This window comes from Lissotriton vulgaris, chromosome 1_1 (genome assembly GCF_964263255.1).
Source record: "Lissotriton vulgaris chromosome 1_1, aLisVul1.2, whole genome shotgun sequence".
Classification (NCBI taxonomy): domain Eukaryota; kingdom Metazoa; phylum Chordata; class Amphibia; order Caudata; family Salamandridae; genus Lissotriton; species Lissotriton vulgaris.
In genome coordinates, this window is record NC_141685.1 from 248,040,553 (window position 1) to 248,112,379 (window position 71,827).

Consider the following 71,827-nt stretch of genomic DNA (forward strand, 5'->3'; position numbering starts at 1 on the left):
ATGCAAAAGTGGCCCCTTTTCCTTTCAATGACAGGCACAAGTTAAAAAGGTGACTTTATCAATTTTATTATGTTCTGAGAAAAGAAGTGCTCAGACATTTGCATTGTAGAAACGAAATCCGAATAGAAAGCACAATGGTCCTCTCATGCTCAGGGTCCCATGGTAGCTTCGATTACTTTACATGGGAAGCACTGTTTTCCTAAGATTCACTGTGGAGGTAAGTTATCCAATCAAATGTTATTACTGCTGAAATCCCAAATTGAATCATTTGTTGAATATAGTCAATTGAATGTAAATTTAAAACTAATTTGTCTGTCTGCCTAAAAGAACCCATCTGATCAAAGTAATGGCATCATAATCATATTTTTGAAAAAATGAAATGCTAGTCTAATTTGCATTTGGCCACTTCATTGATTCTTGTCTGCTATTTTAACTGCAGCCTGTTTCATATTTGGGAGTTAAGTGCTGCTTTTATGATATGCCCTATAACGCTATGCATTCACTGTAGGAACAAGTTTATATATGCTAATGCTTACATTCTGGGCCATAATAACCCAAACCTGCCAACTTGGCCGCTGAGGATGACCTCAGTGCATATAGATTTACATCAATAGACCAATGGCCATGCCTACTTACCCATATGGTGGAGCTTAAATATTGGTCTTGTAAAACCTGTACTGGTGCATGTAATGTTCAGAAGTGGCAGGGAACAGTGAACAGCGTGGCTGCTGTTCATATGTGGTATCTGTTTAGAGACAGCATGAGCAGAGATGTGGGCTCAAGAAGACACGTGGGTTCATTTCGTGATATCCGGAATGCCAGTCTATTTTTACTAATATACAGGTTACGTTCAAAGACGGAGGAGCAACAGGAAGAAACAGGTGGTTATTGTAAGCTTTTTCATGCTGCATCAACTGAAGGGTACAATTTCTAATAGAGGAATTCCATTTACCCGATAATGACATCCCAGTGCCTTCATCTTACTCGAGCAATGGTATCCTGAGTTTCCTACAAGGAGAATCCTCAAGTATTTAACTAGTTGGCTGCTAGTGGTTTTTCCCTCCTGTGCTGGAAAGTAAGATTCATCATTGTTCATGACAAGGTCAGCTCGCCATAAGCACAGCTCCACTGTGCCTCATGACGAGCTAAGCTCGTCATGAGCAGGGAAGGGGTTAATACATTTTACTTTCATAAGCAATGACTTTTGGACATGGTTATTACAAATGGAGGGAGATTTACATACTTTATCATGGTGAGCTTTGGGGGCTATGAAACTGTGTTTCAAGTTAAGTGTGAAAAAATTGAATATCAGCAATGTAAAGATGTTGAACTGTGGGATAGACTCTTTGTGAGATGAGGAATTTCATAAGGAGGCCTTTGTAAAGGGGAAGCTGTTGTAAATCTGGAGAGGTGTTGGGGACAATTAAGTGTACAATTATGGAACCGTCAAACCTTTATATGAGACAATTAAATGTTATATTAGAATATATGTATTTATTATGCGGCACAGTATCGGGACCTGACCAACTAAATAACGAAGCAAAGAAAGTAGGAGGAAAAAAAACAAGCTAGTGATGCGCGCGCGCAGCAGCACGAAAAAGTTAAAGTGATCGCGCTGAAAGGGAGGCAGATGGCGGCTGCGCATGTGCACGCTCGCGTGAAAAAAAGCGCTAGGCCACCAGGCAGCACTTTGAAAACCCCCCGATACTAAATGTCTCGGAGCAGCACATGGGCTGGCTCAGCAAGACCTAAAAAAATGGTCATGCAAGTACAAAACTGGCCAGGTGGTAACCCTAACTACAAGTCCCAGAAAGACAATGAAATAAAATAATTGTCTAGCATCACACAATTTGGTTAAGGCAGGCTGGCATTGCTCTCAAGTTTTCTAGTTTAATATTGTATATTTCAGCCACTAGATTTGAGGAGCACGCAGGTCAGCTTAAAAGTTATAACAGCAGAATCAACACATTTTTGCAATTAGTTATAAAGTGCACACTTACATTCCAAAACATGGAAGCATAGGAAACTAAGAATATGGGCCTGCCAGCAATTGGGAGCACCAAAAATGAAGGTTTAGAGCAGAGGTATTCAAACTTTTCCAGGTTGAGCCCCCCCAGCTGAATTCCCCTAGAATAGAGTAAAGACATATTTAAGAGGAAGACATTTTTAAAAAATCATTTTTTGGTAGAAAAAGTGAGTCTTCTGTCAGAGTCACAAAGTCTGCATGTACGAGATTTAGAAAGAGAAATTGAGGAATTTAATCCTCCCATTGAAGTCTATGGAAGTGGAGTATTATCTAAGTGGAGGCTTATAAAATGCAGAATTTTCCTCCACTGAATCCTGAGTGTTGGCACATATGCACACAAAGGTCACAGACACATTGCTATAGAAGCAATATATTTGATATAATTTGCCTTCTCAAGTCTCTCAGCCTGCATTATCATCTGCAATGAACAAAAACTGGTTGTGTGGAGGCCCACCATACCTTGGTGTGAGACACAAAGCTTACACCTCAAATACAGAGCTATCTTGAAAAAATCTGGATGAATGACTGTTTTGAACTGATGCAGCTACAAGAATGGAGATGAAAAAAAGGAAGGAACCGAGAGAGGGAATGACGTAAGCCTAAAGGCATACCCCCTTTTGGAGGTGCTGTAGCATTTACTGCGCCCATGTCAATGAAACTATGGTTTTCATGTTGTCAAATGAGCATACCACTCTCTTGATCCTCCGATGGAACTTGTTTTGTGCTAAGAGTGGTTGGCTATAAGAGACCCAGCAGTCATCCAATGAGGACCAGGAATTGGATAACTGAACTACAAATTAGAAATTAAGGTCACGTAGATTACTCTTAATGAGCGCTGGGTTAGCCTGCTCCTGCCAATCCTATAGCTGTTCTCAACATGGGAGCAGCTCCAGGATTGGTTGTATCGGTATCCACTGAGGAGGAAGGAAGTCCTTCCCTATCCTGCTCGTGGACGCTAATCGGGGAAAGAGGTACACACCCGGGGGAGCAGTATATGTTGAGTTTGGTGCCTTAGCACCCCACCATATTTTTAGAGTTGTAGCTGACACTTCTTAAAGTCTCATAGAAGTACCTGCCCCATACTGTTGCATGAACATGCGTCCCTGATTGGCTGTTCAAGTCAAGTCATACTGCCAGTCCTTCCTTTCTACTTGCAGCCTCACTGGTCCATCTTCCTCCTCTTCCAATCCAACACAGGTCTCATTCTGTATCTTCTGTTCTGTGATGTGCTGCTGTGTAGGATTTTCTGAGCGATTATTTTGAGGTGTAGCCTGAAAGAGATATTGTACACAACAAGAGTCTTTCAGCTTGCTCATTGCTCATTTGTTGGCACTATGTTCACTCTTGTGTGCTGCCTTCTAATTGGCCAGTGTGTGCTGGCTCTACTTTCTGTTCTTTCATCTAGACTAGAGCATGGACCAAACACCGATTGCTTCAACATTATTGCTGTCCTTCCTCTGATTGCGCTATGATTGGGATACTCCTCTTATTTTTCTTCTTCCATGTCACCCTTGTTGAATCTCTTGCCCTTTGCAGCTACGTTTGTATACCACACACTCTTCAAAGAAGCCCTTTAGTCCTTTGAAATCGATGTTTACTGTGACAACAGATGTTATATGCTTTTATTGTGAAGACACGTGTAATCCACTTCCAAATGTGTTTTTGCTAAGACATGGACATGAATGCAATTCCTTTCTTTATGTGTTAGGATTTTTTGGCAATTGCTATATTTTTTATATCGTTTTCACACATAAAGAGATTGATGATTTGCTTAGAATCACAGGGGTGTTGCGGCAAGACCTAACAAGCAATGACAAAGTCAATAGCTATCGCCTTTGAAACTACTGGCCTGCCCATTGTCTTTTGTTCATGCTATACAGCATGGGCAATGCTGACTTTGACTGTGATTTGTAGTTATGCTGTATAGTAGTGTGACTGCTGGACAGCATGGCTAAAAAAAAAAAAAAAAAGGACTCTGATGCATTACCTCCTCGTCCTGTCTTCCTCGCCACAGTACTTACACATGAGCCTCTGGCTCCCACAGAAACTCCAAGCGTAACTTTCTCGCTCTAGTCTCCCTCTCCCTCCTCCAAGATGGCCCCCAGTGGCTCCAGCCAATCCCATAAAGGGACACAGAATACATCAGAACGACCTGTTCTTTTGTTTCTGTACTGCTCCGAGTGCTGTCTCCCTGGTATACGGGTGAGTGGGGCTGGAGTCTTGCTTGAGCAGCCCTGTATGTCCTTGGGTATCATGTTTGGGAGAAGTAGTGTTTTTGTGTGTATATTGGTGCATTTCTATTGGTTTAATTGCATGTTCCCACCTTCTTCTGCCTACACGCCTCATGTCCTGCTCTAGCGGACTTTCCTGGCGTTTATATGCGGCTGGGGTCATTTTGTGGCTCGCTGTGCGGGGCGCCTGGAGTCCTGAAATTTCGGTTCTTTGAATGTTTTTTGATTCCTTTGCCGGCCGCGTATCCTGCTGAGCGGAAGTAGCGCGGCCGGGTGCGATTGCTATGGGGGCCGGAGGCTCTGGGTCACGTTTGCTTACCTGCTGCCGCATCTGTGGGGATTCGATGGCTGCGGTAGGCTCGCCTTCGGGTCTCCGTTGCTCCTGACACACGTGACGGTCTGTGGCTGTATTTACGTGTGCGCGCGAGTGTTGCTGCATCTTTTATGATGTTTGGAGCCATGCAGGGGGTGGTTTGTACGGTTGCCTAGCAACCTCAGGACCTTTTTTACCGGGCATGTTGTTCTATTCATTGCCTGTATTCTTTACACTTGTTCACTCGTGTGTGGCTGTCATGGAGCGTGGTTCTTCCGATTTTCCTGCTCCTGGTTCCTTAGTTAAGGCTTCTGGTTCAGGGGTGACGATTCCTTCTATGGAATTATTGCAACAGATGATTAATTCTGCTGTGGCTGCTGCATTGCAGGGTCAGGTGCCTGTTGCTCCTGATAAAAAGACAAGGGTTGATGGTGCTGCTGCTGCTGACTCTGAAAATGAATAGGACGTTGATGTCAGGGGTCGCTTTGTGCAGGGTGCCAACCTGAAGGAGGTGCTGGGTCACATTCGCGAGAACTTGGTATTTCCTGCATCTGTTCTGCCTCTGGAAGACGACTTGTTTTCACAATATCAGCGTCCTGAGCCTGATTCTTTACCTATTCATTCTTCTGTTTTGAAGGTCTTGGATAATGAATGGAAGGATGTGGACAAGCGTTCCTTTTCGCGTTTTTGAGTAAACGGTACCCGCTGCAGGGTTTTGCTGTCAAGTACCCGTCCTCGGTGAAGGTTGATTCCTTGATGACCAGCATGTCTTCTCATGGGACTGTTGTTTTGGAGGATTCTTCTCCTGCTGACCCGGTTGACCGTAAAGTGGATAGTGCGGTGAAGCGCACTTTTGCGGCTGCAAATTTTTCTATCAGGGCTGCTGCCTATTCATCTTACACAGTCCAGTTTTTGCTTAAAGATTTTCAATCTGTGGCTGAATTGTTGGATCAGGGGGAGGATGTTTCTTCTACTCTGGTGATGATGGAGCAGCAGGTACGCCTACTTTCTGATGTTTCCTTTGATTCATTGGGGGCGGCGGCTTCGGCGGCTGGGTTTTCTGTCACTGCAAGACGTCATTTGTTGCTTTGCTCCTGGGAGGCTGATGCTGTGCAGAAAAGTCTCCTGATGAAGATCCCTTTTTCAGGTGTTAAGCTGTTTGGTCTACCTTTGGATGACATGGTGAAGAAGACGGCGGAGGACCGCAAGCTCCTTGCTCCTGAGCGTACTGGTCGCTTCCGTGCCTTTGGTTCCCAGCGAGCTCTTGGTCATTGTCGGAGGGGCCGCGCTGGTCAGCCCTTTCGTGGAAGGGGGCGTGGCCGGGGTGCTCCTTCCTGTGGCAAGTCCCGGTTCTCCGGTGCTTCTGCCTCCTCCACTCCCGCTTCCAAGACATGACTGGATCGCTCCTGGTGTAGGTCCGGTTGGGGTTCGCCTCACTTGCTTCATGGAATCTTGGGGACGGACTGTGTCGGATCGGTGGGTACTTCAGGTGGTGTCCGAGGGCCTGCGTCTTGAATTTTCCCAGACTCCCCCAGACTGTTTCAGATCCACTCTTTGTCCCAAAGACGCTGTTGGCGGATGGCACTTTTGGAAGGTGTCGAGTCCCTTGTTCTGAAGAAGGCCGTGATTCCCGTACCCAAAGATCAATTGAGGTTGGGTGGTTATTCCATAATTTTCCTGGTGACAAAACGCACAGGGGATCTCAGACCTGTGATGGATTTGAAATGGGTGAATACCTTCATTCTACATCTGAAGTTCAAAATGGTTTCCCTCCAGGGGATCCTTCCTCTGATATCTCGAGGGGATTTTCTGGCTTCCATTTACTTGAGGGATGCTTATCTGCATGTGCCTGTCCACCCAGATTCTCAGAGATTTCTCCGTTTCTGCTTCCTGGGTCGTCACTATCAGTTCCAGGTATTACCTTTTGGCCTCTGCTCTTCGCCCAGGATTTTTACTAAGGTTCTGGCTCCTGTTATTGGCCATTTGCATGGGGAGGGCATTTGTGTTTTTCCTTATCTGGATGATATTTTGATTTTTGCTTCTTCTCTTTCGAAGGCGGAGTCGCATGTGCGGAGAGTGTACCATGTCCTGGAGCATCACAGATTCCTGTTGAATGTTCCGAAGTCCTCCCTAGTTCCTGCGCAGGAATTGACTTTCATTGGGGCTCTGTTCAAGACTTAGTAGGGGATGGTGTTCCTGCCCCCTGCTCGTATTCTGTCCCAGATGTCTGCTGTGCGTTCCCTGTTGTTGGGCCCTTCTCATCTTGTGAGCCTATGGTTGAGGGTTCAGGGGCTGATGTCGGCTTCGTTATTGACTGTACCATGGGCTCGCCTCCACATGTATCCGGTGGTGTCCTACATTTTGTTGCATTGGGACCCCTGTTCCCTCGATATGAGTGTTTTGATCCCTGTGTCCGGGGAGGTTCGAGTGGTCCTTGATTGGTGGTTGGACGAGGGTCATCTGTGCAGGGGTCGTCTGTTTCTGATTGTTCCCACCCGGGTTCTCACTACAGATGCCAGCCTGCTGAGGTGGGGTGCTACTCTGGGGGATTCATCGACTCAGGGTGTTTGGCCTCAGTCTGTGTTGTCTTGTTCTTCCAATTACAAGGAACTCAAAGCCGTCCTTTTGGGTCTATTGGCCTTTTCGGTTCTTCTTTGGGGTCACCATGTGCAAGTCTGGACGGACAATCAGGTGGTGATGTCCTATGTAAACCATCAGGGGGGATGCAGGGTTCGTTCACTCAGTTGCCTCAGCCGTCGAATTTGTTGTTGGGTGGAGGTGAACCTGGAGTCCCTGTCGCCTATTTACCTGTCAGCCGTGTGTTTCCATCGGTGGGGTCTTTGTCCCCCTTGATGATCAGAACGTTGCGGAGGTTGTTTGGTTCTCCGATTGTGGACCTCTTTGCTTCCCAGGCCAATGCCAAAATCTGCTGCTTTTGCACGATTATGCCTTGCCAGGAGTTGTTCCTTTGTCCAAAGGGCCTGTTGTATGCCTTTCCTCCTATTCCCCTGATTCCGGCGATCTTGCAGAAGATCAAGAGTCAAGTCAAGTCAAGTCAAAAAAATTTATATAGCGCACTACATACCCAGAGGGTCTCAAGGCGCTTGAGGAAGGGTGGGGAATTAATTGTCGAAGATCCAGGTTTTAAGTTGCTTTCTGAAGGCTGGGTGGTTTTGAGTGAGGCGGAGGTGAATGGGGAGGGAGTTCCATGTTTTAGCCGCTAGGTAGGAAAAGGATCTTCCTCCCATGGTGGATTTGTTGATGCGTGGAACCGCGGCGAGGGCTTGGTTGGAGGAACGTAGCTGGCGGGAGGGGGAGTAGAAGGATAATCGCGTATTGAGGCATTCTGGTCCAAGTTCGTAGAGTGCTTTGTGTGCGTGGGTGAGGAGGCGGAACGTTATCCTCTTATTAACAGGGAGCCAGTGGAGGTCTTTTAGGTGACCTGAAATGTGGTCTTTACGAGGGATGTCTAGTATGAGTCTGGCTGATGCGTTTTGGATGCGTTGGAGTTTTCTCTGAAGTTTAGCGGTGGTACCGGCGTATAGAGGGGGCTCATGTATACGTTGAAGAGGGTGGGGCTGAGTGAAGAGCCCTGTGGCACGCCGCAGATGACTTCGGTGGACTCCGACTTGAACGGTGGGAGGCGGACTCTCTGAGTTCTTCCAGCGAGGAACGAGGTGATCCAGTCCAGAGCTTTTCCTTGTATTCCGACGTTGTTGAGGCGTTGTATGAGGGTGCTGTGGCAGACTGTGTCGAAGGCTGCGGAGAGGTCAAGGAGGATGAGGGCGACTGTGTCTCCATTGTCCAGTAGTGTTCGAATGTCATCTGTTGCTGCGATGAGGGCGGTCTCCGTGCTGTGTTTGGCTCGGAAGCCGGATTGTGATGGATAAAGGGATTTGTTGGCTTCGAGGAAGGCGGCGAGCTGGTTGTTGACAGCTTTCTCGATGACTTTGGCCGGGAATGGTAGGAGCGAAATGGGGCGGTAGTTTTTGAGTTCGGTGGGATCAGCTGTGGGTTTTTTCAGAAGGGCGCTGAGTTTGGCGTGTTTCCAGCTTTCCGGGAAGGTGGCGGAGTTGAAGGAGCAGTTGATGACGTCTCGGAGGTGTGGTGCTATGATGGAGTCTGCTTTGTTGAAGATGTGGTGAGGGCAGGGGTCTGTGGGGGATCCTGAGTGATGGAGTTCATCAGTCGAATGGTGTCCTCGGTGGAGATAGGGTTCCAGTCATTAAGGATGTTCAAGGGGGGTGATGGTGCGGCGGAAGGTTGGGTGTGTTGGTCTTCGGGATGGTTGTCGAAACTGTTGTGGATGTCTGCGATTTTGTCGTGGAAGAACGAAGCTAGGGAGTCGCAAAGAGTTTGAGAGGGAGTGATGTCATTGGAGTTGGCAGTGGGGTTGGTAAATTCTTTGACGATGTTGAATAGTTCCTTGCTGTTGTGGGCGTTGTTGTCAAGTCGGTCTTTGAATGCCGCTTTCTTGGCGGTTCGGATCAATTGGTGGTGTAGGCGGGTGGCGTTTTTGAAGGCGTCCTTGGTGCTGGTGTTTGGGTCTTTTTTCCAGGCCTTCTCAAGGGAGCGACAGAGTTTCTTGGATTTCTTAAGCTCATCGTTGAACCAGGGGGCCTTTTTGCTGCCTAGTTTGGATTGACGTTTTTTCAGAGGTGCTAGATTGTCTGCGCTGTTGGTTAGCCATTGAGTGAGGTTAATGGCTGCTTGATTGGCGTTCGATGAGTGGGTCGGGGGGGTTTTGAAGAAGCGATGAGGAGATCTGGTCGATGGTGATTTTATTCCAGTTTCTTTGTGGAGTGGGATGAGGGTGATTGTGGGTTGTGGTCTTATTGTAGACAAAGTGAACGCATCTGTGGTCCGTCCAATGGAGAACTGAAGTGTGATTGAAGGAGATGTGTTTGCTGGAGGTGAAGATAGGGTCGAGTGTGTGTCCTGCGTTGTGGGTGGGGGTGTTAACTAGTTGTTTGAGTCCGAGGTTGGCGAGGTTGTCCATAAGGGTGATGGTGTTACTGTCATTGCTCTTGTCCAGGTGGAAATTGAAGTCTCCCAGTAGAATGTAGTCCTCGGAGGGGAGGGCGTGTGGGGTGATGAAGTCAGTGATGTCTTCACTGAATTGTGCACGGGGGCCTGGTGGCCTGTAGAGGAGTGTGCCTCTGAGTGTGGTATTGGGGTCAGTGTGGATCTGGAAGTGAAGGTGTTCGGCGTTAGCGAGGTTGTCGTCGGAGCTCGTTCAGATGCGGATGGAATTCTTAAGGAGCAGAGGTTTTAGCTAAAAACGCTGAGAAATGGTCAACAAATGCAAGTTTAAGCAAAAGTATTTCAATACAATCAATAAATGCAGGCACAGTTGAGCACAAGTAGGCAGGCACGTTCGAGCGCTAAACGAGGGCAGCAGCGCTATGCAGGCAAAAGAGAAAGTGAAGTGCAGCGTCAGGAAAGCTCAGCAGCGCAATGTGCACAATACCAGGCAGCTCAGGGCAGGAGTCAGCGAGGGCAGGAGGGAGCGACCATTCTCAACGAGGTCGAGGTGGTCACAGCGCTATGGTGGGCAGGGGTGAGCTTACACACAAAGTGGGAGGGAGGATCAGATGGGAGGCGGGTGCGTGGTGGAGGGGGCGGTCTCAGGGCAGAACAACAACAACAGAGCAAATGGCGGCTATAACGCGATTTCTGACCGGGTTGGAGGAAGGAGCAGAGGTTTTAGCTAAAAACGCTGAGAAATGGTCAACAAATGCAGGTTTTAAGCAAAAGTATTTCAATACAATCAATAAATGCAGGCACAGTTGAGCACAAGTAGGCAGGCGCGGTCGAGCGCTAAACGAGGGCAGCAGCGCTATGCAGGCAAAAGAGAAAGTGAAGTGCAGCGTCAGGAAAGCTCAGCAGCGCAATGTGCACGATACCAGGCAGCTCAGGGCAGGAGTCAGCGAGGGCAGGAGGGAGCGACCGTTCTCAACGAGGTCGAGGTGGGAGGGAGGGGTCCTTTGTCCTTCTGATTGCTCCGGGGTGGTGCCGTCGACCTTGGTATCCCCTGTTGTTGGAATTGGCTGTGTCTCTGGGCTGGATGTTGCTGTTCGTGCCTTACCCTCTCTTGGGTCCTCTTCTGCCTCTGCCTGTGTTCCGGTCCCTGGGTCTGCAGGCCTGGCTCTTGAGAGGGAGTCGCTGATGTATGATGGTTGTTCTTTGGCTGTTGCTGGAGTCATTCAACAATCTCGGAGGCCTTCTACTCTTAAATCCTACGCTAAGCATTGGGATAACTTTGCTTCTTGGTGTGTAAGTCGCGGGATGTCGTTAGATTCTTTGGACCCGGCTCCCATTCTGGATTTTTTGAATGATGGTTTTGTTTTGGGCTTAGCCATTTCCACTCTCAGGGCACAATGGGCCGCCATTCGGGCATTTCATGTCCTGCCTTTGGTTCAGATTTCTCCTTTGGTGGGTCGTCTTTTTAAGTCACTTTCTTTACAACGTCCCCGTCCTATCATGTGTTCTCCTCCTTGGGACCTTCCTTTGGTATTACGTTCCTTGCAGTTGGCTCTTTTCGAGCCTTTGGAGTCGGTGGACTTAAAGTTTTTGACACTCAAAGTGGTGTTTCTTGTGGCTATTGCATCTGCCAGGCGTATTGGGGAGTTGGATGCTTTCCTTCGATCTGCTCCGTTTTTGGTTATTTTGTCGGATCGTGTGGTGTTGCACCCTCATCCTACGTTTATTCCTAAAGTGGATTCTTATTTTCACCGGTATGCGGAGGTGGTTCTTCTGGTTCTTTGCCCTGTTCCTACTTCGGCTGAGGATTACCTTCTACACCTCTTGGATGTGCGTCGTGCCTTATTGATTTATTTGTCCCGCAATTCTTCCTTTTGTAAAGTGGACAATTTATTTGTTCATTTTGGTTTGTCCCATCAGGGCCTGAAACCCTCCCTCTCCACTGTCAGCCATTGGATTAAGGTGGCCATTATATTGGCTTATGACTCTGTTGTTGAGGTTCCCTCTCTTCCGGTACAGGGTTGGTCCACCAGGTCTGTTTCTGTGTCGTGGACAGCTTTTAAGGGGGTGTCCATGGAGGACGTTTGCCGGGCTGCCACTTGGTCGTCCCCTCATACTTTTATGTCCCATTATCGCCTTCAGATTGGGGGTGGGGGTTCTGTTTCCTTTGCCTCTTCTGTTCTGTCTGCTGGATTTCCTTGAGGTTTTTCCTTTTGTTGGTATGCCTCTTGTGATTAAACTATGTCACTGCATTTTGTTGTGGCCTGTTTTCCTTGCATGAAGCTGATTTGTGTAAGTACTGTGGCGAGGAAGACAGGACGGGGAGGTAATGCCCCGGTTACTTACTGGTAATCTTCAGAGTCCTTGTCTTCCTCGCCACAGTATAGTTTCCCTTTCCTCCCAGCCCTAGTGGTGGCTTCATGTCTAAGGCTTGGTTTTGAAGTCGTTCTGGTGTATTTTGTATCCCTTTATGGGATTGGCTGGAGCCACTGGGGGCCATTTTGGAGGAGGAAGAGAGATTCTAGAGCGAGAAAGTTAAGCTTGGAGTTTCTGTGGGAGCCGGAGGCTCATGTGTAAGTACTGTGGCGAGGAAGACAAGGACTCGGAGTAATGAAGATTACCGGTAAGTAACCGGGGCATTCATCGCTAATGCACTTTAAAAAAAGCTCATTAGCACTGGCTGCATCCGAGCACTTTCTTAAATTAGTTTTAGCACACTGCAAGGCATCTGCATTGCTGTAAAGCATGACACACAACATTGCAGAAGCCACGTGTAGGTCTCATCGGTGATACTTGTCGGCTTTGCCAATGTTTATTCTTCTTGATGGCCTGACTCATTTTCCTGTGTAGGTATTAATGTTAAAGGCCGTGTGATATCACTTCCTGTGGTGTTTTCAAATATAGTTGTGTTGCATTTTTTCAGAGCTGTCAGCGGGTGGTGACGTCATCTCAACATTACCCTGGCAGGCAGAAGAGCCAGTCTCACGTGTGCCAGGGCCCTGTTCTCATTGAAAGGTTTCGTGTAAGGAAATGTGTCATGTTACAAGTTAACCTGAGGCATGGCCTCGAATGCAGAGAGTAGCAAGAACTGCAGGTTTACACGCCAAGATCCAGGACACCTCATCTCTGCAAACATTCCTCCTCTGTAGGCAGCGACCCAGCAGGCAGCAGGAGCACAGTCAGACATAAGGCGCAGAGAAATACACCCTTCACTGTAGTTTGGATCAGGACTTTGATAAATAATGTCTGTGGCAAGTTTTCTATGTGGGGATGTAGCTCAGTGGTAGAGCGCATGCTTCGCATGTATGAGGCCCCGGGTTCAATCCCCGGCATCTCCAATTATTTTTAACTTTTCTTTCCTCCCACCTGCGTCTTTCTTTTAGCATTGAGTTTGCTGAGGTCAAATATACATTTACAAGGGCCCCCACACTGAAGATTACAATGCTCTTCGGTCCTGGCACCGCATATTACAGTGGAGGGGTGGGATTCTACAGGTAGTCCGTCTAGACTGCACGTCCCCTACCTCCCTGTGAGGAGAACGATGAGGAAAAGAACGAAAAACCACACACACTCGGCTCTGTCTCAGTAGATGAATAAAAACTCCTGAGAGGAAGGAACACTACAAGACAACACACATTCTGTCACCGCAGGGCTTTCTGCAGCAAGAGATAATTTAAGACGTGTGTCAACCTTTACCAGCCAGGGGATGTAGCTCAGTGGTAGAGCGCATGCTTTGCATGTATGAGGCCCCGGGTTCAATCCCCGGCATCTCCAGTGCACTATTATTTTTTGTTACAAAGTTTTTTTTAAGGATTTCATTGGAGTTTTCTTCTCCACATGCACAAGAGAAGCAAGCACCCCTCGCACAGCCATAGTGTTACACTCTGACGTCAAAGTACCAGACAGTGGTGCTGCGCATGCGCCATATACTCTTGCCAACAGACTGCCATGACAGGCAACAGGGATGAACCAACCCTGGGCTCAGCAGCAGGGCCACGGGCGGCTGGCAGAAATGGAAATACAGAACTCCTCTCCGGTAGACGGTTCAATGTTTGTTTTCAGGTATAAAAAGGATTTATTGTTAAGATTATCAGTGGACGCAGACCTCTCTCGAGGGCTATAAATGAGTACCCCCACTGATTTCTGGGAGTTGTAGTGTGTTGCAGCTCAGCTGATCCAATAGAATTAACAAACCTGAAATGAATCATTCGAAGCAGCACAGGACATGTTGTCTTTAGTTCTATCGGTGGAGTCACCCGGTACATTTATCCACGTACAGTTAGCCCTCAATGCTGGGATAACTCAATTGCTGTGATCACAGAGCTTTCACATGGTCAGAAAACAGGGCATTACGGGCCAGCACCTGTACTTTAAGTAAGTCCAGCACCTGGTGTCCCTTAGGGTCTGACTGTGTGTCACAGACAGGGACTCGCTGACTATGGTAACCTCCACTAACTCAATTCCCTTTGCCAACATTACATAGCAAAAACATAAAATGTAACTAACACCTGGTGAAGATTAACATTATATTATTTAATAAGACAGCAATGAACCCCAGAATACATGAATACCATTTTTATAATTAAAATGTACTCACCCAATTTCCCACCAAATTAAAATATCTGTCTGGTTTTCAGCTTTGTCTAGTGTTTACACAACAAACGCTGTTTAGATGCGTAGGCTTTCGACCCACTGCCGATCTGTGTTTGTCAGAGCCTTCGATAGCTCAGTTGGTAGAGCGGAGGACTGTAGTGGAGTGACTGTCATCCTTAGGTCGCTGGTTCAAATCCGGCTCGAAGGACTTTTGCAAACTCTTCACTTTTTTTCCCTCTGCTTCACAATGGAAAGCGCCTCTTTCTCGGACCCTCACACGCCGGGGCTTTTCCTGCCTCCCCTCTTCACCTTTACAGCCCAGCTCTCTCCTCCGGCGGGGGCGAGGGGGGTGGTGTCTCCCGCCCCCCTCCCTGTGTGCAGCCCCCGCTGCAATGCCCCCTCATCAGACAGAGCCAGGGGCCCCTGGGCTGAAGAGCCAGTCCGGGGCCCCGTCTGAAGCAGCCCTGGGAGCTGGTTGTGGTGACTCTGGCATCAGGGGATGCTGCTGAGAGCGTCTGCCTGGAGGCGAGAGGGTTGCTGTGAGGTGTGAGGGAGGAGTGTGTTTGTGTGTATATGGTGAGAGTGTGTGTGTGTGTTTGTTGAGCCCGTGGCCCCCTGTGTTGGTGTCAAGGAGTTGATAAATGGCACGAACCGGTAGCATATAGTGAAGAGGCGGCTTGAAGGCCACATGAGGAGCGGCCCAGCAGTTCGAGATGCATCGGTTCCTCGTTAGTATAGTGGTCAGTATCCCCGCCTGTCACGCGGGAGACCGGGGTTCAATTCCCCGACGGGGAGGATGACATTTTTTGAAGTTTTTTAAATTTTTTCAAAAACTGAATAGTTTTTTACACTGTGAAACATACTACAAACTCATGAGGTTTTCTTCATTTTGGTACGAATTTCTGGATTTTCATTTTAAGCTAGTGTGCACGTTCTTGAAAATGAAAACGTGAAATTGAGGGTTATTATGTAGATACAAAGAAACATGATACTTACAATGCATTTAAGATAGACATTTTTTCAGGCTAAATAAATTGAATGTTGGGGCAGACTCAGAATGGGGAATAGTTTTATCCGAAAGTAAAACTTTCCATCTTCATTTAAGTGTAATGGTTTAGAATTTGCGGGCACATTGTGAAAGCAAAAGAACCACTGCCCCGGGCGTGCACACCCCACCACCGCTTTTATATTTCCTAGATTACCACAGCAAGGTCAGCTTTTTGTATTGCATTTTGGGACTTGTAAAATATATATATATATATATATATTAGAACCACTTTTGTAAATGTAGAGGTACTTGTATAGCGCACAACTACCCAGAGGCATCTCAGCACTTGTACGAATACCACTGAGGAACCCTTCCTGGCCTTTACCTGTGAAGTGCCCACTCCTGGGCACCCCAAGGTGAAGCCAGGCATCCTAGCGTTATTGGGGAGATTAAGCAAGCTATTGCCCAGTGGGACCCATGATTAGAATAGGCACCGAGGTGAGAATTAACAGGTCTGAGGAAATTGAGCCCAAGACCCACCAAAGCAGGAATTGAACCCTGGTCCCGGGCCAGACTTCTGCATCAGGGTCTGTCACTAACCATTGAGCCACATTTCTCCAAAAGCTACAGTGGACATTTTGTAAATGATTCATCTTTTGGAACGGATTTGTGCCTTTTCAATTGAAGCTGCTGTGTACTTTCTTGAAAAAGGAAACTTGTAATCAAAAGAACCATTCACCCGGAAGTACACGGCTTACCATTCTCATCAGAGCTGTTATATTTCTTAGGTCTAGAAACAGTACCTAATGTAGGTCAGGTTTTAACGCTGCATTGTGGAACTTGTAGTCCTATGTATACCATTACAAAATGGGACTGCAGGTCCCAGCATCCACAGTAGAACTCTGTCTAGAGGGAGCTGCTCGTGCCCCCCCCCCCCATTTGATTGTGCTTATTTTTCTTGATCGTCAATTTGACAACTGATGTTTTTCCTCTCCGGCATGTAATGTGTTATGAGGGTCTCCTACATCTACCTCGCCTGGAAACTCTACAGATTTCAGTCTATGTAAGGCGCAGTAGATTTCTTTCTTCATGGTCCGCCTGAGTGTGGTATGTTTTCTGTGTCGGCTGATATTTTCTTTTCTTTAGTGAACAGTGGCCTGAGTGTTACAATGATGTGTTTTTGTATCTATTTTGATCTATTGACAAAAGCAGTAACAGAAATATGTGTCCTCATGTAATGCAACTGGTGCTATGTAAAGCTCTTTGATACCCGATTTGGGTCAAGTTCGCGCTATATAAAACTCTGTGAAAAAAAAAACATACTTTTCACCACATACTGCAGTGATCCTGCGCAGGGCCGGACTGGGAACCAAAATCAGCCCTGGCAAAGTGTTCGCCCCTCCCCCGTGGGGGTGCCACCGAGTTCTTTGCCAGGGCCGGTTTTCTGCCGATTTTGCTACACGATGTTGAGCCCACTCAGAGACTCTAACCTGGTTTCCCAGCTCCGAAAGTCTGCTGCTCTTGCCATTACACCACATCCTCTCCCCACTTTCATGGTTAATTGTTTGTTCTTTTTTCGGCGCCGCTAGCAGGAGAAATGGGCTGGTGTAATCTTCCTCCTGATGAGAGCCCGGCACTCATGTTTTTACAAATTTACCACTGATGAGAATGGTTCCAGCAGTGTGTCGATCGTTTTATCTCCAGCATTGGGACTGGGGAAGGTCAAAGATCTTATGTAGGTCTATAAACGACTTGAGTTGCCCCTTCGTTAACAGGTCTTCAATTATCATGATACCTTCACTGCTCCATGTGTTCTAGGATATGGGTGAAACAACAAAGAGCGGGACTGTTGTAAAGTTGAGTTATTAGTAATGGCAAATAAGCATCTACCACTGGCAATAAGGTCACCAACACCATCTAGGATCCAGTATAGGCCTCAATAAATTATTCCCATGCTGAACCCTTTGCAGCTTGGCTGTGGGCAGGCAGGCTTAACTTAGGAGACAAGTATGTAAAACATTTAAAAACACCAATTCAGTAAACAATTAAGGCACAACATTCAATAAAAATCCCACCTCGATTTATAAATAATAGGAAACATTTTTATCTTTGAAATTACACCAAAATGACAAACTTCCAATGTACGGAACCAGAGATATTAATTTTTAAAGGTTAAACAATTTCTAGCACTTAGAAACCTATAGCGCCACTCTGGGACACAGTCAAACATTCAGGCCAACCGTGATGGCGCCCTGCAAGGAAACAAGGAGCGTTGGGCTCTCGTCAAAATATTACCTTCAGTCATAGAAACTTTTCTGGAGCTTTTCCACTAGGTCCCTCAATACTCCTCACCAGTCCAGATTAGATGAGGGTTCGCTGGCTTGACTTTCAGGGAGCTCCCGGTCAAACTCTTCAGTGGGATGAACCTGGAATCCAGGCCGGGTCGTGATTGAAGGTATCCACCTTGGTCCTCGCGGTTGAGTCGGTCACTTTTTGGAGCTTTTTTCCAAAGTTGTGCCAAACTTCTGGAACTTCTTTCTCTTGAGGGTCCAAAGTGTCCAAAACACATTCCCAGAGTCTGGAAGCTCCAAGATGGTCCTTGAAAGTTTGGGACCACAATTCCCACAATGCACCTCAACAAAACCATTAAACATCCATTGGACACACTCCAGGCAGTGGACTCTTGGTGGTGATGTTAACCTGTAACTTACAGAGAGTCCACTCTTTAATCCTTCAGAAGCAAAGTACATCCACAGGGTTGTTGCTCCGGATAATGCAGCAGGTGCCGTCAGAATGCACGGCCAAGTGGTGCAAATCAAGTTTCCAGCTAGGCAACCCTTCTTCTCCTTCAAGAAGCAGAGCTGAGAGACTTTGCCCCTCTCATATATTTCTTCAGTGTTCTCTGGGGTCACATAAGAGGGCCTTCCTGTCCTATGGGGTGCAAAGCAACACCCCAGAGCATGACCACTTCTTTCAAAGTATGGCATAATCTTCTCCCATAAAGAACTATTCCTCCAAAATTCAACATGGCTGAAATCTCACTAGAGTATGACGAGCTAACTAAACCAACTCTCCGTATGGCTCATTTCAATAGCTCTTAAGCCTCCTATCTGCTGGGTCAGAGGGGGTTGGGGTAGATGGACCTGACATTCCATGCCTGTCCTATTCCTCCCTTGAAGCTTCATGCTTTACGACCCCCCCCCCCTCCCCGCCCCCTCCTCTGGCATTCTTATGCAGCAGAGCTCTTACCAGCAGATAGCCTCTCCCTGGGTGAGCCACTTTTCACTTCATCAAAGCAGCCTGGATAATCCTGTTAACTGACCAATTAGGGAAGACTGCAGGATGGCTGAATTTTGGCTTACAGACAAGAATGTCTTATAACTTCTTTCTGTACAAGTTAGGATAAATTTAATAGCATAGTGTTGGATTCTTCTAAGTCTTTGAATGATATCCATTTCCTCCTAGCAAGACTTATGTGCTCATAAACTATTGCAATTTTATTCAATTGGGCTAGGCATCTACAATGAGGAAACTGAAATGTGCAATTCTCCATCACCAGGCCATATAAAGCATCTTTTATAAGGGCCCTGCTTATAGTTACATGACCCCCCACACCCTGAGGACACATAGGGTAGACATTGATGGCCCTGAATAGGTAAAAATAGTGTAGATCCTCACTCCACATAGAACCAAGTCGATTTTGAGAGGCACTTTTCTACACTGGGGGAAGTGAAATGTGCAATGTCTCTATCCCCAGGACATATAAAACATCTTTTATAAGGACCTTGCTCATGATTACATGACCCCCTGGGGTTATTGAACATGCAACAATATTGTAGATTATCACTTTTCAAGTGCCCCTACGACCAAAGTCGACTTTGCAGTAAATTTACTTTTAAAAACAGTGCTGCAACACAGGGCGGCTTTTAAAATGACCCGAGACGCTCAGCAGTGCACACATGCAACTACAGAAAAGGCTGCTGGCCTCAAAACTGCCATGCCCAATTAAATACTAGGGACTTATAGGTAGTTTGAATCCCCTGGCCCAATTTTCTATTAGGGATTTACAAGGTAGGTCATTCCAATGATAAGTGTACCCTAATACATAGTGTACCCTAATGCATGTGTGTGTTTTCAACAAAGCACTGGTCTGGGCTGATTAGACAGAACCTAGGGATAGTCAGTCAGTTACCACCAGTACCAGTCAGAAAAAAATGGGTCTGGTCAGGGCACTATAGGATGACCTTACAACAGGGGCAAAAGCAGTTGCATTTGAGAGAGTGTCACAGGGGGAGATGGGTTGCAAGCACAAACTCTTATGGAGTGGTTCAACTAAACAAAAAAAGAAGTTCCGAAAGCTTTAGCAGTGGTGTTATATTCCAGAGTTAGGCCCATGTAGCCGAAGCAGCTTATTTCTTACATTGTCCGAGAAATTTTTTATTTCTGCTGTGAACTTTTGTATACATTTGCATGCACGACAATGTTGGATTTGTTTCTCTGAAACTAGTTTTTTTACACATCCAGCTTCACACGACATTATCAGGACGCCTTGAGCATCATGTACTATCCTTCTCTATGCACGAGGTATCTATTGTGCTCTCTTTTGGTGCTTGTAACCTCCTTTATTTGCTTCTGTCTCCTAATCAGTGCAGCACATGTATTTTATACAAGAATAACGTTGGTTTATTAAATATATTGACAACGCCCGCTGTGTATCCTATATACATCTCTGATAGAAAGCAAGGATGATTGACTGAGTAAAAGATTCAGTACTGTTTCCACGATCCTTGAGTCATCAGGGTTGTCATATTCAGTGGTTGCCATAAATTATCTGCTCCCTGGTAGGTTACGGGGGCTTACGGTGGCACTGTGGGTCAGCTGGTCATCTCCTGCGGATGTTTCTGGAATTAGTCTTGACACCATGCCCTTGGCCTTAGTTTATGTTGTCCAAACAATAAGCAGATCCAGCGGATTAGTAGGAACTACACGACAGTGGAAGAACACAAGTACTTCGGCCTAGCGCCAGTGGAGTGACAAACACATGAAGAGGAAATTAAACCAGCATGCGCGGATCAAAGAGAAGCAAGGAAATGAGTGACAATGAAGCCAATTAATATTAAGCAATGGACGGGCTCTAAGCCCAGTGTAAACTAACAAAATGCCTTCCAACCAACATCAAATTCTCTCTCAGATGAGCCCTAAAAATGTCCGACCTGCTGGCCGTTTCTAGTTGGCACATCTGGCAGTGCCAGGCTGCCAAAAATTCCAATCCAACATTGCTTATCGTTAAACGTCATTACTTCGAGTCTGGGCCTTCCTTGTCAAAGTCCTTCTGACATGAGTAAACAGTCTTCTGGACAAAAAGTTACCAAGCTAAAATACTTCATAATTCCCATCACATTAACATGGCCAGTTTCCTCATATAACACACGACTAACAGGAAGTCAGCCAACCTCACTTCCTGGAAACCCAGGTAATATGGTCTATTTAAAGCTGTAGCCAACTGGGAAGGAAGGGAGGAATGGTGGACTTTGAGGAAGACCTACACTCAGAGTAATGAAGTTTACCGGTAAGTAACGGGACCATTTCCTCCTCATCAATCAATCCTCGCCACATTTCTAAACCATAAGCTGAACCCCAAGCGCACTCTTCAACTGCATAAATGACACTTGCTAAATAATTGCTGTGGCTTATAAATTAACTAACAGATAGATGAGAAATTAGATAATGTAAGCATTATCAGTTCATTGTGTAACCCAAAACAGACGTTCGGAATGCAGTAGAGCCATCCCCTCTCCAATTTAAGTCCAATGTGATTTATGAATGTGTGGGGGTAGAACAGGCAGCTTCATTGCATATGTCCAACATAAATGCAACCTTCAATGATGCCCAGGAAGCAACAATTTCTCTTGTTGACCTTTGTTTTAAATATCCCATCACAGTCTTTCCTTGCATTTCATAAGCAGAGATAGTCATCTGTTTTATCTATCCACTGAGCGTAGAACCTAAAGGCTATAAACACTGACCAGCTAGTCTAAAAGGGAGGTCATTTCCAGCACGAAACCACTCATAGTGGTGTTGTGTTGTGTTGTGTTGTTCTCCATGATCTTCTGTAACACCCTTGGGATCATGGAAATAGGAGGTAAAGCATGTAGCATGGTTTTGGGCCACTTGAATGGCATTGTATCTATACAACATTCCTCTAGGTAGGGAGTAATTGTGCAGAAATAAAGCAGTACAACATGTTTCTGCAAAGCAAAGATGTCTGCCTCCTGAAGACCAAACATGTTATTCAAAGGAAACACTCTGCTCAGATGGTCTGCTGCCAATTTCTGTCTCCCTGATAGAAACACTGTCCTTGGTGATAACAGGTTGACTTCTGCTCATAGCCCAATCTCCAGTGCCAGGGCACTTAATAATAATAAAGGAATCTTGTCATGCGCAAACTTAGCCCAATGGGCGTCAAGGCGCCTAATTCCAAAACCAGCTCATAACAAAAGCCTGCAGTTCAACCCATGTAAGCTCTTGAAAAGCACCATGTTTTTAAGGCCTTTTTGAACAGATCCAGGGAAGGTAGAGTTTTGATCTCCATGGGCACGCTGTTCCAGAGCTGGGGGGCAGCGACAGAGAAGGCCCTGGCTCCCATCTGGTGAGCTTGAAACGGGGGACAACAAGCTGGAAAAGTCCCGAAGATCGGAGACACCTTGTGGGATGGTAGCGAGTAAGCAGGGAGCTGATGGCGCCTTTAGGTCCATCCTCGAGGGCTCTATAGGTCAGGCACAGAATTTTAAAGTAAATTCTGTGCTGAATAGGCAGCCAATGGAGGTCTCTCCTCGCAGTAGTAGCAGAAGATGTCCTAGGAAGATCTAGGACAAAACGTGCAGCAGCATTCTGCACGATTTGCAGCCGATGTATAAGGCCCTTGTTGCACTCCATGTAGAGAGAGTTGCAGTAATCTAACCTGGAACCAACAAGGGCGACTGCAATCTGCTTACGTGCTTGAAGGGACAAATAGCTGCGAATTCTATTGAGTGTTCTGATTACTCCCCAACAGGTTGCAACCGTCCGATTCACCTGAAGGGACATCGAGAGTGACGTATCAAACACCACACCCAGATTTCTGGCAGATTGAGAGGGGGTGGGGCAAGCACCAAGAGAGGGAGGCCACCACTCACTCGACCAGACATCTTGGTCCTTCCCAAAGACCAGCACCTTAGCGCCTGAACTCGACAACCAGCGGGATGATACTCGGTTTCCTGTGCTGATCTAGTAGCGTTAATCCATGGGGTCGCACACTGCTCCACCCACCAGCGGGATCGCCCCGGCCATCCCTGGACACGTGTTTCTGGGTCGTTACCCTTCGTCAGCAGGGAATAGGCTTACGTCTGGGGTTGCTGTGTAGGCTGCCACAAGTGTTCTCAGGTCTGTTTGGAGCCACCTTCAAGAGTGCCAGGTGAGCAACTTTTAGTTCCCTCCAATTGGATGAAGAGACAGATAAATGGACAGACCCTTTTAGCCGTATTGGGGATTCTTTCTGAGAGGCACCCTACTTCAACCCGCTAGAATCTATGATGACTATTCTGCAAGATAAATCCCTGAGTCATGTCCCTCTCTTTCTACCAGCACTGCAGTGCCTGCTGCATCTGTGGATTCATTGTCACCTGCTACTGACCTTGGGTCTCAGTAGCTCAACAGGTTGCTCTTAGGGGGATACTTGTGTTTCTTGGATCATGGTAGGATGGTGAGAGCAGATGCCCTTGAGCTGTGTTTTCTCATCCATTCCCAGGCTGACAGAAGTGTACAGGTCAGGAGGGATGATAGTTACTTGATAAATGTCATCTTCCTTGATTCAGGCAGATGCACCTCTCATGACTGTTTTGAAGTAAAATCCAGGGAATTGTAGGACTTGAGTCAAAGAGAGATAGAACCTCACATAGTTTAACAATAATCCATGTCATTGAAGCGGCTTACATACTTCTTCCACATGCTGTTGTGCTTTGGGAAAAGAAGAACAGCAAACAAGCCAGTCACTAAAGAAAGGAAATGACTCAATTCCCCTGGAATCTATTACCCATATTAAAGAAGCTCACATCTTTCAATACTCTAGGGGAAGATGAAATGCCAGATGGAAGTTAATTGAACTGAAAATGTTTCCCATGGGCACAAATGCATTAATATATTTGAGATGCTGGATGGACCAGCACATGAAGATGTGTGTCCAAAAGGTTCAAGGTTTCTAGGAAAGCTCCCTTACTTACAAATGGCAGAATTACTCGAAGCATCCGCATCTTGAACTTCCCATAAGGAATCTAAGCGGTCACTGTCTTTAGATCTAGTACATGTCTGAAATCTGCTGACCTCTTTTGTACCTGAAGCAAGATTGACTATACTCCTTTTGTCCTCTGATAAAAAAAGACTGGTACTGCTGCCTTCGGCAGCAAGTTCTGGATCTGGATCCCAATATAAAAGTTAACTCTGCTCCTTACTCCAGGAGCTCCACCAGTCTTTGAAAATCCTTAATAAGTGGTTCAATTGTATAACTAGAGTAGGCTGCTGCTCTAATAGAAAAATTAGTAGTAGCATAGGTTTGTTTCACTAGTGTGCAGTGGACGCCAGGTCCTGAGAAAAGGTAGTCCTGCCATCTAAACAGTGTCAGGTGTATGACTGGTTTGTCCAACGATAAAAACATAAAAAAACAGAAATGGAACGTATTTGGCTGCAATAAGGAGTGGTACTCATGGGCATCTCTTGGAGTGCCGGATGCAGGGAATGCCCCCCTCTAGGTTTTAGGGAATATTGAAAGAATAATGGAAGCCTGGTAATGATGGGTTACAGAGAACAAGAAAATCTGCCCTGAGGAAGTCCTTGGGTAAGAGGACGAAACGTGTTGGCTGTGTATTTGGCTGTGTCCTTGACTGTATTCTTGTTCCTATCTTTATGTGCAAGAAAAGAAGGAATAAAAGATGAATTTTAAATAAAATGATATAGATCTTTTGATGTTTCATATTGTTATTTTGTTGTTGCAGTCTCCTTTAGTTGCCCTTTCTATTGAACAAATTACATTATGTATTCATAGCAATAAGTTTATCTGTTTATGCTCCTCCTTTCCACGTTTTCAATTGGTCTTTTGGGGGCTTTTTGAACGATTGGCCCTGGGAGTGAGCATTCTTCTATTTGAGGGTATAACATTGAGTGCGGCGAAAACTTTGTCACAATTGATATTATATTTCTGTTCTTTTATACTGCCAGTTCTACCCCCTTATCGACAGAGTCAGTTGGAGCAGCCTCTTCCGAAATTATAGCACCCTGAGTGGCTAATCTTGCCATAAGAGAGTCCAACTATATTCCTTCCCTTTTCAGCCTCATACATTTTTGTTCTAATTAAACATCCTTTGAATCCAAGAATATCCTTAAAATAACCTATATCATGGTAATATCAGATTCAGCAAACCCTTTCAGATTCACTCGACTTTAACAAGTCAACCTTATTCCAATGTTCGTAAAAGGTGGGATCCGCTTAGATTGTTATTGGTGAACCTGAATCGGCCATCATGTACAATTCAACTTGTCTAATGTGGACTATAGCAAAAGTCCCGTTAACTTTACCTGTTTTTATGTCAACCAGGGGCGGCCTTAGGCATGTGCAAGCTGTGCACCTGCACAGGGCCACCAAACCCCAGGGGCCACCACGCCAATATATATCCTTAAAATAATAAACCTCTGAGGATGGATACATATTTACCTGGCAGCCCCTGGCAGGGATTTGGTGTCCTCCGGCTCTGTTTCACTTCCAAACACCCTGACCCCCCTCCCCCAACCAACCCCCACCTTCTTCACTGGCCTCCTCGCTCCGCCCCGCCCGGGCCCCCTCTTCCGGGGTCCCCTACCAACATTTCAGATTTTTTTTTTCTTCAGCAGGACAACCACCATAATTTCCAAGATGTGTTTTAGATACACATCTGTAACACAAAGAATTCTTCTTTACAGAAACTTTTTGTTTTGCCCTAAAATCAGTATTAAGCAGTGAAAAGTCATCACCCCTTTTAAAATCAATTTTTTTTCATTCACAATGCATACAGAGAGCAACTGTGAATTATCAGATGACATTACTTTTGCAGACCACAATCAACATTCTATTTATTTAGCTATGCCAATGACTTCTCCTAGAGTTTGATTTCTAAATGCTAATAGTCTATCCTGTATTTTCTTTGAGTAACAATGAAACAGTGGCAAGTGTCGCCCCACTGCGCACAGAGGCGGGTGAAAAATAAAATGCTCTAACTGCAGATAATGTTATTTTTTGTCCTGTGGCTGTGTCTTGCGGCGCGGGGCCACAGCACTGTGGTACTGGGTTCCCAAGGCCTACATGCTCCACAGAAATACCCACTTACACCAAAGAACTGTTGGCACGGAAACTGAAAAGTACAAAAGGCAAGTTTATTAAGACCCCATGGGGTGGTGGTACATTCCTACAGCACCCTTCGGCAATGCAAGAAGTATCACACCGAACGTTGGTGTGATTCCTTCTTTTATACATTTTTACAGGTAATAAAAGGTAGGCGGTACAAGGTTACAGAGCTTTATGTACATATATGGTCATTTTTGGAGCACAGCCAACTCATGGGAGGGGTTACAACTCCACTGGTCAGTTTTGGCAGAACATTCCTGAGGGGTGACTGGTCAGTTGGGACTGCGCATGTACAGGCTTGACCGTTACTAAAAATAGCCTGTTGCTGGGCAAACTCGGATGGTCAGTGGCACGGACAAAGGACTAAAGGTCATGCTGACCACGAGGCAGCTCATTCCCTAAAATGGCCGCCGTAACATACAAAATGGCGTTTTATAATATGGTCAAGTTAAGGGGAATAACGTGTAGCAAAGCTAAGCGCTAACCCGGCCATTGTCAAATTACGACAGACGACCCTTTTAGCGTTTAGCTGAAGCTACCTCATATTGGACATAGTCAGGATACTCATCTTCAATATCAATTAACATTATTTGAGCAACTTCTTTATGAAGCATCATTTCATTTTGGGCAAGAGCTCGTCTGGATGGAATGCAAGCTGATAAACACACAGAACATAAGGCAGGGCCGCATTGTATACATAAACATACAAAGAACAGTATCCCAACAATGATGCATAAAATTGTCAACAGTTTCCAACCCCAAGTGGTAATCATCGACCAGAACCACCCCGAAAGGGTCCAAGTACCATTGTCCGGGTGTATTTCAGCAGCTATTTTGTGGAGCTTTGAGATGGCATCGTAAACAGAAGGCGAATTATCAGGCACGTAAACGCAGCAGCTACTTCCGATGATTCTACATGCCCCCCCACGGTCAGCTAGAACCACATCTAGAACCATACGATTCTGGAGCGTAACGATTCTAGAAATCTGGAGTTCTTCCGTTATGTTCCCCAATGCAATAGCAGTGTCATTAGCTACAGCCTCGACAACACGAGTCAGTCGTCGTATTTTCCGACTGTTCAAGGCAGCCCCCACAAAGGAAGACAGTTCTAAATTAAAGTCTACATATTGTTGTAAGGCAGTATCGGTCTGGTCTATGTCATCCAGAACCACAGTTCGTTTAACTCGATTCAACACAAAATCGTGATAAAGCACGTAGTCATTGTGATACATTGGTGGGGCAATGAATACAGGGGGCAATACAAAGGATACATAGCATGTGCCTAACCATCCTAAAGGGAGCTGATGATAACCTTTAGTTCTGCAAATAAAGTAGGTATTACAGGATGCCGCAAACGAGATGACATTCGGACTGTCAAATGTAAGTGTGGTGTTACATTCACTTTGCCCAACCGGGATTGTACCTTTATTACGTATGCACAAATCAGCCTTAGTGTTTATACCATTTATAACATGTGAGCTAGACATATTAATATTCCTTTGATTACTGTAAATTTGGGGTGCAGACATATTATCGGGGCGATACTCTTCCCATTCAAATCGTGTACCCTCAGCTCGTGGATAACCATCTTTATCATGGTGGCATATTTTATTCAGACGGAAAAGCACCCCCCCCTTTCGTTGGCCATCGTAAAGTGAATAGGAGAGTATACCAAGCATTACAGGACCCGTTATGGGAAAATGGGAGTGGGATAAGCGGGGTGCCCCCTTTCTTCTGATGACCAGGCAACATCCCACAAACCCAGCAATTAGAAGTGTTCGTCATGTTATGAGTATGATGCAAAATCTGAATAAAGCTATTGTTCAGGTAAGTATGTCGGTGCCGTTCTTCATGGTAGGGCAAGGTGAAGTGAAAATGTTCAGATGGAGCCGGGGTAGTCGGCAGCAAATGTTCTCGTACAGGCACCACAAGTTCTACTACCCAGGCTATTACCGCTATCACCACGATTGTCAGTACGAACAAGATGGCACCAAGAATTCTTTTATCTCGTGATGCAGAAGACGCCATAGTTCAAGAGTTCACAATGTCTCAAATGTTCAACTACAAAAATGAAAAACAATGGTGCTGAGCTCCGAGGTAGCCGTTGTTTTCTTCTCCGGGGTCAAGACGGGTGTCGCTACTCTTGGCAGAACTGATCCCCCCCCCTTGAGATTCCTGGCTTCCGTTTCACAAACCCCAGAGCGGTAACCAACCAGTCTCGCACAAAAATCTTCTTCCTATCTTGGCCGCAGATCGTAGCGCTGTCGTCCAGAAACAGTGTGGTCCGGAAAGGCTCCCTCAGATTCGGCCGATGTCACAGCTGGGCTCTTTTCTTTATCCAAAATTTCTTTGTAGTCGGACAGCACAGTAGGATTCACCAGATCCGGAGAGACACGGCGGCAGTGAGTTGAGTGTACCCACCGCTTTCTGTTGGTCACTCGCACAGCTGTTCGAGTTGCCAGGAGGACTTGCTCGGGGCCACGCCACCTCGGTTCCAAGCTATTCGCCCTCTCAAACGACTTCACCATCACAAAATCGCCAGGACGAAGATTGTGAGCCTCTCCAGTAGAATTTTCAGGGAGCGCTTCTCGAACCTGTTGATGAATAGAAAGCAAATCATTTGTTAATCGTGCCAAATAATCGTTCATCATTATGCAAGGCACATCATGTATCAATCGCGGCTTAGGCACTCCCCATATGTTCATAGGCCTTCCGAACACCACTTCATATTGTGTGAGGCCTGTTCGAGAGTGGGGCACTGATCTAAGAGAGAGCAATGCTAGCGGCAAGGCATCCGGCCACTTCAATGACGTGGACGCCACAATCTTAGCCAGTTTCAACTTCAACGTAGCATTGTACCGCTCGACAAGACCTGCTGACTGAGGGTGGAACACAGCATGAAACTTCTGCTGGATCCCCAACCCCTTCAGTACATACTCCACAATTTTCCCAACGAAATGAGGCCCATTATCACTCCACAAAAATTTGCAAACTCCAAATCGAGGAAAGTACTCCTTGAGCAACACCTTAGCTGTTGTCAAAGCTGTATTATCTTTCGTGGGGAAGGCCTCAACCCATTTGCTAAAAGCACACACCACCACTAAGACATACTTAAGGTTATTGCAACGCTCAAGCTGGATATAATCCATTTGAAGTACCTCGAATGGTGCAGAAGGTGGAACGAACCCTCCTTTCGGAGTATGAGTCCCTTTTGCAGGATTGTGCTGTAAACATATCAAGCAGGTCTGCACTACTCTCTTGGCAGTATTGGCAATCTCAGGATGCTCCCAAACTCGTGTTAACAATTGAGTAATTGCAAGAGCTCCTACATGCGCTAATCCGTGTGTCATCTGGACCATCGCCTGCAAGTAAGCTGCAGGCAATTTCCATCTCTCCATGTCCTTGCTCCTCCAACAACCCTCATCATCTAGTACCCCCTCTGCTGCCCATGCCGCAAGTTCTGATTCAGTCGCTGATTTTTGGATATCTAGTATCTCCGCTCTAGCATCATACCATCGCTCAGCCTGTGATTTAGTTACATACATGGGGGAGTCAGTTCGGGACATAGCTGTTTGTCTTGCTATGCTGTCTGCAAAAGCATTGCCTTGACCCACTTTATCAGTGATCTTTTTATGTGCACTGCATTTAATTATCGCTACTTTCTTTGGACAAAGCAACGCGTTTAGGAGATCACGCACCAGTTCTCCGTGCATAATGTGTACTCCATGAGAAGTCTAAAACCCACGTTCTCTCCAGAGTAGCCCTAAATCATGCGCTACTCCGAAGGCGTACCGGCTGTCTGTGTATATGTTCACACATAGGCCAGCACTCAGTTCGCAAGCTCTTGTCAAGGCTATCAGCTCTGCTGCTTGAGCAGATTTCTGTGGTATTCTCGCTGTTTCTACCACTGTCTTAAGTGTCGTGATCGCATATGCTGCAGAGGTCGTGCCATCTGGCAACCTCAAACACGATCCATCAACCCACAGTTCCCCATCCACATCTGGAAGTGGCATATCCTGTAAGTCGACACGACCCTCTGTCTGTTACTCGGTCAGGAAAACACAATCGTGATGTTTTTCTTCCTGACCCTCCTCAACCGGATAGGGTAATAAAGTGGCAGGGTTCAGGGTAGCGCATCTTTTCAGTGTAATATGTGGCGCCAGGAGTGTGAGCTCATATCCTGTCAAACGTGCACTCGTGAGATACTGTGTTTTCGTTTGATTCAACAGGGCATCTACTGCGTGAGGAACTAACACCAACAATTTGTGCGATAAAACTATTCCCTCACTCTGTCGTATAGCTACCGCTGTTGCTGCAACTGCTCGAAAGCACCCAGGCAACCCTCGTGCTACAGGGTCAAGAACCGCTGAAAAGTATGCACATGGCCTCTGCTTGTCCCCGTGTGCCTGCACTAACACTGATAACGCGCACCCATCTTTCTCGTGCACGTACAACGTGAAGATCTTTGTATAATCTGATGTACCTAACACGGGTGCAGAGCAAAGGGCTTGTCTCAATTGATCAAAAGCATTTTGACATTCATCTGTCCATTCGAGGGGCATTGGTGTAGTTTTGGACAGTAATGCTAACAACGGCTTTATAATGTGCGAAAATCCCATGATCCACTGTCTACAAAAGGACCTTAATCCTATAAAGGCACGTACATCTCTCTGAGTGCGGGGGACTGGTGTGTCTAAAATCGCCTGAATTCGATCTGAGGTTAATGCACGCCCCTCCTTAGACAAAAGATGACCGAGGTAGGTCACCTTGGGTCTACAGTATTGAAGCTTTTTCTTAGAAACTTTGTGGTTATTCTGAGCCAAGAAGGAAAGCAAGGCAAGCGTACTCTCCTCACATTGTACATAGGTGTCTGCAGCTAACAGGAGGTCGTCAACATACTGTATAAGGGCTACTCCAGATTGCAATTCAAAAGAATCAAGCTGTCTTTTTAAAGCCTGGCTGTAGATGCTAGGACTCTCAGTGTAACCTTGAGGAACACGACAAAATCTACACGATTTATTATTTAACGTAAAGCCAAATAGATATCTGCTATCAGGATGGATGGGGATGGAGAAGAACGCGTTTTTGAGATCAATGACACTAAATGTCGTCGCCGTTGGGGGAACCAATGTGAGCAATGTCGTGATGTCGGACACCACCGGATATTGGGGAATGACAATCTTGTTAATTTCTCTCAAATCAATAATAAATCTATAGACCTTGTCGTCAGTGTCTTTCTTAAGAATCGGAAGAATAGGGCTGTTACAAACATTGTAAGGAACCTCCTCCACTACTCCTGCAATGATCAAATCTTGAACAATGTGTATCAGGGCAATTTCACCTTCCCTGGAAATCTTATACTGTGGTACACGTGGCAATAGTACTCCCTCCTTTACAGTAATTCGAATAGGTGGAATAAGCATCTGTCCCACATCCGTATCTGAGGTCGCCCATAACGTGTGCGGGAGAGAGGCTAGTGCTTCACTTTCTTGTATAGTGCAAAATCTGTCTGAGTCTGGATAATTGTCATTCAAAATAACTCGCACTCCCTCCGGAGCGCAACATATCGTTGCTCGAAAATATTTGAGCAAATCGATGCCCAGGATGTTATCTGGGGTATGGGGTGACAACAAAAATGGACCAAAACTGAAAAATGTATCAAGACAAAGTGCCAGAGGTTTTGATAATGGGCTAGGAGAGGGTGTGCCATCAAACCCTATACATGTTATCATTTCGCCAGACAGTGGAGCGCTCGGAACCAAGTTTTTAGACAAAGCGCTACGAGTAGCTCCTGTGTCGACTAAAAACTGATCAGTAGAACCCAAAATGCCCGTTGATACATATGGACCTCTCTGATCTACTGGCACTTCAACTGATTCTGTACCCCATCCTACGCAGTCATATGCATGCACATAATCCTGATGCTCCACATTCTCACCCTCCGATATCTGATATTGGTTCCGTCTATCAAAGGTATTACGTTTATCCTGGCCACGGCCCCTCTCTTCAACTCTACCCCGATCACCTCCGCCACCTCTCGCCCCCGAATAACTGTTCCTTGTCCTTCCACCTCCTCGACCACGTTGACTACGTTGCTCACGGAGTACCGGACAATCTTCAGCCCAATGCCCAAACTCCTTACAATAGGCACATTGGTCCTCCGCTATATCCATACGCCCATACGACGCATTACTCCCACCTTTTCTACCTCTATCATTCCCTCTAGCTTGCGTTCCACAAACCTGTGCCAACATCACCTTCGTTTTCAATTCCTTCGCTTTCTTATCAACACTTTCCTTAGCCTCCAATTCCTGCCGCTCATAATACTGAGCCATAGTTAACAAAGACGCAGGGGTCGCCGTGGCCCAGGAACTTTCACTCGTCTTTAATCATTTTGCAATTTCCGGTAGGAGATTAGCCACATACTTATCTACAAACAAATGCCTACCCGTATCATCGGTTAACGATTGACCACTGTAATCGTGAAACGCTTCTTCGAAGCGTGTAAAGAAATCTGATACCGTTTCATCTAACTTTTGTTTGCACGAAGCTAGCATAGTCCAATCAATCTTTTTAGAAGGAACAAGCGTTTTTAGTTTAGTTAAGATAGCCGCTGGGAGGTCTAGAATCAAATCACATGGTTTACATGCAGGTTCCCTGTCTAAATCAGCCTGATTTATTTCTTTCCACGTACCCCCAAGCATTGTTTCATCATTATTCTTACGAATCAATCTCCACATATCAGGTGGAAGAATTAACCCAAAAAAGAGATCTATATCAACAAGAGTCATAACACAGGAGGAAATCGCCCCCTCCACCCCTTCATAGAATGCGGCTGGATTTTTACGAAGATCGGGTAAGGAGTTTTTTAACGCCATAACATCTGCTCTATTCCAGGGCGTATACACCCAATTATATATAAAATACCCCTTCGCATCCTTCGATGTTTTATCCTCATCTGTACCTTCCCCTTTTGGTGGAACATACAAAGGTGCAGCTTCACGCATAGGCATAACATGCACTCTAGAATTCTTATCTGAACCCCGGAGAGAACACTGTTTGGACTGCTCCGTCGACCCCGGCACGGACTCCGTAGCCTTTTTCCCTTCTTCCCGCAATCTGGATGCCTCATCCCGTAGCTGGAGCAGTTGTTTGAAAAGGTCATCAACATCTGAAAGGACAAATAAACCTTTATCCAAATTCTCACAATAAACCGACACAGCTTTAGGTTCTAGAGTGTCTGAATATTTACGAAATCGAGTAACAGCTTCAGTTGCAAGAGTATTCATAAAACACAGCAATTCTCGGTCTGTCCATTTACCCCTTTCAGTTACAACTTCTGTCACAGTAACTTGATTCAAATTCAACTTCCTAGCAAGACTACGCAACTCCGCTCCTCTCTGAGCAGATAACCTGACACTCGACTTATCCGTTTTATCTTGGTCTTCATCACCAGAATCTTCGGTCGGGGCCGTAGGAGGAACGTAAGGAGGCGGCGATCGATCTAACAACGAAAAATCATCAATTTCATTATTAAGGACAGGATAAAGTGGTCGTCGAATAGGAAATTGACCGGTTGTTTGCAAATTACGTTCCCGTTCCTCCCTCTCTTTCTTTTCCTGTGCCTCCTTTTCCTCAAGCTGTAAAGCCTTATCTCGAGCAGCCTTGCGCTGCTCTTTGTCCGCCAAGGCAACTTCACGCTTCATACGTTCACGCACCGCTTTCTCCCACATTCGCACACAATCGAACATATTCTGTCTAGACCTGCGCTGAAACAAACATTGCTCCACAAACTGAACCTTTCGTAAATCAAACGACCCATGTAGTGGCCATTGCAACTCGGGATCGGTTCTGGTGTATTTATGCCATAATTTACTATACAGTATAGGGGGAAGGCCAAATTTGACGTACATCTCACGGTTTGGAGTTCCTTCTGGGGGAGCCGGCTGTGATTCCGCTAACCTAATTGTGGTACCATTTCCAAAACAGCACATCCCTCAGAGCGTGCTTAAAACAGGCATGTTCAAAAAGTATCACGAAAGCGTGATACTATACAAATGGCACTTACAGTACTTCACACAAATGTGCCGCTCAGAATACAAACGATATTAGAGAAACATCTCTACATGCCTGCCTATGTGAAGTGCACTACACATATAGGTTCAAAGTTCACAAAGTCAAATAGTTAGCTAACTCAAATCATAGACACAATCATAGAACTTCAGTAAGCGTCCGTAGACTACCTTACCGCTCACAAATCTTACCCAAATCTCAAAAGTCCAGATTCCAACTGCCAAGGTCTTTAACCGAATCAGCCAAACGGCACTATCCAGCAACGCAGACGATCAAGAACTCAGTCGGAGACCGGCGCCACCTGGAAGGTCAGATCAGAAGGAAAGGAAGAAAACACCGTGGGTGCCAAGACTCGGGTCACTCGGTGGCAGCGTACGCGTCCATGGCGAGTTTCCAATCCTTCGTCACGACCTCTCCTTCGGGCATCCGAGTCGCCGATGAGTCCCTTCGTGGTCGCCAATTTGGGGTACTGGGTTCCCAAGGCCTACATGCTCCACAGAAATACCCACTTACACCAAAGAACTGTTGGCACGGAAACTGAAAAGTACAAAAGACAAGTTTATTAAGACCCCATGGGGTGGTGGTACATTCCTACAGCACCCTTCGGCAATGCAAGAAGTATCACACCGAACGTTGGTGTGATTCCTTCTTTTATACATTTTTACAGGTAATAAAAGGTAGGCGGTACAAGGTAATACACAACAAGAGAAGACCAGGTCAAGGAATGGCGTGTAACCATGACGGAGACAGTGAAATAGTCAGGTGTGTGTGTATATCAGCAAGTGTCATTGCTTGACTGAAGCTCAATCAGTAGCTAGAACCCGTCCCATCAGACCACCCTCGTGGTGGTAATTCATCATGTGGGAGGTGATGGTCACTCTAGACCTAACCCAACCATATAGTGTCGGGAATCAAAGCCGAAATTCTAGCCATGATACTTATCAAATAGTGAGAAGTGAAAAATAAAGTGCAGTGCTGGGGTAATCGTGATGAATAAAATTAACTACTAGGACTCAGAGAGTGTTCATACTGAAGTCTAAGTGTCAAAGATTAAAAACACGCCGAGTAGTTAAAAATTGAAGCTACTCATATTATGAGTAGCTTCAATTTTTAACTACTCGGCGTGTTTATGCATATTATGAGTAGCTTCAATTTTTAACTACTCGGCGTGTTTTTAATCTTTGACACTTAGACTTCAGTATGAACACTCTCTGAGTCCTAGTAGTTAATTTTATTCATCACGATTACCCCAGCACTGCACTTTATTTTTCACTTCTCACTATTTGATAAGTATCATGGCTAGAATTTCGGCTTTGATTCCCGACACTATATGGTTGGGTTAGGTCTAGAGTGACCATCACCTCCCACATGATGAATTACCACCACGAGGGTGGTCTGATGGGACGGGTTCTAGCTACTGATTGAGCTTCAGTCAAGCAATGACACTTGCTGATATACACACACACCTGACTATTTCACTGTCTCCGTCATGGTTACACGCCATTTCTTGACCTGGTCTTCTCTTGTTGTGTATTATATTGTGTTTAGGGGCACGAGTAGACAGGTCATTAAACATTTCCCCTTGACCCTCCACACGTTTTTGTTTTTGAGGCGGTACAAGGTTACAGAGCTTTATGTACATATATGGTCATTTTTGGAGCACAGCCAACTCATGGGAGGGGCTACAACTCCACTGGTCAGTTTTGGCGGAACATTCCTGAGGGGTGACTGGTCAGTTGGGACTGCGCATGTACAGGCTTGACCGTTACTAAAAATAGCCTGTTGCTGGGCAAACTCGGATGGTCAGTGGCACGGACAAAGGACTAAAGGTCATGCTGACCACGAGGCAGCTCATTCCCTAAAATGGCCGCCGTAACATACAAAATGGCGTTTTATAATATGGTCAAGTTAAGGGGAATAACGTGTAGCAAAGCTAAGCGCTAACCCGGCCATTGTCAAATTACGACAGCACTGCACTAGATGAGGAGGAATGGTGGGCCCTTCTGTCAGTGCGCATGATGGTTTGACCAGCCATCTTAGGATGGCTATACCGTCATGTGCACTGACATCTCTCCAACCCAGCTGTATTGCTGGGTGGACAGACCAGCAGACACAGGCTCTCAGCTCCTGATGGAGTGCAAAACAAGCCCTCTCCACCCAATCCTGACACTGCTGTATGAGAGCAGCCTCTGGATTGGCTGTAACGAGGGCTGGGAGCTTCAGCCTGTGCCCAATCTTAGGAGCAGAAGACGACAAGCAGAAGACTGGCAGGACAGTGGCGGCCGCAAATTTTAGGCGGGAGGGGCGGACAACACACACACACACACACGCACATACACACTCACAACCCTGCATACACACACATGCGCACACCAATGCATTCACAACACTCATTACAGAATACTCAAAGATACATGCACACCCCGAACATTCATAAAAATAAAATCACACTTAACTGCAGCTCTGCCTCGGAGGTCCCAGGCGACTTGGGACTGCTTCCTTCCCTCCTTGGCTGACCTAAGATCAGCCAATGAGGGAAAGAAGCAGTACCTTCATCGTCACAGAGTGGGATGGGGTCAGTGAGACTGCTGACCCCACCCCACTCTGATGAAGTGCCACTGATTGACACTCGAACCTGGGTGCTTTAGGGCTTAAAACTGAAGTGCCCCAGTGTGAGGCAATGAGCGATGCTATCCCTCGTCATCGATATGGAGGGCCTCAAGGACTGAAGAGGTCACGCCCACCAGGGCTGTGACATTCTCGGCCCAGCAAAGTTCAGCTCAGGCAGCCAGGAGCCTGCGCATTTAGCGCATGTCTAACGCCTGGCTGCCTGACCTGAAAATGAACAGTGCCTGTTAGGCCGACCTTTCCTCAGCCTGACAGACACTACTTGAGGGGCACAAGGTGAGGGGGCGTGACCCCTCAGCCCCAATGGACTGGCTGTGGCAGGTAAGTTTTAATTTTCTTTTGTTTGTTACAGTCCCCCCGCGATGCCTCACCACATTTCCCTGTCAGCAGCCGCTACTGCAATGAAGAAGAAATTGATTTCTAATGTATGTATCTATCATTTATCTAAATTGACATGAAGCTCTCAAAATGTACAACACAGTGATGCATTCTTCCATAGTCTCTTGCTCTAGTTGTTTCCGCATGAAACTCCATGCTTTTCCACCATGACACTAGGTTCCTCCATGAATTCTCTGTGTTCTTTTTGCAGAATATCTTATCCCACGGTAAAACTTGACTAGTAGGTGGGCCAATCTCAGATACATTTTCAAATACCTCCTGTCCAGCAACCCATATACTCATAATAAAAAAAATGCATTTGTAAATAACTCAGATTATGATGTAACTGTTCCTGATGACCAATCCCTACATAGAAAGAAAAGAACAGGGGGTGTGGCTTGGACGGCAATGCAGACAGACGTCTAAGTCCAGAACCTCCGTCACCCCGAGCCAAAGATTAGCGAATTAACTAGCGAAACGGCCCAAGAAACAATCCACAAGCTAAAAGAAAGGTGTCGGAAGCATCAAGGCACAAGCAGGTGGAAAGGAAAAGAGGTACCGAGAAGGAGAAGGAAATAAAAAGCCAATAATCTAAACGGGAAGGGAGCTCGGCTGAGACACAAGATTGCGGGGCACTAAAAAGCAGCAGAAGAAGATCGCCGGCCACAAACACAGAAGCAGCGCGGAGCAGAGTGACAGCAGACCCGCCAAGGCAAGACAACTGCCGGGGTACCGCCAGAGTACCTCCCGGTAGGTACACACAAAGGACAGACACCAGAGAGACCTCAACAACGAGCGGGCGTAAGGAACACAAAAAACGAAACCAAAAGCAGCTACCGGCAGCGGCCATCTTGAGGCAGCGTCGGGCAGAGCACGCACAAAGGAAGTGCGCTCCCGCTAAAGCCGAGAAAGCACGCCGGAACCCAGTGGCGAACAGCTAACAAAGGCAGAACCACCGAACAACCGGGACACCCTGGGGGCACCCGGACAGGTTGGAATAGCAGCGCAGCCATGTAGGGAAGCCGTGGCAGCTCCAGCCTATCGAATGAGAGCAGCCCCGGAGAACAGAGCCACGGAGCTTTAATGCAGCTTGAAGGGAGCAGAGCAGCCATATAGATGCCAATCACGAGCACCAGAGGCAAATATCAGCCAAGATTCGGGACACTTTAGATAAATCAGCACCACCCAGACGAAACCGGTAGCGCGTCCTGGGGTTGGCCATTTTGGCAACCACACGAAACCCAAACCACAGCCAAGCAACAGCCGTCACAGCCACACACCGTGGGGGAACTTAAGCGCAAGCCAACCGCAAGAACATTACCTAATCCCAGCAGGCCCAGTCAAAAATAGGCGCACTTTAAACCAACAGTGCTATTATAGACAGTACCAGAGGCACACCTGGAGGTAGCCATCTTGGCACACCCCGCACACCAGGAATCATCCCCAGCAAGCGCAGCCATATCTGATCAGCGTCCAGAGGCAAACAAGCAAGCCTGAGGCCAGGGGAGCCACGTATTGCCGCGATGCAGCCACAAACTGAGGTCTAACTCCGGCCTGATACAAGAGAACTAAAGGCACCAAGTGAGGCCCCAGACAATCGGTAATACGGTGGAAGCAGGCTCACAAAGCAGCAAACCGGAACTCAGTGCGCCAAAGCACCTGCCAAAAGAGAGCTGGCGGGGGCCAAGACCAGGACAAGGACAATAAGGTGGCCAAGCAGATTCAGGTTGGACAGCACGTCTGGAAACAAAGATTTAGTAGGCGCTAATAGCACCAAAGGTCACCCGGCTAATCAACAGCAAGACAACAGACTGAGTACCTACCTGGCAAGAAGAGGAACGAGATGATAAAAATGCCAGCGACACCAAAAAAGTCAGAAAAGACCTAACTGAATCCCCGACGAAGCTGAAAAATAACCACACGAATGAAATCACACTTGATACACTCCTCAAAAGATAAATGAAGGGAATGACCTAGCAAAAGCCACAAAAAAAACTATTGATAACATGCGGTTGGAACTAGCCGGCATTAGAGCCGACCAAAGCAAAACCAACTGCAGAATTGATGCAGCAGAAAAAAAGAATAAGTGACCTAGAAGACAACACAACAAGAGCAAACAGAGACATGGGGTACGTGGTTAAGACAACCAGCAACCTACAGAAGCTGCTGGCGGAACAGGACGATCGCAGCAGGAAAGGTAAAATTTGGCTCCTGGGTGTGCCCGAAGGTGAGGAGGATGAAACAGGCTCATGCGCAGCCCTACTGGAAGACCTCCTACCCAAGCTGACTGGCCTAAATTTCGACAGGTCATTCGAGGTAGACAAAGCCTATAGAGTGCCAGCAACAAAACAACAGCATGGGAGAGGCCCGAGGCCATTCATGTGCAAGCCACTCAGTGCCAACCACACTGAGGCGATCTTTTCCTTCGCCAGGAAAGGACAAACCGTGAAATGGAATGGTCAAAAAATCATTATAACACAAGACTTCTCAAGGCAAACAGTGGAAACCAGGAAAGGGATCCTGGCACTTAGAGACAGACTCCGGAAAGCGGACATACCATTCAGTTTCGCAGGACCAGCCAGAATGCGAATCACAGATAGGAAAGAAACACTAGTCTTTGACGAACCTAACGAGCTAAGAAGATACCTACAGGGCTCGGACCCGGAGGAAATGGAGGCACAAAGCCCAGGAGCGACCAAAAGAAGAGCCTCGTCGGACACCTCCGAGGGAGGGGCGGAAGGAGGACAATAGCCTAGTAACTCAGAATATGCCAACAGAATGAAACCAGTCCACCTCAGAACAACAGAGCTACCTCAGCTACCTCAAAGACAATGGTCTTGGAATGCCACATCAAGACTCCTCAGGAAACAAAAACATTGAATTATGACTCTGCAGAACAATGAAGCCACCTCACAAAATCAACATTCAGAGACAATCAAACCGTGTATAGAAGCGCGTCAATCGTCGGACAGTACAAACCGAAAACCATGGACCCTAGAAGGAAGCCTGTATATCCTTTAACTCCAAGGTGTAAGATGTTAACAAATTAAAGGGCCTGATATGAATGTGACTGGGGGGGTGGGGGGGGAGGGAGTGAGGACCCTTGCTATCGCACGCCTACAGTACAAAGCTGGGGGGGAAGGTGGGTGGAGGGGGGAAGTGGGGGGAGGGGAGCTTCACAGTACAGTCGTATGCGTTTTTATCTCTATGTCCTTTCTGTCTTTATCCTTCTTTCTTTTCTGACTATCTCCCATGGGGACAAAACCAGCACAACACCAGGCCAACTACCACCTCTAGAATTGCGGAATTTAGACACACTCGCCACACGAGATAGCAAGGGAGAAAAACCACCATGACTACTCCAACGAACAACCAACTACTCTCTGACATTAAAGTGGTGTCCCTCAACGTAAAGGGCCTCAATCACCCAATCAAACGCCGGAAAACACTAGACTACCTGGCAAAAATGAAAGGTGACGTGTACGTCCTCCAAGAGACCAGGATCGCGGAGGAGGACGCGCAACGCCTCAAAGCGAAATGGATAGGAGAGGTAGCTTGCTCACCAGCCATACACAAGAAAGGGGGGGTCATCACAATTATAAGCAAAAAATCCAAACTTGCAATACAAGAATGCCAAGCAGACAAAAACAGGAGAGTACTAGTCACAAGCCTCAAAAGAGGGGAGGAGCCGATACACATAGCCAATATATATGGGCCCAACTCGGCAGATAAGACTTTTTGGGAGGAGGTTGAGTCTAGACTAAGCAACTTTCCCAAGGCGAGCTAATGATCCTAGCAGGGGACATGAACCAGGCCCTCGACCACGCCATAGACAGACACCCACACAGAACAAGCCATAGGTCACAGGAACAGAACATCCTTAAAAACCTCTGCGCCAAACTAGAGCTGAGAGACCCATGGAGACTACAACACCCAGACGCTAGGGAATACACACGTGAAGTAGTGTGGCTCACCGGTTAGAGGCGGCAGACCCGAGAGCAGAGGACGGCCCGGGACTAGGGTTCGATTCCCGGCGCGGCAGGTTTCTGGACCAGGGTCGGCGGACTCGATAATTCTCTCGCCTCGGTGCCCACTCTGATCAGCGATCACACTCGGCAACTCTGGGCATTAGCTTTCCTCATCTTCACTAACGGCCCCACCAGACCGCCGGGGATGCCTGGTCTCACCCTGGAGATACCCATTAAGGGACCATCTCTCAGGGAAGCCAGGAAGGGTTTCGCAGCGGTCGAAGCACCTTGGGACCCTCCGGGTAAGTAGTGTGCTATATAAATGCCTATACATACACACTTTCTACTCACACCCACACAACTCATACAGCAGAATAGATTACATTTTCATGTCAGCCACCCATACACACCTCATAGACTCAACGGAGATCGGCCCAATGACAATTTCTGACCACACATCACCCTCACGATTAGCGGTAAACACAACGAGAAGCCAAGTCGCAGCTGGCGATTAAATAGCGATATCCTGGAAAACCCGGCCAATATAGTGGAAATTGAGGAGGCAATCAAAGAATACCTTGCCTTCAACAACACAGCAGAGATGGACAAGGCCACCCTGTGGGAAGCCCTAAAGGCCACGATAAGAGGCAAACTCTTGAACATCAAGTCCAGGATCAATAGGAACAAAACAGATCTGGAGAACCAGATCAAAGATCTAGAAAGAGGCCACTGCGCAAATCTAGCGGACAAAAACACTCTGACTGACCTAACTAAGAAGAAGTATGAGCTCAACAAAATTTTGAGTGAAAGAGCAGGCACATGGATAAACAAATACAAATCCATCAACCTATGCTCAGCTAACAAGGCAGGGAAGGCACTAACGGCCTACCTGAAAGCAAAACAAAGACAACACACAATTGCAGCGATAACAGACACAGCGAACAGGACACAAGCGTCCAACAAAAAAATCTTAGAGGTGTTCAAAGACTTCTACAAAGAGCTGTACACGGCAGACAAAGGCCTGGCAATAGATGGGGGGGCAGGTCTACTTTAGAAACTAAGCTTACCTAGACTCTCAGACCAACAAAGAGAATCCCTCGAGGGGGATATAAATGGAGCAGAGGTAGAAAAAGCGGTAACCTCCTTCAAAGCAAATAAAGCGCCGGGCCCAGACGGGTACACGGCCACGTTCTACAAACAATTCCTGCAGCAGCTGAAACCCACTATGGTCGAGGTCTTCTCACTCTGTGCCCAACAGGGGAGAATGACAGACTCGATGGCTGAGGCAAACATCATAGTCATACCCAAAGAGGGCAAAGACTCACAGTACCCACAAAATTACCGCCCAATCTCCCTCATAAACGTCAACTGTAAAATATATGCCAAAATCATGGCGGCAAGACTAAATACGTTCCTGCCCCATCTCATCCACAACTCGCAGGTAGGATACCTTAAAAACAGGTTGTCTCAAGAAAACACCAGACTTCTATGGCACCTCATCCACCTCACAGCCAACAGTCAAGACCAGGCACTCATGATCGCGCTAGACACAGAGAAGGCCTTCAACAGGGTCTCTTGGCCATTCTTAGACCTATGCATGGAAAAGTTCGGCCTGGGGACCAAGTATTGTAGCATGGTGATGTCGCTATACAACAATCCTAGGGCCCGGGTGGCAGTTAACGGGGGAACATCAGAAGCTTTCACCCTAGAAAGAGGCACGAGGCAGGGATGCCCACTATCCCCAGCCTTATTCCTGTTGGCTCTGGAACCATTGCTGGTCATGATCAGGAATAACCCACACATAACAGGCGTTCGTGTCAGAGACAACACAGTGAAATTAGCAGCCTATGCAGATGACATATTGATCACAATGAAAAACCCGACCACCTCAATAGCGGCGCTGATGCACACCATAGCAGAGTACGCGCTAGTTTCAGGATACAAACTAAACAGGGAGAAGTCTGAATGCAAACCCATGAACTGTCACACAACAAGTGAGGTCCTGGGCACATTTGGACTAACGTGGCAAAAGAAACCTTTAAAGTACCTCGGCCTCCTATTTGGCAGAGATCTAAGGTCATCCCTAGATCATAACGAAGAAGCCACCCTAAACAAAGTTAAAACGAAACTAGACTCCTGGTCTCCCAAATTTATCAGCTGGTGGGGAAGGGTGAAGACGATCAAAATGATGATAACACCCATGATCAACTACATGCTAGGTATGCTACCACTAACACTTACTGAAGACTTCCACAAGAAGCTTGACAACATCATCAACAAGTTCTTATGGAATGGGAAGAAACCCAGAATCAGCCTGCAAAAATTGAGACTGCGCAAGGACTTAGGGGGGCTAAATGTCACGAACTTTAAGGTATTCCAAACGGCCTGCTTGGCAAAACAGGGAATATTTTGGCTCATCCCAAAACAGGAGTACACACCTGTATGGCTCGAGTTAGAGAGGGATATCCTGGATGGTGCCGGCCCCGTAGCCATACTCACAGCCAATAAGCACCCTGAGGCAAACAACGCTGTCCTTAAAAACACTAGGATAGCACTCTTGAAAGTAGACAGAAGGATGGAACAGAGCATCAAGAGATCAAGTTGGGAATCAATCTGGTTCAACTCAAAAATAACATACAGAGGAAGAACACTTGCCAACAAGGAGTGGTACGGGAGAGGGATCACCACACCTGCTCAGCTGGGGAAGGAAGGCACACCACTCACATTTGACACGCTGAAAAGGGCCCACAACCTACCCAACATTGAATTCTATGAATTCCTAAAATTCAGAGCTGCTATCACTAGAGCAAACCTGACCAAAGAGACACCCTCCATCATACAATACATGCAAAACCTGAACCAGATCGGACACCAAACCGCCCACCTATACAAACTCATAAGCCCACACACGTCAACACTGAACACCAAAACGATGGCGTTCTGGGAAACATTGCACAACAGGCACTTTAGCGAAGATGAGAAATCCCGGCTTTGGGTCTCAGCCTCCAAGAATAAAGTTTCCCCCCAACTAGCGCAAACAAAGTACTGGCTGCTGCACAGAATGTTCTGGACGCTGGCCAAACTAGCTGCAGTAGGTGTCACAGAAAGCGACACATGCTGGAACTGCCATAAAGAAAAGGGAGATCTGGCGCACCTCATCTATGAATGCCCAAAGGTCAAGTCTTTTTGGAGCAAAGTGAACAACTTCATCAACACAGTAGTGGAGAAAACCATACAGCAAGGTCTTGATGGACTTGCCACCGCATTCATAGCCCCAGACCTAGAATCCAAGGAAGACAGAGAATTAGTAGACCTCCTCCTACTCACAGCGGCTGTTAAAACAATCTTAGCGAACTGGAAGTGCACTAGCAAGGCGACCTTTAAGAGAATGTTCAACTGGGTAACCTTCCTGAGAGGGGCGGACAATATCACGGCAAAGCACTCAACCAGCCACACAGCAAGAAGCGGGATGTGGGCCGCCCTAGATGCACACTTAGGGTCACACAAACCCCCGTAGTCTGGGAACAGGCCAGCTTCCATAGGAAGCAATCAGCCACAGGCTAGAGGAAACCATCCTGTGAGCGGCCTGTCCCCCCACCCACTCATCCTTTTCTCTTCTTTTTCCTCCTTTCACACTTCCTTCCAAACTCTCGGGCCTACAGACACGCAGACTACTAATATGAGCAACCATGCCTATATGCCGTATGTTTACTATAATATGCCTGTGCCTCATCTGTATGTGTCCCCGCATTACCACTGTACTGTATCTGTATCATATCAGAAAATGTCTTCAATAAAAATCTTTTGAAATAAAAAAAAAAAGAAAGAAAAGAACAGGAAGAGAGGTGGCTGACATGTGGTGTATGCTAGTCACGTGATGGGAACATTTGGTCCGCCATATTGGAGGGATGAGACCAAATATTACCTGAGCCTGGTAACTTTCTCTGGCCACAGGAGCGGGGAAGAGGATCAGGGACTTGGATTGGACTGTAGGTAGTTACGCCCCAAGCACTCGACTGTCTGGTAGTTGGGCTGCCCTGTTAGAAAGGTGTCCGGCATTATATTAGCAACATCAGCTGGAATCAGTATCACCTCCTATATAACTCATTTACACATCATTATTCTGCACTAGTGACTCAACTATAAAAATTAGTTACTTACACGCACTGCTTAGAGCCTTCGATAGCTCAGTTGGTAGAGCGGAGGACTGTAGTGGAGTGACTGTCATCCTTAGGTCGCTGGTTCAAATCCGGCTCGAAGGACTTTTTTTTTCCAAATAGAATTTTGGTTGTTAGTGAAAGGATAAACTGCACATTAAATGTATTCAAAAGACTAGGATGTCATTCCCGTTCTTCCTGTACCTTAAATTTGTGAGTCGCCCAATGTGAGTAGCAGGCTAGGAGATTCAGTATTAGTTAATAGTGAGACGAGGGTATTTTACGGCAGATATGTAAATAGGTGGATATTGAATAAAGCAACTCTGTTAGTAAGGAGCTCGGTCGAAACATGAACCGATGTGTAGTGTTTCAACTGCCAAAACCGCATACTGTGCTATAGAGGAGAAATGTCCTGCTTCTTGGCGATTTCTTGTTCTTACAGAAATTCTAAGTTGATTTAATATTTTCACCTCCAGCGAAGCATTTAATTAGAAGAAAACGCGCGTTCCTTATCTTAGTAATCACATAACTGTGAGCAGAATGATGGAGGAATAAACATATGAAAACGCACTGCATATCTTTCAGACAGCATTTAAAAGCAGCGCCACTGATTGATACACTGCTTATATGGGTCTTGAAGAACATTTTTCAGCAGGGGATGTAGCTCAGTGGTAGAGCGCATGCTTTGCATGTATGAGGCCCCGGGTTCATTACCTCCTCGTCCTGTCTTCCTCGCCACAGTAATCTACATATGAGCCTCCGGCTCCACACAGAACTCCAAGTAAAATAAAAGAGCAGCGCTCTAGTCTCCCCTCCCTCCTCCAATATGGCCCCCGAGGCTTCCACCAATCCCATAAAGGGACACATATCCAGCCACTCAGCCTGTTCTTTTTTTCTGCACTTCTCCGAGTGCTGTGTTCCCTGCTGGTCAGGTGAGTGGGCTGGGTTCCTGCTTTAGCGGTTCCCTTAGTCCGTTGGTATCTGGTTGGGGGAAAGTAGTGTTTGTTTCTCTTTTGCATTGTGCTTCCGTTATTCGTATGCGTGTATGTTTCATGGTTTTTTTCCCCCTTCTTCTGCCTAAGTGCCTCGTGTCCTGCCTAGCGGACGTACGTGGCATTCATTGCGGCTGGGTATGCTGTGTGGCCGGGACGCCTTGTGTCCTGTCGGCCGTTTGGTTACTTGCCTTTTGCCGGCCGCGTGTCCTGCTGAGCGGACGTTGCGCGGCCGGGGGCATTGTCGGGGGGGGGGGCCGGAGGCTTCCGTGGGCGTTTTCTTACCTGCTGCCGGTTGGCGTCGGCATGGTTTGCTGCCTCTTCGCTCTCTGCTCCTTCACGCATTCAGGACTCGGCGGGGCTGGGCTCTGCTCTCAGTCTGTGGCTGTGGGTGTGCGCGCGGCGTTTCAGGCTGCATTTATTCATTGAGCATGCGTCGAGGTGGGGTTTGTGGGGTTGCTTGGCAACCTCGGGTCCTTATTTTGACGGACTGTTCTACCTTTTGCCTGTGTTTGTATTGCACTGCTTCACGTGGCTGGCTGTCATGGATGTTTCATCTGATGCTCGTGCTCCTGATTCTTTGGCTGTTGCTTCTGGCTCTGGGGTGCAAATTCCTTCAATGGAGGTGTTGCAGCAGATGATCAATTCTGCTGTGTCTGCTGCTTTAAGCGGTCAGGTGCCTGTCCCTCCTGCGAAGAAGGCGAGGGTTGAGGGCGCTGCTGCTCCTGCCGATTCTGAGAATGAGGAGGAGGTTGATGTCAGGGGTCGCTTTGTGCAGGGTGCCGACCTGAAGGAGGTGCTGGGTCACATTCGCGATAACTTGGTGTTTCCTGCTTCTGTGGTGCCTCTGGAAGACGATCTGTTTTCGCAATATCATCGTCCTGAGCCTGATTCTTTGCCTCTCCATTCCTCTGTCTTGAAGGTCCTGGAGAATGAATGGAAGGATGTGGACAAAGGTTCCTTTCCTCGTTTCTTGAGTAGGAGGTACCCTCTTCAGGATTTTGCGGTGAAATACCCTGCCTCCGTGAAGGTGGACTCGTTGTTGGCGAGCATGTCTTCCCATGGGTCCGTTGTCTCGGAGGACTCTTCTCCTGCGGACCCGGTTGACCGTAAGGTGGATGGTGCTGTGAAACGCACTTTTGCGGCTGCAAAATTTTTCTATCCGGGCGGCGGCCTATTCCTCTTACACTATCCAGTCCTTGCTCAAGGATTTCCAGTCTCTGTCGGAGTTGTTGGACCAGGGGGAGGATGTTTCTTCTACCCTGGCGATGATGGAGCAGCAGGTCCGTCTACTGTCGGATGTCTCCTTTGATTCACTGGGGGCTGCTGCTTCTGCGGCCGGATCCTCTGTGGCTGCGAGGCGTCAGTTGTGGCTCCGTTCCTGGAAGGCTGATGCTGCTCAGAAGAACTTGCTTATGAAGATCCCTTTCTCTGGGGTTAGACTTTTTGGTTCGTCTCTTGACGACATGGTGAAGAAGACGGCAGAGGACCGTAAACTGCTTGCTCCTGACCGTCCTGGCAGATTCCGTGCTTTTGGTTCCCAGCGGTCTTTTGGTACCTCGAAGAGGGGTCGGGCTGGTCAGCCCTTTCGTGGACGGGGGCGTGGCCGGGGTGCTCCCTCCTTTGATAAGTCCCGGTTCTCCGGCGCTTCTGCCTCCTCCGCTCCTGCTTCCAAATCCTGACTGGATCGCTCCTGGTGTCGGTCCGGTTGGGGGTCGACTTTCTTGCTTCATGGACTCTTGGCGCGAGACTGTGTCAGACCAATGGGTGCTTCGCGTGATTTCGGAGGGGTTGCGCATTGGATTTGCCCAGACGCCCCCAGACTATTTCAAGGCCACTCCTTGTCCCGGGGATCCGGTGAAACGGTTGGCGCTTTTGGACGGCATCGCTTCCATGGTGGTCAAAAAGGCGGTGATTCCTGTGCCCTGCGACCAGGTGGGGAAGGGGGTGTACTCCATTCTTTTTCTGGTGTCCAAGCGCACGGGGGATCTTCGACCTGTGATGGACCTGAAGTGGGTGAATACTTTCGTCCCTCACCAGGGGTTCAAGATGGTTTCCCTGCCTTTGATCCTTCCTCTGATCTCTCAGGGGGATTTCCTTGCTTCGATCGACCTGAGGGATGCTTACCTTCATGTTCCTCTTCATCCGGAGTTTCAGAAGTTTTTCCGGTTTTGTGTGCAGGGGCGTCATTACCAATTCCAGGTATTACCTTTTGGTCTCTGCTCTGCTCCACGGATCTTTACTAAGATTCTGGCTCCTCTTATTGGACATTTACATGGAGAGGGGGTTAGTGTTTTTCCTTATCTGGACGACATTCTAATTTCTGCTTCTTCTCTTCCTAAGGCGGAGTTGCATGTCCAGAAGGTGTGCCAGGTCCTGACGCATCATGGGTTCCTAGTGAATGTGCCGAAATCCTCCCTGGTTCCTGCACAAGAATTGACATTCATTGGGGCTCTGTTCAAGACTCAGTTGGGGATGGTGTTCCTGCCCCCTCCCCGTGTTTTGTCCCTGATGTCTGCTGTTCGCTCCCTGTTGGTGGGGGTTTCTCATCCTGTGAGCCTGTGGTTGCGTGTTCAGGGTCTGATGTCGGCTTCCTTGTTGACGGTGCCATGGGCTCGCCTTCATATGTACCCGGTGGTGTCCCACATTTTATCGCATTGGGACCCCTGTTCCCTCGATATGGATGTTCTGGTTCCTATGTCGGAGGGGGTTCGGGTGGTCCTGGGTTGGTGGTTGGACGAGGGTCATCTGTCCAAAGGCCGCCCTTTTCTGATTGTTCCCACCCGCGTGGTCACTACCGATGCCAGCCTGCTGGGATGGGGTGCTACTCTGGGGGTTTCGGCGGCTCAAGGGATTTGGCCTCGGTCGGTTTTGTCATGTTCCTCCAACTTCAAGGAACTGAAGGCCGTCCTTCTGGGTCTGTTGGAATTCTCAGCTCTTGTTCAGGGTCACCACGTGCAGATCCGGACGGACAATCAGGTTGTGATGTCGTATGTGAACCATCAAGGGGGGTGCAGGGTTCGCTCCCTCAGTTGCCTGGCTCGTCGGATTGGTTCTTGGGCGGAGGTGCATCTGTTGTCCCTGTCTGCCATCTACCTACCTGGGGCGGAGAACACTGTGGCGGACAATGACTGTGACAATTTACAAGCAGACTCTGTTTTTAATTCCTTTGATGAAAATGTATTGTGTTTCACAGTGGGGGAGGTAGAAAAGGGGATAAAAGGATTAACCTGTAACAAAGCACCCGGTCCCGATGGTATACCACCTGACCTATTTAAATCAAATATTTTTCTATGGGCACCAGTCATCACCGCAGTTGTAAATGCAGGTATCCTGGCTGGGTGCCCAAAAGCCTGGGGGTCTTCCACCATAGTCCCTGTCTTTAAGAAGGGTGACCGTGGTAGCGTTACATGTTATAGACCCATATCCCTGATTAACTCAGTCACAAAGGTGGTGGGGGGTATTATCCTAAACAGATTAACAGCCTGGGCCAATGACAATAACATACTGTCCCCAATACAATATGGGTTCAGACCAGGCCATTCCACGATTACCCAATGTCTGAACCTATATTTAATAAACAGTAAATACACCCTAGCAAGAAAAGGGACGATCCATATGGCCTTTATGGATTTATCGTCCGCGTTTGACTGCGTAGACAGATCTAGGCTATGGGAGGTGCTGTTAAAAATGGGGGTGGAACAAAACCTGGTCAACTTTCTTGTTGACCTCCACTCGGACACAAGAGCAAACGTCCGTTACACCCATGATTTAAAAGTAACCAGAGACTTTAAAATAACCCAAGGAGTCAGACAGGGATGCATCCTTGCCCCTTTTCTTTTTAATCTTTATATTAATGAGTTGGAGGAGCACCTACTAAAAACTGGTACAGACTTTCCTTATATTGGCAAGAAGGGCATACCGGTCCTATTATATGCGGATGACGCCGTGTTAATATCTAGAACGGCGCTTGGTCTTCAAATCCTGCTAGATTCTTTTAATGATTTCATGAACTCCCGTGGTCTGAGTATTAATAATTCTAAATCCTTTTCAATGGTGGTAGGTGTACCCCCAAAAAAAATATACCCTCACTTTGTAAACGGAGATAGAATACCCACCACAAAGACCTTCTCGTACCTTGGTGTTCTCTTTGATCACAAATTAACTTGGGCACCAGCAATACTAAAGAAAAAGGGCGAGGTAGTGCGGGCCAACGCAGCAATACTGGACTTTACTAGAAAAATGGGCAATAGTCCGGTGGCTGCTGTCTTGAAGTTATATCAAGCCAAAAGCACCGCTATTGCGCGTTATGGAAGTGAAATTTGGGGATCAGAATCACTAGGCGTCCTAGAAGTTACTGAGAATAACTTCCTAAAAAAGGTACTAAGGTTACCCAGGGGGACGGCTAACTTTCCGGTACATGAGGAACTTGGCATTCCATATCTAAGTGACAAGTTGGCAGTAAACCCCTTGTTATGCTGGCTGAATAGCTGGCTTAACACAGCCATACCTCTTACCAGAAATATCCTTCAAGAGGCACTACTGTGGGATGGTAGGCTCAAGATCCCATGGATAAAATATGTAAGAACGTGGCTCTTTGATTTAGGCCGACCAGATCTATTTCTATCCCCCGAAACCATAACAAAAACTGATGTAACCTTTGTAAAGAACACGTTTATGCTGTATAGGTGTATGACACGGGAGGAAAATGAATATAAAAAAAGCAGTGTGAGACAGTATGCCTTAACCAAAACTTGTTTATATATGGAACCCTACCTGTCCTGGCCCATGTCCGGTTATGACCGTTTTTTATTAACAAGGTTCCGATTTGATATGTTCCACTTTATATTAGCTGTCCCAAGCGGAGCGCACAGAGGACAAGTGTTGCCAGCTTGCGGCTGCGACAATAAGTCTCCGCAAGATCTGGCACACTTTTTATTTTTCTGTAAGTTTTATACACTCCCCCGAAACCTGTTTTTAAAACCTTTACTTAAGCATCTGAACTTCGTACAATATAGACCTGCTTTGTGTCACCTTCAAATGCTAAACAGCGAATGCACTATGTTTGTATGCAATTTTTTAAAACTCGCAGTTAAATTCAGAAAAAGCATGGAAGGGTAACCAACTCAGCTATTGATTGTACTCTCACTTTTAATGTATTTTAGCCTTTTTAACCATATTACTGTGTATATGCTTGTGAATGTCTTGCTGTAATACTACTCTCACTATCTTTTATTATTGTATGGATTATTGTGTATGAAATGCTCTTTTATGATTGTACCATGTAAACAATCGAATAAAGATTTTCTACTACTACACTGTGGCGGATTGTCTGAGCCGGGTGTTTCCTTCCATGGGTTCCTTGTCTCTCACGAGGTGGATGTTCAGGAGGTTGCGGATGATGTTTGGTTGTCCGGTTGTGGACCTGTTTGCCTCCCAGGACAATGCCCAGACCCGTTGTTTTTGCACGATTATGCCTTGCCGGGACGCCTGGAGGGTGGACGCCCTTTCGTTCCCTTGGCCGGAGGGTCTGCTGTATGCCTTTCCCCCTGTTCCCCTGCTTCCGGCTGTGCTACAGAAAATCAAGAGGGAGGGGTCGTTGGTGCTTCTGATTGCACCTTGTTGGATGCGTCGCCCTTGGTTTCCCCTTCTGAAGGAATTGACGGTGTCTCCGGGGTGGCCCTTGCCGTTCGTGCCGTATCCTCTGATGGGTCCTCATCTTCCACTGCCGGTGTTCCGTTCCCTGGGTCTGCGGGCCTGGCTCTTGAGAGGGAGTCTCTGATACGTGGCGGTTGTTCGGTGACTGTGGCTGGTGTCATTCAGCAGTCACGGCGGCCTTCTACGCTTAAGTCTTACGCCAAGCATTGGGATCATTTTGCTTCTTGGTGTGTTGAGCGTGGGCTGACATTGGATTCTTTGGATCCGGCTCGCATTCTGGACTTTCTGAACGATGGGTTTATGTTGGGTTTGGCCATCTCGACCCTTCGGGCTCAGTGGGCCGCCATTCGGGCTTTTCATGTCCTGCCTTTGGTGTCCATTTCTCCGTTGGTTGCTCGACTTTTTAGGTCTCTTTCTTTCCAGCGGCCACGTCCTATCCTGCGTCCTCCTCCTTGGGACCTTCCTTTAGTTTTGCGTTCCTTGCAGTTGGCTCCGTTCGAGCCTTTGGAGTCTGTGGACCTGAAGTTTTTGACTCTCAAGGTGGTGTTTCTGGTGGCGATTGCCTCTGCCAGGCGTGTGGGTGAGTTGGGTGCTTTCCTTCGTTCTGCCCCGTTTTTGTTGGTTTTGGCGGACCGTGTGGTCTTGCGCCCTCATCCCACCTTTGTTCCTAAAGTGGCTTCTTTTTTTCACCGGTCTGCCGAGGTGGTTCTTCCGGTTCTGTGTCCTGATCCCTCCTCGGCTGAGGAGTCCCTTTTGCACCTCTTAGATGTTCGGCGTGCCTTACTGATTTACGTTTCTCGCACTTCTCCCTTTTGTAAGGTTGACTGCTTGTTTGTAAACTATGGTTTGTCGCGTCAGGGTATGAAGCCCTCCCTGTCCACGATCAGTCGGTGGATTAAGGAGGCCATTCTTTTGGCCTATGCTTCGGTGTCGGTGGTTCCGTCTCTTCCTGTTCAGGGTCGTTCCACCAGGGCTGTTGCTGTGTCCTGGGCTTCTTTCAAAGGGGTGTCTATGGAGGATGTTTGCAGGGCTGCTACGTGGTCTTCTCCGCATACCTTCATGTCCCATTACCGCCTCCAGATTGGGGGTGGGGGTTCTGTTTCGTTTGCCTCTTCTGTTTTGACTGCTGGGGTGCCTTAAGAGGTTGTCCATTTTGGGTTATTGTGCCTCTGTATATTAAAATATGTTTCACTGCACTGATGTGGTGGTCTGTTTTCCTTACATGAAGCTGTTTGCTTTGGTATCGGCTCATATGTAGATTACTGTGGCGAGGAAGACAGGACGAGGAGGTAATGCCCCGGTTACTTACCGGTAATCTTCATTACTCCGAGTCCATGTCTTCCTCGCCACAGTATAGTTTCCCTTCCCTCCCGGCCCTGGTGGTGGCTTCATGTCTGCGGCTTGGTTTTCAGGCTGAGTGGCTGGATATGTGTCCCTTTATGGGATTGGTGGAAGCCTCGGGGGCCATATTGGAGGAGGGAGGGGAGACTAGAGCGCTGCTCTTTTATTTTACTTGGAGTTCTGTGTGGAGCCGGAGGCTCATATGTAGATTACTGTGGCGAGGAAGACATGGACTCGGAGTAATGAAGATTACCGGTAAGTAACCGGGGCAATCCCCGGCATCTCCAGTAAAAAATGTTTTCCTCAACGCTGCTCCCTCAAGCCTTTATATTTTTGTCTCTGTGCAAACGACAGTTCAAACCGCTTCCTCATGACTTCCCTCTCACGTACCCTTGGGAAAAACGTCATCATAATGGGAAGAAACCCGCGCATACGTAATGCATTTCTAATACACTTTTCCGACAGCCTCTGGGTGGTGATCGCAGGAGGACAGCCAGCCCCCCTGGACCTGGCCACGCACGACCAACACCAATTGTATTTTGTATATTACAAAAGGAAGCTCTCTTTGTAAAAATACCGGCCATTTATTTACGTTTTGGTATTCTAGAACAGCCAAGTGATGGTAGGTGAAAAAGAATTCTTCTCAAATTGCCAACATGTAAGGTCGCAAATACGCCTCCTTTGACTGCAAAAATCATCCTGAAGCTATCTAGACAGCTCTCAAATACTTCTTTAACTCAGGGCCGGCGCTAGGCATGGGCAGTGTGGGCAGCTGCACAGGGCCTCGCGCTTAGGGGGCCTCGCGCCCCTGTGAAAGGTCACACCTCCTCAGCCCACCACAGGGCCCCCTGCCTCACCTGATTACAATACGGGTGGGGGAAGCGACAACCTGAATGGGGGACGGCACAATGGATGGCCCAGCAATTATGTTGGCCTCACAATGTCGGGGGCAGGGCAGCGCCTCGGTTAAGTACCGGCCATTATCGGCGCTGTTTGTGCATTTTGTATCTAGGCAACAGAAGGCCCCTTTGGTTCCAGCGCAAGCCGGACACAGGTAAAAGGAGGTGGGTGAGGGGAGGAGGAAGCCGCCTTCGAATCTTGATAGGGCAGTGTCTCTCATCTTCATTGAATACAGCTAAAGTTTGGTAATAATAATGCCTGTGACATACAGTGGTCGATACATTCTTCCTAGCTCGATAAATTAAAAGCAATTAATTTATTTATGCAGAAACACCATCTGACTCATACTTATCTGACACAGGGGGGCAGTATTACATACAAAACATAAAAATATTTACCGTTCTCATTGCCATCTAAGCTAGGTACAGCTACCACTTTATTTTCTGTCCACTATTAAAGAACACCCCTTCAACTGAGGTTTTTTTTGTTGGGTTTTTTTGTACTCTGATGAGCTCTCAGCAGTGTCTTGGGAAGTGCCTTGTTACTGTTTGAAGGCCCATGGGAGGGGGCCCCCCTCCCAAGGCCTTCAAGCACTGGATGGAGCTGCAAGGTCATAGTGTGGGGGCCCCCTTCCCTGGGCCTTGTAGCCTTTGGTGTCTGTTTCAGAAAGCGCAGCTGGAGTGTAAGTTTTAAGTAGGACTCATTCATATATTGGTGATACATTTGGCAAGTCAGTGAAGGTGGCAATGTATGCCTCTATTGAGCCTGTCCTGGACTACAATCTGATTATCATCTTTGTCATGGCAATGGGCACCATAGCCATCGGTGGCTATTGGGCAGGAAGCAGAGACGTTAAAAAGTAAGTGAAGCAAAATCAGTTACCGTGGAAACCACGTTCATAAGTTACTAGTAGAACGCAACAGCACCTTGCCGTTTAAGTATAGTGGACCTTTTAAAAAAGTGCTCTACGCTTTAAATTTTGACCTGGGGCTTGCTTTAACATCCTTGGCTACCATGCTCATTCTCCGCCCACAACAGTTTTCAGCTGTGCCAGAGGTTAATACCTAACTTTTTAGCATTATTATATGTATCTTTTGGTGACAAACATCCCCGTGATTCAAATAAGTGTTCAGTAATATCCAAATTGACCTTTAGTGCTTCAACATCAACCATATAGTTTTAGAATGTAAATATTTTATTTTTTACTAGATAGTTCGAACACCTTACGTCCCAGGTCTGATACCTTGGAGATAAGTATGCATCTGGATGCTCTCCCATGATTGTGTTGTTTTAGAGCTGGAATTTCGTTGACACAGGCCAAATATACAATGAAGTGTCTCAGTTACATTTAGTGATCTTTGAATCGCTGGAACCGACCAGGGTAGTACTGTTTTCTTGACTCCACATGTTGTCATGTAAAAACACACCACTGTGACTGGGTTTGCGTATTATGGGTTATAAAAACAAGCATTGGCATAGCCAATAGGTCTCGCTTTTGGGACCTTCTAAGTATTTAGTTATGCAGCACAATATCTTTGGTGCAACCACATTAACTGTTGCATGGCTAAACACTTATAAGGTCCCAAAGGCGAGACCTATTGGCTATGCCAATGCTTGGTGTGGTTGTGTGTGTGTGTAGTTGTGTGTGTAGTTGTGTGTGTAGTTGTGTGTGTGTGGTTGTGTGTGTGTGTGGTTGTGTGTGTGTGGTTGTGTGTGGTTGTGTGTGTGTGTGGTTGTGTGTGTGTGTGTGGTTGTGTGTGTGGTTGTGTGTGTGTGGTTGTGTGTGTGGTTGTGTGTGTGGTTGTGTGTGTGGTTGTGTGTGTGGTTGTGTGTGTGTGTGGTTGTGTGTGTGTGTGTGTGTGGTTGTGTGTGTGTGTGGTTGTGTGTGTGGTTGTGTGTGTGTGGTTGTGTGTGTGTGGTTGTGTGTGTGTGTGTGTGGTTGTGTGTGTGTGTGTGGTTGTGTGTGTGTGGTTGTGTGTGTGGTTGTGTGTGTGTGTGTGGTTGTGTGTGTGTGTGTAGTTGTGTGTGTGTGTGTGGTTGTGTGTGTGTTTGTGTGTGTGGTTGTGTGTGTGTGTGTGGTTGTGTGTGTGTGTGTGGTTGTGTGTGTGGTTGTGTGTGTGTGGTTGTGTGTGTGTGTGTGTGTGGTTGTGTGTGGTTGTGTGTGTGTGTGTGGTTGTGTGTGTGTGTGTGTTGTGGTGTTGTGGTGTTGTGGTGTTGTGGTTGTGTGTGTGGTTGTGTGTGGTTGTGTGTGTGTGGTTGTTTGATTGCAATATTTCCTTTTATCTGGATATTTGCTCACCTGTTTACCATCCCCTCTACTTTTTGTCCATGTTACTGATATCCACATTAGTTAGCTTCAGTGATGCCAAAAAGGATCAATAGTACTGTGATGTTACTTTCTGTGATGTCACTTCTTGTGACGCAATATTCAATTAGGGGGGCCTCACATCTTCCCTTTCGCCCGGGGCCTCAGAAGGCCTAGGACCGGCCCTGCTTTAACTGATTTCTTTGTGTTGTCTGATTTAAGTTTATGTTTCAGGGGGTGAAAATACAGCATTTCACTGCTTTATTTCATATTTTTTTCTAGCCTGGGCTTAAAAATTCCGGCTGGGCAGGTAAAAAATGGCCAGGTGGCAACCCTATAAAATAATGAGGCAGGTAACGTCAGCCACCGCAATCTCTTCAGGGGGATATTTCAAAATTTGCAAACATTCATGACAAGAATTTTCAATTCTATTAAGGACTAGGAGGCGAGGATTATGCTTTCTCATTTTTTTAATGAAATGCTCAGCAGCCAATAAACAAAACTACAAATCCCATGAACACTTGGGAAAGACCATAGAGAACACACTATATAAGGTCCAAACACTAGTCCTTCTTCCTCTTTCTTTGGGGAAACAGTTCAACGTCAAAAAACAATCCCAGGTAGAGTAATAACAACAGTTCCAAGCACGCTGCCGAAATCCAAAGGATCCTGTAGCAGATGATGGAGGGATCCTGGGCCCGAGAGCTAGGAGACATTGAAGACTCTTGAGGAAGATCAACCACATCATTTCTGATCTGAACCTGAAAAAGATACAGAGCCGTAATCTCCACTCAATGGAAAAAATTCAAAGTAAGTCAGGGGGGGAAAAGAACAAGGAATAGAAATCTGCAACAATATGCAAATAAAATACAGTTCATTACAATGCAACATAGTTATAACAAGGGTGGGATAATCCTCGCCTCCTAGTCCTTAATAGAATTGAAAATTCTTGTCACGAATGTTTGCAAATTTTGAATTCTAGGTCAGGACAGGAGGCTCTGATTATGCTTGTTCAAAGCTCGTCCACCACAACAGAAGCAACACTAACAATTGGTTTATAATAAAACTGTTTGAAAACAGAGTCTGAAGACCAGTCTGCAGCTTTCATTATGTCAAATAAAGTAACACCCATGGAATAAGCTTTTGAGGCCATCGCCCCTCTAGCAGAATGTGCCCCAAACACAGAAACATCAATGCCCGCATCAGACATGAGCCAGCGTACCCAGCGAGCCAAAGTAGCCGGTGCAACTGTGCGGAAAGGCTTCAACAAGGCGATCAGCAACTGACCTTGCATGTCCGTGCGCAAAGAAGCGGTACTCACCTCATAATCCTTCAAACACTGGACAACACAAAGATTGGGATGATCAGGAAAAGAAGGATATGTTATGGAGGAAGTGTTGGATTTAGTCCTCCTAGAGAGAGTGAAAGTAACACCCTCAGGGGTGAAACTGCGACCCGCAAGGTCTAAAGCGCGAATATCCGAAACGCGCTTGCAAGAAACCAGACACAGTAACATGGTCAGCTTTGCAGACAACTGTTTACGAGATAACAAAGGATTAGAAGGCCAGGCCTCCAAAAACCTCAGGACAACCGAAACATCCCACAAAGACACATATTTCGGTGTGGGGGGTTTCGCCAGACGAATTCCTTTAAGCAATTTGGAAAGTAGATGATGTTCACCAACAGGTTTACCATCAACGTGGACATGGCCCGCAGAAATAGCCGAACGAAAACTATTAACGGTCCGATAAGCCAAACCGGAAGTTGCCAAGGAAGTCAAAAAGTTAATGATTAGACTGACATCCGCTGAAACGGGATCAACTTCCCGTTGAACACACCAATCACTCCAGCGTTTCCAAGCTCCTCGATACCGCTTGTGGGTATTGGGAGCCCAGGCGTTACTAATAAATGTGGCAGCGTCGCTAGAAATGCCTGGGATCGACCAACGATCCCCGAGATTCGCCAAGCCAGTAGCTGGAGAGTGCCTGAAAGAATGAGGGGATGCGGATCTCCTAGAGGATCCTTCAACAGATTCCACTTCAGGGGAAGAAGGAGGGGAGGTGCGCAACACATTTCCAGGAGAACCGGGAACCACGCTTGAGCCTTCCATAAGGGAGCAATCAGAATCAGCTCCGCTCGAAACCGCTTGGTGTAAGCAAGGACTCTGGGAAGCATCATGAACGGGGGAAACGCGTAACAAAGAGTCGATGGCCACTGTTGGAGAAAAGCGTCCGTGGCCAGAGCTAAGGGATCCGGTCTCCAGCTGTAAAACTGGGGAAGTTGCGTGTTGAGGCGAGAGGCAAACAAATCCAGGTGACACTGGCCCCACTGTCAAAGAATGGCACGGAAGACTCGAGGATGAAGTCTCCAGTCGCTGAAATCCCGAAGATGTCGGGAGTGCCAATCTGCAACCTGATTGTTGCGGCCCGGAAGATACTCTGCAATAACCGTGATCTTCCGGTGGAGGCAAAAATGCCAAAAATCCTTGCCGATCTCCGCTAATATCTTGGACCGAGTCCCGCCCAGCTTGTTGACATAGCGGACTGCGGACACGTTGTCCATTCGGAGAAGAATGCAACAACTCGTCTGTAGAGGGGAAAAACACCGAATCGCAAAGGAACCCGCCAAGAGTTCCAGACAATTTATGTGGAGAGTCAACTCCTGGGGCGACCAACGACCCCCTGTCGAAACAGACCCGCAACGGGCTCCCCAACCCCACTGACTGGCATCCGATTCGATCACCAGTTCCGGAGATGAACCAAACAGGGCTCGACCGTTCCAGACCTCCATGTGGTACAGCCACCATTGCATTTCCCTCCGCACCTCCTCCGAAAGAGGAACTTGATCCGAATAGCGGAGGCCTTTCCGGAGATGCTGAATCTTCAATCGTTGCATCGCCCTGTAATGTAAAGGGCCCGGAAATATTGCCTGAATGGAGGACGCTAGAAGACCCACTACACGGGCCAACAACCTCAACGACACAGTCTGTTTGGAAATAACAGACGTCAATTCTCTCCTGATGTAACGGAGTTTCTGATTGGGCAAGAGAAGTTGGCAAGTCACCGAATCTATCTGAAAGCCCAGAAAATCGATAGATTGAGTGGGAACCAAAACCGATTTCGGAACATTGACTAGAAAACCTAGAGACTGCAAGAGTGTGATGGACCACTCCAGATGATGCAGAAGCTTGAGAGGACAATCCGGCATGAAAAGAATGTCGTCCAGATATATAATCAGTCTGACTCCCCTGGAACGAAGATGCTCTACAACTGGCCTCAGCAATTTCGTGAAGCACCATGGTGCAGACGAAAGGCCGAATGGGAGAACCTGATACTCGTACCATAGACCCAGCCATTGAAACTGGAGAAATCTGCGATGGGGCTTGTAAATCGGGATTGACAGATATGCATCCTTCAGGTCCAGACGGACCATCCAATTCCCTTCCCGAAGGAGATCCCGCAGAAGATGGATGCCCTCCATCTTGAAGTGTCTGTAAACCACCCCGCTGTTGAAGTCTTTCAGGTTGAGAACTAGGCGAGACCCGCCTCCTTTTTTCTCGACCAGAAAGACTGAGCTGACAAAGCCCTTCGGATGGCGTTCGGTGGGAACAATCGCTCCTTTGCTGAGGAGGATCTCGATTTCTTCTGACAGACACGCCTGAGAGTGACGGGAAAAAAGCATAGGAGGTAGAAGACGGGGCTGATGCATTGGGTGATAGAACTCTATCTTGAAACCCTGAACGGTTTCTAGCACCCAAGCATCGTTGGAGATCATGCGCCAATTGTTCAGAAAAAATTGCACTCTGCCCCCCAACATAACATCGCATGCTTGAATGAAGCTCACCTGTAGCTCCGGAATCTTGATATTGGCCTTGGTGTCCACCAGATCGCCCCTTGCCGTATTGACCTTTTCCTTTACGGGAAGGATAGAAATTGGCGCGGGTGGAGTAACCAGAGTCGTACTGACCACCACGCTGCTGCGAGGCACCTCTCTGGGACTGCTGCTGCGACCCACGGCCGAACGATCGTCCCCGTTGTCGTCCGACCTTGGTAAAAACCGGACGCATGGCCCGGCGCAAGGACGCCTGTGCTTTATCAATTCCGCTGAAGGCGGATACAAATTTAGTCAGCTCCTTCAAGAAGGGTTGTCCAAATAGAAGGCCCTGCGCCTCCGGACCGGCCTCTGAAGTTGCTAATTCTGCCAATTTCGGATCCAGTTTAAGGAGAATGGACCTACGCCGTTCTGCAGAAATGGCGCAATTAACATTCCCGAACATGCAGACAGCCCGTTGAGCCCACTCGATGAGTTCATCAGGATTGACAGTCGCCGAAGCTTCCTTCGCCTTGAAGCCCAGATCTAGGATTTTGGAAAGGGGCCCCAACATGTCCATTAATTTATCCTGGCAAGACCTCCAGGAACGGTCTAGGCCTTTCTTTGGATCTTTAGAGTATTTTTTAAGGGAGGTAACCATCATCGGGTCCACCTCCGGAGTCTCTGCAATGTGGTTCGCAAGGTCCGGTCTCGGGCACTCGGAGCGAAGTCTAGCCCGGACAGGCGCCTCAAAGGGCTGGCGAACATGCGCCTCAAGATAAGCGGCCACAGCCGGAGCAGGCAACCACGATGTCGAATTCGGATGGATAATGTCCTCCGGTTCGGAATTCAAGAGGGGGGGACGCTCAGGAGCGTCAACAAAATGCTCCTTGCGGAGACGCTTCTTTGGAGGGGAAGTGTCCTGGCCCGAAGAGGCCTGCGCATGGTCTGACTCCTCCATGTAATGTGACGCAGAAGTTTTGGGCTTTTCCGAAGACAAAACCTTGGCCAGTCTCTGAAAATCTGATTTATGCGGGTTATGAGGTGACTTTGCGGACTTCTGTGAAGGAGGTAACCAGCCCTGCTGAACAGCATATTCATTCAAATGACGCTTCAGGGGGTTAATAGCCCTAACCAGTGCCTTATTCACTGAAAGCTGTACACCTTTGTCTAATTCCTCCACCAGGTCGTACTCAAGAGAGTCATCCTCTTCTTCATCGTAAAAGCAGTCATCATCTGCGTCGTAGTAATCAGCCATCGCACCAGAGTGCAGAAATTCAATGCCCACAAGATGACTGAACAAATATTGAGTATCAAGGATACAAATAAGGGGGAGTGATAACCCCAAAGCAGGCTAAAGAGAGGTTGGAAGGACCAAACTCAATGTAAACAATTTAAACGTGGAGGGAGACAAGCCTGCCAATAACAAGCATTGGAAATGCAATAGGTCTCGCATCATTAGAGTTAGTGCTTTTAGAATTGTTTATGGCTTTTTTTTGTAAATGTTTAGCATTTTTGTTTCCTGTAGCCAATGCTAAAGAATTACAAATAAAAAAAGCCATAAACATTTCTAAAAGCTCTAACTGAAATGGTCTGAGACCTATTGCACTGTGTGAGGGTGAGGAGTTGAGGGTGAGTGAGGGTGAGGGTGAGTGAGAGTGAGGGTGAGTGAGGGTGAGGGTGAATGAGGTTGAGGGTGAGGTGTTGAGGGTGAGTGAGGGTGAGGGTGAGTGAGGTGTTGAGGGTGAGTGAGGGTGAGGGTGAGTTAGGGTGAGGTGTTGAGGGTGAGTGAGGGTGAGGGGGAGTAGTTGAGGCTGAGTGAGGGTGAGTGAGAGTGAGGGTGAGTGAGGGGTTGAGGGTGAAGGGTTGAGTGTGAGCGTGAGGGGTTGAGGGTGAGTGAGGGTGAGTGTGGGTGAGGGTGAGTGTGGGTGAGGGTGAGTGAGGGTGAGGGTGAGTGAGGGTGAGTGAGGGTGAGGGTGAGTGAGTGTGAGGGGTTGAGGGTGAGTGAGGGTGAGGGTGAGTGAGGGTGAGGCTGAGGTGTTGAGGGTGAGTGCGGGTGAGTGAGGGTGAGTGAGAGGTTGAGGGTGAAGGGTTGAGGGTGAGGTTGAGGGGTTGAGGGTGAGTGAGGGTGGAGGGTGAGGGTGAGGGGGTGAGGGGTGAGGGGGTGAGGGTGTGGGGTGAGGGGGTGAGGGTGTGGGGTGAGAGTGAGGGGGTGAGGGTTAGGGGGTGATTGTTAGGGGGTGTGAGCGTTAGGGGGTGTGAGTGTTAGGCGGTGTGCGGGTTAGGGGGTGTGAGGGTGAGGGTGAGTGAGGGGGTGTGAGGCTTCGGGTGTGTGACGTTGCGTGAGTGTGAGTGTGTGTGAGGGTGAGTGAGGGTGTGAGAGGTGTTGTTACGCAGAGGGTGTGTGACGGTGTGTGAGGGTGAGGGTGTGTGAGGGTGAGTGTGAGTCATTGTGAGTGAGTGTGAGTGAGTGTGAGTGAGGGGGTGTGAGTGTGTTGTTGTGAGGGTGAGGTGAGTGAGCGTGTGTGAGTGTGATGGGGTGTGAGGGTGAGGGAGTGTGTGTGAGGGTGAGGATGAGTGAGGTTGTTTGAGTCTGAGAGTGTGTGAGGTGTAGTGAGTGTGAGAGTGTTGTGATGTGTTTTAGGGGAGCGTGTGTTCGTGAGGGTAAGGTGTTTGAGGATGAGGGTGTGTGTGTGTGAGGGTGAGTGAGGGGGTGTGATGTTTCGGGTGTGTGACGGTGTGTGAGTGTGAGTGTGTGTGAGGGTGATTGAGGGTGAGAGAGGTGTTGTTAGGCAGAGGGTGTGTGACGGTGTGTGAGCGTGAGGGTGTGTGAGGCTGAGTGTGAGTGATTGTGAGTGAGTGTGAGTGAGGGGGTGTGAGGGTGATGGGGTGTGAGGGTGAGGGGGTGTGTGTGTGTGAGGGTGAGGGTGAGCCAGGGAGTGTGAGTGTGTGTGAGTTGTTGAGGGTGAGAGTTAGGGTGTGTGAGGGTGATGGTGTGAGGGTGATTGAGGGTGTGTGAGGGTGAGGGGATGAGGGTAAGGCTGTGTGAGGCTGAGCGTTGTTGATGGTGAGAGAGTGTGAGGGGTGTGAGTGGGTGCGGCTGTCCGGTGTAGTGAGTGTGAGCTTGTTGTGAGGGGTGTTATTTTTTGAGGGGAGTGAGGGTGTGTGAGTGTGTGTGAGTGTGAGGGGGTGTGAGTGTGTGTGAGGGTGAGTGTGAGTAAGTGGGTGTGAGGCTGAAGGTGTGTGATGGTGTGTGAGGGAGATGTTGTGTCAGGGTGATTGAGTGTGTGTGAAGGAGTGTGATATTTTTGGTGTGTGAGGGTGATGTTATGAGTGTGTGTATGTTAATATTAATTATTTAATATGTGTTGTGTAAAAAAAAACGTGATAGATCTTCCCTTTGTAATTGTCCTGCCTTTTGTGTATATTTGTATGTAATCGAACTGTGTATGTTTTTTACTTACTGTGTGGTGTTATGTGTGTTGTAGGTGTTTGATGAGACCCGTAATTAATTTAATTTTTTTAAAAATGGCCGACGCAATGCGTCACCTTGACGTCCCCTAGGTTAGCGTTCTAGTTTATTTTTGTATTGTGAGTGTTTACGTTTTTTTGACGTTTTTTTCTAGCCAATCGGAGCGCGACGTTTTTGACGTAGCGTTCCGATTTGCTTACGTCAACGGTGGAATTCCCCAGAGATCGAGAATGTTGGTGCGCGGAAGGCGTGTTCTTGTTCCTGTGCTGTTGCTGCGTCGTTTGACAGGTAAGAATGTATTCCAAAGTTTTTTTTATGTAATGTAATGTAGTATCTATACTATCTTTAAGTGAACGACTGAATAGGAGTGTGTTTTTATAACTTGACAAATTTTATTTTCCCGATCGTAATATTTGTAAATGTTTGTAATGTAATGTAAATTAAAGTCTTGTTTTTAATTGTTGATATGTAATGCAACGAAGGATGTTTATTTCGAATTGTCGGCTCTTTATGTATGTAATGCATAGTATCTTATTGTTCAGATATAATTTTTAATATGTTTGCTTTTAGTTAGTAGTTGTGTTAATAATGAGAGCAGTGTTTTTTTGTGTGTAATTGTGTAGTATGTTGTATATCTGCGTGAATATTTTATATTGTTTTAACTCTACGTTCTGTTATTTTAGTTATTAAGAAATGTATGTTTGTATAGCTTTTTATTTTGATGTGTATGTAAATTTCGTGCTGTTGTTTGTGATACTTCCTTTTCGTTAATAATGAATGCAATGTCTCCGCTTTGTGTTACGATGTATTTGTAAAGCAATATTGTCTTCTTATATATGCTTTCTCCATGTTGCTATCAGAATTCTGACTTATGTCCACATTACTGTAGAGTATCGATTTTTTTTGTTGGTATATTTGATGTAATTTCGTGTGAATAAATGCTCGTGTTATATGCGTACGGTTTTTTGTGTAACTCTTGACAATTGTTTTTAATCCGTCCCATTCCCCGGGTGACTAATGCTTATTTATTCCCCCAATAAAAAGTAGGCTGTTTCACATTTGTGTTTGTACATCCTCGTCCTCGCTTCCTGCCAGATATTTTTTGTTGTTTTGTTGGTGTTATATTGTCCGAATCATTTTTGTTTTGTGACCTGAAGCCTGATAAACATCCTTGCATGCTGTAGCTCACATTTGGGAAGTAGATTTTGTGTGTAACGTATCTGATGCACGACTCCGTTGACCCCCTTTGTTTTTAATTTCGTCCTAAAATTTGTTTATGTCTCAGAAAATGGCATAAAATTTATCAATTTGTTAAATGCACAATCATGTTTTTTAATAGGGTGGAATAGGAGGCTATTTTTTGAGTCTTTACTTATATTGTGTTGTGTTTAGTTTAATTTGATTGTTTATTTGGCTGGTGGATTAGGATGGCGTCTTTTCCTTTGGATTTTGTTTTCTAGGATGTATTTCGGTTGCGTATCTTGAGGGTGTATTATTTGGAGGGTGAATTCGGCTGTTAGTTTATTAGGGTGGATTAGGACTCTGGATTTCTATGTTGGAGTTAGAGTGTGGATTAGGATGGTTTATTTCTATTCTTCCTTTGGATGCTGTATTTGTGTGTGTGTGTGTGCGTGTGTGTGTGTGTGTGTGTGAGGGTGAGTGAGGGTGTGTGAAGCTGAGGGTGTGTGACGGTGTGTGAGGGTGTGTGAGCGTCAGTGAGTGTGTTTGCTGCATGTCTGATGCTTGTGGATGTCTGATGCTTGTGGATGTCTGTTGCTTGTGGTTGTCTGTTGCTTGTGGATGTCTGTTGCTTGTGGATGTCTGTTGCTTGTGGATGTCTGTTGCTTGTGGATGTCTGTTGCTTGGGGATGTCTGTTGCTTGTGGATGTCTGCTGCTTGTGATGCTTGTGGATGTCTGACGCTTGTGGATGCCTGCCGCTTGTGGATGTGTGGATGTCTGATGCTTATGGATGTCTGATGCTTGTGGATGTCTGATGCTTGTGATGCTTGTGTATGTCTGATGCTTGTGATGCTTGTGGATGTGTGATGCTTGTGGATGTCTGTTGCTTGTGGATGTCTGTTGCTTGTGTATGTCTGATGCTTGTGGATGTCTGATGCTTGTGGATGTCTGATGCTTGTGGATGTCTGATGCTTGTGATGCTTGTGGATGTCTGATGCTTGTGGATGTCTGATGCTTGTGGATGTCTGATGCTTGTGGATGTCTGATGCTTGTGATGCTTGTGTATGTCTGATGCTTGTGATGCTTGTGGATGTGTGATGCTTGTGGATGTCTGTTGCTTGTGGATGTCTGTTGCTTGTGGATGTCTGTTGCTTGTGGATGTCTGATGCTTGTGGATGTCTGATGCTTGTGGATGTCTGTTGCTTGTGGATGTCTGATGCTTGTGGATGTCTGATGCTTGTGGATGTCTGTTGCTTGTGGTTGTCTGTTGCTTGTGGATGTCTGTTGCTTGTGGATGTCTGTTGCTTGTGGATGTCTGTTGCTTGTGGATGTCTGTTGCTTGTGGATGTCTGATGCTTGTGGATGTCTGTTGCTTGTGGATGTCTGTTGCTTGTGGATGTCTGTTGCTTGTGGATGTCTGTTGCTTGTGGATGTCTGCTGCTTGTGATGCTTGTGGATGTCTGACGCTTGTGGATGCCTGCCGCTTGTGGATGTCTGATGCTTGTGGATGTCTGCTGCTTGTGATGCTTGTGGATGTCTGATGCTTGTGGATGTCTGATGCTTGTGGATGTCTGATGCTTGTGATGCTTGTGGATGTCTGATGCTTGTGGATGTCTGATGCTTGTTGATGTCTGATGCTTGTGGATGTCTGATGCTTGTGTATGTCTGATGCTTGTGTATGTCTGATGCTTGTGATGCTTGTGGATGTGTGATGCTTGTGGATGTCTTCTTGCTTGTGGATGTCTGTTGCTTGTGGATGTCTGTTGCTTGTGTATGTCTGTTGCTTGTGTATGTCTGATGCTTGTGGATGTCTGATGCTTGTGGATGTCTGATGCTTGTGGATGTCTGATGCTTGTGATGCTTGTGTATGTCTGATGCTTGTGATGCTTGTGGATGTGTGATGCTTGTGGATCTCTGTTGCTTGTGGATGTCTGTTGCTTGTGTATGTCTGATGCTTGTGGATGTCTGATGCTTGTGGATGTCTGATGCTTGTGATGCTTGTGGATGTCTGTTGCTTGTGGATGTCTGTTGCTTGTGGATGTCTAATGCTTGTGGATGTCTGATGCTTGTGGATGTCTGATGCTTGTGGATGTCTGATGCTTGTGGATGTCTGATGCTTGTGGATGTCTGTTGCTTGTGGATGTCTGTTGCTTGTGGATGTCTGATGCTTGTGGATGTCTGATGCTTGTGGATTTCTGACGCTTGTGGATGTCTGCTGCTTGTGGATGTCTGATGCTTGTGGATGTCTGATGCTTGTGAATGTCTGATGCTTGTGTATGTCTGATGCCTCTGTGCCTAACAAAATGAATGTGTGCCCTTGTATAACGTAACTGGTGCTATGTAAAGCACTGCAATACTACGTTGAGTGCAGGTCTATTTGGCGCTATATCAACTGTGATTCTGGGCAAATCAATTAATCCCCCCGTGCCTAACAAAATGAATGTGTGCCCTTGTGTGATGCAAATTACATATGCTGCGCTAAAATTAGCAAAATAAATATGCTGAAGATACTGCATGTGACATGTATTGCGTAAAAAGCGCTCAACTTCAGCCTTGAAAAGCCAGTTTCAGTCTCAGTAATGTTGCCAAAAAGCCTCTTGTGTTTCTGGGAAAATTACTTAATCTCTTCGTGCCTAACGAAATGAATGTGTAGTTAACACCACCTTCCCAGTATAGAAAAATACATTATGTGAAAGCATTGGCTATCGTACTTTCAAACAGCAATCTTTTATAAAAACTTTTACATAGAGCATTTTTAAACTTTAGTTCTCGCGCCGACGGCACACTTTTATAAAGACTTCACATGAAGCATCTTTAAGTTCTCTTTATACATTTTGATTAAATCGTGACACTTTATTTGCTTAAGGCGAATAAGCTGAACATTTGCTAACTGTTCCTAAACTGAAAGCAGACATGGTGGCGCCTGCTAAGTATCTTCTAAAGTGTCCCTGTGATTTGTAACAGTTTTTAATCTAATGAAAGACGAAACCGTGTTAATGGCTGTAGGGTGGGGGAAAGGATGTCTTGAAGTGCCTAAATGCAAGCAAATGGCTCTAGGCTGGGGGAAGGGTCTGCTGGACTAAACTGCGTAGGTGTAAGCAAAGCGAACAAATACAAAGGCGAAATGGGATAGGGAATACGTACAAATCTGCTGTACTGATGCAAACATAGTTTAGGGTAGGTGAGCTGGAGGGAAGACGACTTTCAGGAGGAGAGCGTGGGAAAGGAGAGGAGGGGAGAGCAGCAGAAGAAGCCGAATGGGAGAGATCGAATGAGGAGAGGAGAGAGGCGGTGCAGGAGCCCGCTTGTTAATAAATAATCCCCGGAGGTGGTGATATTTCCCGGGATTGTGACAGAACATTTCTCGCTGCACCAACACAAACAGAGGCAGCGAGAGACATGTCACCGGGGGAGGGGGCGGGTGTCTGCGCGCTGCTCCGGGGACAGCGGGGGAGGGGCGTGTGTGCGGTGCTGCTGGAGAAGGCATGCGGGGCTGCTGAGCAGGGACAAAGGAAGAACAAAAACGGAGGTTGGATGGGCAAAGGAAGAAAGAGGCGACACACGAACTGGAATAAATAAAACTAAAAAGGAGAAAATTGGAGATATAAAATAGAAAGGGGTGAAAGAGGGGGAGGCAGGAAAGTAAACGGAGAGCGGTGAGACAAAAAAAAGACGACTTTCAGGAGGCGAGCGTGGGAAAGGAGAGGAGGGGAGAGCACGGCGGGCAGGGGAGGGGGCGGAGAGGGGAGAGGTGCGACACGGCAGACAGGCAGGGGAGGAGAGTAGGAGGAGGAGGGGGGAGGAGAGTAGGGGAGGCACGGCCTAGCGGCCGTGCAATCAAGAAGTGAGGGGGCGGAGCTGGGGGAGGCTGTGAGAGAGAGAGTAGGCAAGGCAGGCGGCTGGGGGCATGTGCACGCGCATTTAAGCTCAATGCGCATGCGCATTGAGCTTAAATTTCTCGTGCACTGCAAGGAATCGCCACGATTCCTTGCAAGTTGGATAAAGAGTGGATAAGCCCCCATAGACTCGCAAGCTCGATGCGCATGCGCATCGACAGGCGAGACCTAAAAAACCACTCTAGGCAGAGCCTATGCACAATAATGACAACCAAAGCACTTTCCTGTGCTCCGGCGTAGACGGGGTCGAAAGTTCAGGGCTGTGGGCGTGAGCGCTGGTGAGAAGCGTTCCTTCACTCGACCGGCGTGAGGCGAACAGCCTGAAACCGGAAACAAAGCAGCGCGCATGCGCGACGCTGCTGCCGCTGAAACACCGGCTCGAGAGCACTCGCGCTCTCCCAAGAAGCCGGCGACCCCTGCTCCCACTCCACCAAAACAACCGGGCACAAAAGCGGCCAGGCTCAGGGAGGTAGACACACGCTCCCAGGAAGACACGCCACCAACGGACGCGCAATAAATCGGCAAGAAATCGGCACCGAAGCCGAGATAGTACACAAGCGCCGCGCACAAAGAATACAAGCTGCGGAATGTAAGGCAAGTGCACACAATAACAATCACATTAGCAATATCATCAAAGCAATGCAAGAAAAGGTAAAGAGACTTAACTGGCTGCGGAGCAGCAAAGAAAGAGGAAGAAGGACTAGTGTTTGGACCTTATATAGTGTGTTCTCTATGGTCTTCCCCAAGTGTTCATGGGATTTGTAGTTTTGTTTATTGGCTGCTGAGCATTTCATTAAAGAAATGAGAAAGCATAATCAGAGCCTCCTGTCCTGACATAGAATTGGGTTATGACATTTTAATTCAACTTGGGCCCGGCAGGACAACCTAGTGGCCTGTCGACTCTGCAGCTACCACCGTGTATCTTGTCTCCACCTGTTGGGCTGCTGCCCAAAGTTAGCGGCAGCGGTTGGTTCTCCCAATCTGTAGGTTCTACGCCCTTCTAAGTTGTAGAGAAAATTCAGACCTGTGCTTCTCCGTTAACACAACTCAAATAGTGGCTCGATTAGGGAAATTCATAGACGCAATTCGGGCTACACTGAAACTGAAAACGGAGACATAAAAGTAATCAGTTGGCCATCAAGCAAGAGAGACTATGATAAAACTCCTCCTTAAGTCCTATGCACAGCACCTTACTGCTAGACAGGATAATAGTTCTAGCAACAGTTCTTTTATTATCTTAATCATTTTAACACATTTTCAGTCTTAGTAACATTTAGTGAGATTTGAAATATTCCTTGTTTATTGATAGAATATTGTAACAATTTTAATTAATTGAACAATAAAGTTTTTATTTATTCATTATTCGATGGTAGCAGCATGTCCCTGTACGTAGAGGGCAGTGATGGACCCTATGAAGAAGCATGCCACCAAGGGGAAACCTGGGTGGGTGAGGGTTATTTGAATTATTTTTATTTTTTATTTCTTTAAGTTCCTGCAAGGGTAATTTTTACTCCTCCTCTGACACGGAAGGGACTCTTTTTGGTTATTTGCATAGGTAAGAGATATCCTAAATTGGAAGGTAGGAAATGCGTGAATTGGAACATTTGGGGATTTGGGGATGTATTCTCCACCATTCCTATGTGACTCTTAGAGTATATCCATTCGTATCCCTTCCTTACGTATATAGAGATAACTCTAATCACTAGTATATGCAGTAGACCTTTGTACTCTCTACCATTGCTATGTGACTCTTAGAGTATATCCATTCGTATCCCTTCCTTACGTATATAGAGATAACTCTAATCACTAGTATATGCAGTAGACCTTTATACTCTCTACCATTCCTATGTGACTATTAGAGTATAACCATTCGTATCCCTTCCCTATATATATAGAGAGATAACTCTAATCACTAGTATATGCGGTAGACCTTTGTACTCTCTACCATTCCTATGTGACTCTTAGAGTATATCCATTCGTATCCCTTCCTTACGTATATAGAGATAACTCTAATCACTATTATATGCAGTAGACCTTTGTACTCTCTACCATTCCTGTGTGACTCTTATAGTATAACCATTCGTATCCCTTCCCTATGTATATAGCGATAACTCTAATCACTAGTCTCTTCTTTGTGTGACTTTATATCTTGTACATTTGCAATTTTTTCTGTTTGTATCTTTTATGCAACGCATGTAATCCTTAGTCCTTATGTTTTGCAACTGGTTCTTATGTAAAGCGCTCTGACACCTTCGAGTAAAGTTCGTGCTATATAAAATCGCATCAAATAAATAAATAAAAACCCCAAAACAATTGCATTCTTAGCTTAGTAGTTGGGTCTGGGGGCCCTGAGTCGGGTCTGCTTTTCCTGTGTTGGTTTTTAGGTCTCGCCTATTCCATCCCGTAGGGGTGATAGGCGAGATTATATTAAGCGGTCCGAAAAGTCTACCTTGCTGCGGATCGCGTATAGTTCATGTGAGCCAGGTGCATGCACATCATCGCCAGCCACATCACACATCACACACCACCATTTGTCTGTGCCTCGGCATCAGACTTAAAAGGCTGCTGGTCCCCCTCCACCCCAATGAGACTTCAAAGGAAGCCGCTCCCCGCCCCCCTCCGCGCAATGCCAGAACATCCTTTTAGGGCTGCGACAACCCGCCCCGCCCTCCTCCCTCCCTCCCTCCCTCTCACTCTCTCCTCTTCCTTGCACAACTCGTCTTTATTTTATTTTAAAATGAATTTATCACACTCACCCCCCATGGTCTCTCCTCCATGGTCACTGTTTAAGCACTTCTCTTTCATACTCTCTCACACGCGCCCTCGCTCTCTTCCCTTACCAGTGGCTCGACTCTCGTTTTCTTCTCATCCGTGTTTGCATCCTCGCGCTGTCCCACTCTCTAACCTGCAGTTTTTTCTTTCTCTTCTCTTGACCACTCCTTTCAATGTCTCCATACTTCCCTTCCTGTTTCTCTCTTTCTCGTACTCCCTGTCTCTCATACACACTTTATTCTATTTGTCTTCTCTCTTCCTGTCAACGTTGTATGTACAGCGCCCTCCTTTCCCTTCTGCTCTCTTATAACTTGTCAGTTGATTGGACTACAACAATTCTCTCTCGCAATTAAATAGAAGCCTATTTAATAATTCAATCTCTTGCGTGGCATGGGAGGGTTTTTAACATAATGTATAGTAATTAGAGTTTGCCAAGTTTAACCCTGACGCACAAGCGTTATTTGCCAAAAAAGAAGGGTGCGCGTGGCCCTGAATGGCAGGCACTCCGATGGGCATTGAGAGGCGGGCAGGCAGACACACAGAAAGAGGTAGACAAGCAGACAGGAGGAGCGAGAGCGAGACAGATAACAACACTCCCTATAAACAGTAGATAAAAACACATCTCTGCCTGTTGCAGTTCTTATTTTCCCCACTCCCGCCCCAACCACCATATTCATTCCTTTTTTATTTGTTTTATATTTAATAAATGCTTCCCCCAGGTGAGCTACTGCTGTGCCCCTTCCCGCCCCCCAAGT

The 71,827-nt window shown here is 47.0% G+C and overlaps 5 non-coding genes across 5 annotated transcripts; all 5 read left to right on the forward strand.

The window, feature by feature from the left end:
- The first annotated feature begins 12,819 nt into the window (after positions 1–12,819).
- On the forward strand, positions 12,820–12,891 carry TRNAA-CGC (transfer RNA alanine (anticodon CGC)). Its single transcript has one exon. It is a non-coding gene; the product is annotated as a tRNA-Ala (tRNA).
- A 364-nt stretch (positions 12,892–13,255) lies between these two features.
- TRNAA-UGC (transfer RNA alanine (anticodon UGC)) lies at positions 13,256–13,327 on the forward strand. Its single transcript has one exon. It is a non-coding gene; the product is annotated as a tRNA-Ala (tRNA).
- A 941-nt stretch (positions 13,328–14,268) lies between these two features.
- On the forward strand, positions 14,269–14,354 carry TRNAY-GUA (transfer RNA tyrosine (anticodon GUA)). Its single transcript is given in 2 exon segments — positions 14,269–14,305; positions 14,319–14,354. It is a non-coding gene; the product is annotated as a tRNA-Tyr (tRNA).
- Positions 14,355–14,869: 515 nt separating this feature from the next.
- TRNAD-GUC (transfer RNA aspartic acid (anticodon GUC)) lies at positions 14,870–14,941 on the forward strand. The gene has a single exon. It is a non-coding gene; the product is annotated as a tRNA-Asp (tRNA).
- A 29,824-nt stretch (positions 14,942–44,765) lies between these two features.
- Positions 44,766–44,851, forward strand: TRNAY-GUA (transfer RNA tyrosine (anticodon GUA)). The gene is given in 2 exon segments: positions 44,766–44,802; positions 44,816–44,851. It is a non-coding gene; the product is annotated as a tRNA-Tyr (tRNA).
- The last annotated feature ends 26,976 nt before the right edge of the window (positions 44,852–71,827 follow it).